Genomic DNA, 72,089 nt, shown 5'->3' on the forward strand with positions numbered 1-72,089 from the left:
CATGCCTAAAGCAAATCCTTTACACTACACTATGGAATACAGTTAAAAAAACACACACGAGCACATTTACAAAGCATGCGCTGTGCACCCTGAGAGACCTGGACAACAGATATTCTGGCTGGTGCTGTACCGTTATCTCGCCTTCTGAGGACTCCATATCACAGTCGGTCCTTTTCATTTAAAGCTGTTGGCTATTGAAGGCTAAGAGGCTTCCTGACTGTCAAACAGCTGTCTCTGACCAGCCCCGGGACTGCACAGCATCATTGACATGCAGAATGGACTTAAAACCTGCAGCCTGTCTGCACAGCTCCAAGTTCTGGTGACCTAATTTGCTTATCAGCTCCCCTTGCTCTTTCTTATCAGAGAGTTTGGAATCTCACCCATTCCTGGGAGACATTTACTCACAGGCCCTGCAGGGGTCTGTACGCCACAACCAACATTTCAGGGTCTAAAATAAAATAGACCCTCCAATCTGTCCAGTGCACAGTGCACATAGACCACAGCTGAATCCTGAGGATGCGTCTCCCTGTCTTGTATCCGTCAACGTCAAGCAGCTCCAGCAGAGCAATCAATAAGACAAGATCTTCATCACTGTTAGGAGGGACAAGGGGACTTGTTTACCAGTAACTGCTTATTTTTAGAGTATTGAAAGACAGAAATAAAGTGTTAAAACTTGAAAATCACATGGCAGATGGCCCTAAACCCTCATTGCAGTCTAACAACAACGCTGTTTTACAAGGCTCGCACTTAATCTCTATAAGTTGCGAGAGGAAAGCCCACATTACACATGCCACCAATCAAACATGATTTATAAGCAAGAGTGGTAGAGGAACAAAATAATTAGGAGCACTGCAAATTACAAAAACAAACACTACTAATGCCAGTTTCAAACACTTTAAATGGTGTTTATGACCTTTGTATTAGCATTTGCCATTTTCACGTGAGTAACTATATTTTCTTTATTTTAAGGGTCCCAAAGGAGATGAAGGAACCGCAGTGAGTTCAGTCTTTTGATTTTGGATTGCTTTTGTGTAAAATAGTCCTGTATTTTCCATGCTAGCCACAAAATTGTCAAGTAAGATACACTGGTGGCTTTCCACCGTTGACTCTGCTTCACCACAATCGAAGTGAAGGCACCCTCAAGACAGAGGGTGTATTAGACACACTCAATAGACCTCTAACACACCACAAAAAATGATCACATCTCCTGCCAGTATGAAATTGCTGTGCCATATTGTCTCACCAGTGGGAAACTGAACCATTTCTGTGTTTTGTACATCCACTGTAATGCCCTGGGTCCCCAAACCAATAGCCCCCCCCCAAAAAAAAGACACAGGCTAAGACATGGAAACAACACAGTGCTCCTGGTATCAACTTGAAATCTTTATTCTCAAGGGGCCAATTGCATTTTTTTTATTGTTTTGTTGCAGAGTGATTTTTCACCAGGATGTTAATTTGACATTTTAATAAATTGTGCAAGCGGCCTCAGAGCTGTGGTGAAATTGCCCCAATCCGTCTCACAGCTGATCCTCTGGCTGGCCCACTCTCCTCTTAGCCACACTCGCTTATTCATGACAATCAACATGTGTGACAATTACCCGCACAATCCATCTATGTCAGCGCACGTTGGCCCCTCTGTACTGTGTAATGGCATTCCTCCATGGCAGGCACAGCAAGATGAGGCAGATAGAGGCCATCCCTTCTTCTGAGTGCAGAGAATGGCTCTCTATTTTTAGTCCAGATGGCAGTATCATTTTAATTTTAAAATGGAGCCCTTTTCTGTGACGGCGGGAGCAGGAATTGAGGACCCAAATGCAGACGCGGTAACAGGTTAAACAAAAGCTTTACTGGTCGGAAACATGAGGGCATCTGGAATATGACAAGAACATGGTAGAGACATGGTAGAGACATCAAACACTATGACAACCAACAAACTAAACATCCAAACTTAAATACACAGAAACTTGATTGAATAATCAACAGCTTTGGGCAAATGGGCAACAGGGGAGAACTGGACAGGACTCAGGGCTGGGATTGTCAGAGCAGGACAAGATATGAGACGTGGAAACCAGGGCTGGAGTGGCCAGAACTAGGAGTGGCCATGACAGCCCCCCCCCCATGGATGCGCCTGATGTCCTAGCCGGTCGCACGGGGGGGTAAAGCTGCAACTATGGCATGGATCAAGGCTCAAGACTAGGCAAGGTAAATAGCTGTGAGCAGGGCTAGACAACGCAAGAGAAAACTTGAAACAGAACTGGAGTGGCCGAAACCGGAAGCGACACAATGGTGCCCCACTCCCACAAACACCACCTGGTGTAGCTGGTCATGGGGGGGTCTGGGGTGTAGCTTTGCTGCGGGGGGGGGGTCAGAACAGGAACGGCAGTACTCAGCACTGGGATGGTGTTGCCAGAGCAGCACAAGACATGAGACACAAACCAGGACCGGAGTGGCCGGAATCGGGAGTGGCCATGACATTTTCCTAGCCCTTTTATACTAGTCAGCACCAGCAGCATATGTCATAGAACATTTGATGTAGTACGTTGAGGTTGATGTGTTGTTTTCTAGGAAATCCTCCTGTATTGACAGGTGAGTATGTCGTATTCCACCCCCCACCCCCTTTTTTTCTCCCCAATTGTATCCGGCCACTTACCCAACTCTTCCAAGCCATCCCAGTTGCTACTCCACCCCCTCTGCCGATCCGGGGAGGGCTGCAGACTGCCACATGCCTCCTCCGATACATGTGGAGTTGCCAGCCGCTTCTTTTCACCTGACAATGAGGAGTTTTGCCAGGGCGACGTAGCGCATGGGAGGATCACACTATTCCCCCCAGTTCCCCCTCCCCCCGAACAGGTGCCCTGACTGGTATGTCGTATTATTTAACCAAGCCTATTAAGAGCACAGAGGTGGATGTGGGAAGTCTTTGCTCTAACAGACAAGGACTTACTTGCCTTAGTCTAGCTTTGATCTATAATTGCTAGCTCTATGCTAAATGATCATTGACAATCTTAGATTAATACCTTTTTCCCACGAATACTTGCTTTTAGTCCTATAAAGGATAAGGAGACCAACACAAATTTACCATTCTTTGGTAATGGAGAGCTGAAAACAAGAAACACTTGATGTTTTTATGTCCCAAGAATGAGTTTTCAGTTGCTGTCGAAGTAAACAGTGTATCTTGGGTTGCAGGGGGAACCAGGACCCATGGGATTACCGGGTCTTGAAGGACTACCCGGTGCCAAGGTAAGCCACACAGCAGTTCCAGCCCAGGGAACTCTCTCATCCAGCATGGCCTAAACAGATTACCAAGCAAGGGGATGTGTGCTTCCTCCCTGGGTTCACAGCACATCCATATTGAAGAACATTTTAAGCATGTCAATTCAAAATGAGCTATCCACCAGCTGAAAAATCTTACCATTACAATACTTGCTGATGTGAATGTGTTAAGTTATGGTGTATGTTATAGTTATGGCTATTGATCGTCTTTGGACCTTTGTCTACCATTCGATCTCCTGTGCCCTTCGAAATGCTTTGAGTGAAAAAGTGCAAAATTCCAGATTCCTTTCTACCAAACTCAATTCCTGGAATTGAGTTTTTCATATAATGCTATACAGTAGATATGCAATGCTTAAAGAGTAACTAAACCCCTAGACCATTAGAGGGAGATTGCTGACATCAACAGATTAAAAATCATGTAAAGGTTAAAATCATGGCAGGTTGGTCTTGGTACTCTGTGATGTAAGCATAGCAGGATAAACACAGCTACAGCTGTAATAACATTTTTAATGAGTCCGTTTGATTTAGGTATGGTAGTACATCTATCAGCACTGACAGATCAGCCAGTACTAATAATTTGGCACACCTGTGTACACCACTTTATCCTGCTATGCTAACATTACAGAATACCAAAACCAGCCTGGCATGATTTTAACCTTCACGACGTAAAATTTTGCTAAATCAGTATGCAGATTGACAAGACCATACCAGATTGGTCGAGGCTCCATACCGGATTGGTCAAGGCCTCGGTTAACAACGGCCACCATTGATGCTGTGCCTCACAGGGTACCGATGGAAACTGTAAAATCCGCTGTGGTGACCCCTGAGAAATAGGGAAGAAGCTGAAAGAAGGCGAAGATGGATTTTAACCCGTTGATGTCAGTAATCGCACTCAAATGGTCTAGGGTTTAGTTACTCTTTAAATGATAATTTCATATTACCATTTTCCACTGTGTCCCAATGGTCCCATTTGCTCTTATGCTACTGAACCGCCAAGAACAATTTATGCAACTTTTCAGCACTTCCTGCAACTGGAAAGAAAAGGCACTCATTGGCAATTTATGACTGTGTGTGTGTGTGTGTGTGTGTGTGTGTGTGTGTGTGTGTGTGTGTGTGTGTGTGTGTGTGTGTGTGTGTTTGGTGAACATTGTCAAGGGAATAGGGTGTGACAAGATGTGTCATTTGCATTTGCTGTTTCTGTTGGCAAATACCTGAGGTCAAAAATAGGTCGTTTAACATAAATCTGTTTGAAATGTTAGTGCCTTCAAAGAAAGTTATGTTTGGAAGAAAAACTTTTCGCTTTTTGTTTTTTTCTTCATCCAAAGAATGCATTAACGATGGCTATGTTTTAGTTTCTGTGTACCTGCTTCTATGATTTATGCAAAGTGAGCATCAACCAATACTGTTGGAACCTTTCCCTCAGGGTGATCCTGGTTTACCTGGGCCACCAGGAATGTCAGGACCTTCTGTGAGTAACGGTTTTTGTTCATTAAGTAAAGTTATTGTGCACTCTTGCTTGGTAAGCTATCTCGGTTATTATTTTTTTTGTAATGCGCACAGCAGCTATCGCCGATAAAACTAACATAACAAACATAGAAAACATAACATGATATAAACATAACAAGAAAACATAAGATAAAATAACAAGAAAACATAACATTTGAGTTTACTCTGTGTTTACTCTGTGTATTGTCTAGGGTTTGTCTTTTACCTATTTGTCTTTGTCTGTTATGGACCCTGAGTCTGCAATAAAGTTTTGAATTGAATTGAATAAGAAAACATAACAAGAAAACACAAGATATAAATGTAACAACAAAACATAAGATATAAACGTAACAAGAAAACACAAGATATAAACATAAGAAAACGTAACATAGTATAAACAAGAAAACAAGATATAAATGTAACAAGAAAACATAAGATATAGAATAACAACAAAACAACAAGATATAAACATAAGAAAACGTAAGCTATAAACATAACAAGAAAACAACATGATATAAATATAAGAAAACATAACAAGAAAACATACCATGATATAAACATAGCAAGAAAACCTAACACGATATAAGCACATAGAAACTTTATGAAAGCTGTGGTCTGTTGTGTGGATACTCTATGTGCCCCATCGACGGTTCAGTGGTAGTTTAGAAATGAAAGGCTGCAGAGGGTCTCAAGATATGACACCATTGAGGGCCCGTCTAACAGGGCTGTTCTCCTCCTGTGTGTGTGTGATTGACAGGGGAAGCCCGGTGCTCGCGGAGAGCCAGGCATCCCAGGAGAGCCGGTGAGCCTCAGCCTTTAACTCTCTTTCAGCTGCCAATCTGCACATCATTCCTTTGTCACTGCGGACTGACACGTAGGCTGCCTCTGTTCTCTGACAGGGTGAAAGGGGGCCGGTCGGAGAGACAGGATTTCCAGGGCCCGAGGGACCTCAAGGTGTTCCTGTAAGTTCCCCACCTGAATGTTTTATCTCTTTCCCTTGCATCCACATCAACAGAGGTTACCAAAGCACCTTATAACAAGGTCCAGCATGGAGACACAGGTACTAGGAGTAGTAAACTGCTCAGCAAAGATTTGATTAAAAAACTGATTGTAATATACCGATCAGCAGTTTTAACCAGTGATGTTTTCGCCTTGTGTAGATAAGAGTATTTACAGACAATGTGGAGAAAATAACCATGTTAGCCATCAGTTGTTCTGTGCATGATTACATTACTCCGTATAATTACTATCAGAGATTGTTTCTGTAATTTTCCCCGTAAGCATGGAATGGAGCTGTGTTCGCACAGCAATCGGGATCATTATCCCACGGTTGAGATATCTCATTAATGGCAGAGATTACGAGGAGTGCAACGGCACTGATCCAGTCGAAGGTGCGAGCTGATACAAAAGTCTCTTGTTTTTGTTGTGCTCCTTGAGCAGGGCCGGCCCGGCAAAGATGGAATTCCTGGATATGAGGTGAGTTGTGTGAACCCTTTGCAAATCCCCCTATAGAATGCGCTTCTCATCAGCCTAGCTACAGAGAGATGGCGCAGCAGATTTTTATCTGCCCCCCAAGCTACAGCATCCTAGGAGTGCATTAAATGTATTTGCATATTTGAGCATTTTAATGATAAGAACTAAATGGAATCCTGCAGATTTAAGGCTTTGTTGACTTTTAGTCTATTTTTTATCCTAATTATACAGCTAATGCTTTCAGGCAGTGATAAAATGTTTGTTATAGAGGGCAGCAGCATTTTAGATGAAATATGCATTTTCCAACCTGGTAAGTGATGAACCTGACAAAAATTCAAACAAATTGTGAAGTAAAAGTCGGCTTCGGAAGAGATCGTAATTCTTGAGCTCTTTTTAATCACATAGGTCCACACAAAACAGGTGCAGAGAATGCTGCAGTCATAGCCATGACCAAATAATGCAGTGTTGCCCCTAACTGGACAAGCCATGAGACTCGCTGTATAGTTCTTTTATTGCCTGAGCTTTTGTCACTCACAACCTCACTGACAGGTCTAACTATATGTCTTTTATTATTATTAGTTGTTCTTTTATCAGAAATCTTGACCGGTGCAGAGGCACATTCCCTTAGCGAGTTTCCTCATGGCTTGCTGCCTCGCTCCTGTCTTTATTTGGTGGGGCAACAGTGCCATCTAGCAGCCGGCTTTGCTCCTAGGTTCCCTAAGCATGGGCTTTGAGGTTTAATGTAATGCTCAGGAAAGCACATTTCAGTGGGCAAGATGATAGATTTAAGCTTCCCATCAGGCGTTGGGGAATACAGAGTGCTGCAGATTAAAGCAAGCACAGGAGAGCAGCGGCACAAAGAAATGCCTGCTTTAAGACCACATCACGCCAGATTGTCTTCTGCATGGCTCCTGTAATCTTGCAGGGAATTGATACAAAGATGCTCCCAGAGGTAATGCAATGAGAGCAAAAAAAAAAGAACGCAATGAGTGGTGACGGGGAGGGATTGGAAGACTTGGGATGTTGTGACATAAAGCCAGCGACAGGTATTTTCTCTCTCAGCACCGGTGTACAGTTGGCACAGTTGGTTGGGAAGCAGGCAGTACTCGGGATTTATGCAGAGGAGTTATGACATTGCAGAAGGTGAAACACTAAACAAGGGAAATCATTTTTCCAGCAACACACCAAGCAGAGCAGCAGTTATCACCTTTATTTTCATATGATGGGTTTTTGGTTGTGCACAGTCAAGTAACTCGTGCAGAAATTACATTCAGCATAATGTAAACAATACGTTGGTGTTAATGTACAGTTACAGAGGTAAATGCATGCATGGACAAATGCTAATGACTGAATAACAGCAGCAGAGTAGGGTATTTTGGTATTTTTTGTTTTGGCCCCCCCCCCCTTTTTCTCCCCAATTGTATCCGGCCAATTACCCCACTCTTCTGAGCTGTCTGTCGATCCGGGGTGGGCTGCAGACTACCACATGCCTCTTCCGACACATGTGGAGTCACCAGCCGCTTCTTTTCACCTGGCAGTGAGAGGTTTCGCCGGGGGGGACGTAGCGCGTGGGAGGATCACACTAGTCCCCCCAGTTCCCCCTCCAAGACACATACCCACATCCGGCTTCCCACCCGCAGACACGGCCAATTGTGTCTGTAGGGCCGCCCGACCAAGCCGGAGGTAACACAGGGATTCGAACCAAGATCCCCGTGTTATTAGGCAATGGAATAGACCACTACACTACCTGGATGCCCAGTATTTTGGTATTTTGTTTGGTCCTCTTGCTTAGCTGAACAAGGAATGTGGAGTAGTAAATGGGAGGTAGGCAAAAACATTACATGGCGGGATCAGCTTTCTCTTTATTTCTATTTATTTGCAAGTCCCTGCCTTTGTCCTGTAACAACAAAGCATTCAAACTCGGTTGTATCGTTTTCTGTTTTTTTTTCTTTTCTTAGGGAGCCACAGGTAGACCGGGCGACAGGGGAGCCAAAGGAGAACGTGTGAGTAGCTTGGTTCCCATTTTCCTCAGGAGATGTTTGTTGTTTTGTGAGGTAAAATATCAAGCACAAAAACAGTTGTGATGAATAGTATTGCAAGTCTTCTCTTCGGTGTAAAACACAGCTAATCCCCAACATGCAGAAGCACTAGATAAAGGCATTTACAGCTCAATGCAGTTTGCTAATGTATTTGCAAGGCACAATTAAAGCACTCTGTCACACTTCTACAGTAATCTATTTCAAATGCTGGTAATAGGGGATAGAAAGTGAGACTCTCAGCTTTGCGATTGGCTGCAGTCCCTTAGGAGAGGTGACTGAGTGGACACAAGATGAGTAATGGGTGAATGCACACACAGCATGTTTAATTACACAGCCTTGGTGTGAGTCAAGCCTGAGATAGCACTGTCACTTCTGCTTTATATACTCCTTCTCTTTATGGATCTCAACCAGAACTGCACGGCCCAGATCAGCCATAATCAACTTGGAAAAAGAAAAAGAAAAAAACATACAGAGCTGCTGTTCACCATATTATGTCTCTGGCCTCCATTATTTCAGGGCGACCCAGGGATTCCTGGAGAGAGAGGCATTCAAGGGGAGAGAGGGAGGATAGGAGAGCCGGGACTGCTTGGACCAAAGGGACCTCCAGGCCAAAAAGGGGATCCGGGACCCCCCGGGCCCTTGCGGACAGCAAACCTGTTGGTAGGTCGCTAATGTGCAATTACCTCCTCCCAAACAAAGACTCCCATCACACTGTAGATGATGAAAGCAGATCGTCCCACAAATCAAGCTTATGTAACCAGCAGCAGTTTCACTCACCCTGCCTTGAGGAGGGAGTCGCCATAGCATTCTGTGAGAAAGCTGAAACAAGGCTTTGGGAGAACAGGCTGCTGCTGTTCTCTTTCTCCTCAGCGCTTCCCACTCCCGATCAAGTAAGCGCAACAGAAGGTCAGGGAGGGGAGGAGATGGGGGGATGGAGTAGGGGGGCGGTGGTAGACAGAAAACACAGACAGAAAGATGGAAGGATGTGGGAGTGCCGCGAGCACTGCAGAGCATTGAAAACACCTCCGTGTGTCATGGATGTTTTACACACATGTGCAGTTACATAATTCGCCTACAATTTTCAGGAGGGATGAAAGGCTACTGACTGCTTACCAGCCTCTTCTTACCTGCCTCGTCTTACCAGCCTCTTCTTACCAGCCTCTTCTTACCAGCCTCTTCTTACCAGCCTCGTCTTACCAGCCTCGTCTTACCAGCCTCTTCTGGCTGCAGCTGTTTATGAAGTAGACGTGCAATATGTCGAAAAAGATGTCAACAGTTGTCTCCTCTCATCTGAACCGTATAAGCTGTAGTCAGAGATTGCAGTCCTATGATGGCAGATTGTTCATCATAAGTAATCTGCCGTGATGTTATGTACTTATACATGTACTTGTAGAGTATGCAGTTGGTAGTTGGCTGGTGTTGCAATCTACTTCACTGTAACAGGTAATTGCAGTAAATTGGGCATGAGGTGATGGCAAGATGTTAATTATAAATAATAATCATTACATTTGTATAGCACTTTTCTAGACACCCAAAGTGCTTCACAGTGAAGGGGGTAACTCACCTCAACCACCACCAATGTGTAACACCACCAGGGTGATGCACAGCAGCCATTTTGTGGCAGAACACTCACCACACATCAGCTTGAGGTGGAGAGGGAGGAATCATTGAGCCGGTTACATGGGGGGATGATTAGGTGGCCAGATGGAGAGAGCCAGGTTGGGAATTCTGCCAGGACACCGGGGAACCCCCTAGTCTTTGTGATAAGTGCCATGGGATCTTTAATGACCACAGTGAGTCAGGACCTCGGTTTAACGGCTCATCCGAAGGACCGCGTCTCCTACAGCACAGTGTCCTCATCGCCACACTGGAGCATATTTATTGTTTTTATTAGGACCAGAGGGAAGACTGCCCCCTACTGGCCCACCAACACCGCTTCCGGCAGCAACTCGAGTTTTCCCGGGAGGTGTCCCATCCAAGTACAAGCCAAGCCTACACCTGCTTACCTTCCATCATTTGGCAGAGCCAGGGCACCTGTTGGTATGGCTGCCAGTTTAACACTAGAACGACCAAGGCTGTCATGTTGACGGTTTTGGATTTTCAAAGTTTAATAACTTTGCGGAAAAAAGATACAGACCTGCTGCACCGTGGATGCTCCTAAAATTGCATCTATTTGCATTAAAATGAGTTTTAGATAAAATGATCTAAAATGTTCATAACTACTGCTGCTGTTCATTGCAGTGTTCCTCTCCCAGAGCCACCCCCCTCTCTGGAGCCATGACAGCAGTTTCATAACAGCATATTTTAAGATAGATTTTATCTTGTGGAATTCAAACAGCATTTCACATTCCCCGTCTCTTCATTTAACAATGATACCCCCTTGAAGTCTGGAGAAACAAGGGACGATTACGATACCATGACGACTTTCATTTCTTTATCTTCAGTGCTGCCATTTCATCATCACTAAAATATCAGTAACTGCTGTCTGTTAACTGTATTTTCTTGAAGTTTAAAAAAAAGTGTTAGTAATGTTTGTATGCTTCCTTTCACACAGGCTGACACCAGATCCATGGATGAGATTAAATTGTTAATCCGAAATGAAGTGTTGAGGGTATTTGAAGGTACATATGTTGCTTCTATAGTTGTTCATAAATTATTCTTGCCATCCATGTTTTTACTCTCAGTCGATACTGAACGTATTCTTTCAAGTATGATTCTTTTTTTTTTTCCATTTTGCCCTGTAGAAAAACTAGCAAGCTATGCCACGCTTCAAAAGACGCCAGCGGCCATTTTAGCATCACAAATTCAACAAGGGCCTCCGGGGCCTCCTGGCAGGGACGGTTTAACAGGCCCCCCAGGAGAGCCTGGGCCTCCTGGTCCTCAAGGTAGGAGTCTCACGCTGCCAAGCGAAACCACCGATGGTCAACAATCACCATAACCGCTAAAACAATGAACCGGAGCATCCGGGGTGGTGTGGCGGTCTATTCCGTTGCCTACCAACATGGGGATCGGCAGTTCGAATCCCTGTGTTACCTCCGGCTTGGTCGGGCGTCCCTACAGACACAATTGGCCGTGTCTGCAGGTGGGAAGCTGGATGTGGGTGTGTGTCCTGGTCGCTGCACTAGCGCCTCCTCTGCTCGGTCAGGGCGCCTGTTCAGGGGGGGAGGGGGAACGGGGGGAATCGCGGGATCCTCCCACGTGCTACATCCCCCTGGCGAAACTCCTCACTGTCAGGGGTGAACAGAAGTGGCTGGTGACTCCACATGTATGGGAGGAGGCGTGTGGTAGTCTGCAGCCCTCCCCTGATCAGCAGAGGGGGTGGAGAAGCAACCAGCACAGCTCGGAAGAGTGGGGTAATTGGCCAAGTACAACTGGGGAGAAAAAGGGGCCAAAGAAAAAAAGTGAACCAGAAATAACACTTTTAACCCGTAATTGCTCAAAACTGTTAAAGCAAACCTTAGAATTAACCATCTGTTTGACGTCTACGAGACATGACGTTGATGTACGTGTGTAGACATACATACATGTGTACGCCTTATTAGTGCTTTAAACTACGTAACATTGTGCCTCAAACCATTAATCCAAACTGAAAAGGGGGGGGGCAGCTTCAAGCACACCCCTGTATAAGCGCTTCAGCGTCACATAGTAAAATATAAACTCAATCGGAGAGTTAACGTTTAACCCCACTGCTGTACAACATGATTTGCAGGGTTTCCAAAGTCAAAATAGCTCAGTAGAGATTGCCTGAGGTTGGGGGTTGGGGGCGTGGGGGGAACGCAAATTTGAACTGACATTTTCCTGTAGGGATTTACGGGGTATTTCTCTCTCGCTAGACCCATATATCAATGCAGACTGAAGGGGCAGCAAGCAGAGGAAAGGCCAGAAGTGTGGTGCTGCACAGCGGCTCTCTGGGAAAATATGAAGACAAACGAAGAATTTGGCCGAAACTGAGCGAAAGCGATATCAGTGTGGACAGTAAAGAGCCGCAGTATTGATACCGCGCCCCGTAAAAGAAAGCTCTTGAGAAACCCGCCGGGAGGATAGCCAGGGAAACAGGTGGACACTCTTTATCAAGCTGACACAACTGTCTGACTGCTCATGCCCGCCCCGTACATCAATAACCGTTTGCTGGACAGGCTTTATACCTCTCTCCGTACCTGCTCAGAATGACTCCGGGCCGTAGACAGAACTTGTGAGGAGGCAGTGGTGTGTTGTGTGTGTGTGTCAGCGCAGGTCAGAGCACCGGCCCCCTGTTTCAGCATTGTATCTACCTCACTTTACTGACGACCACTGACAATTTCAGCTCCTTACCACAGGACGAGATGCTGCTTCATCATCAGTACCACAGTACCGTTTCTCCTCATCACTGTAGTATAGATATCTGTGCCGTGTTCATGCCAGTCGCATCACACATCATGTCTTTGACTTCGTTTGGCTTGTTTTTTCTGTTGTTGTTGTTTTTTTAGCTTTGCAAATAAATATTTCTTTAAAAGAAGAAAGTTATCTCCCTTGATAAATCAAAAGCTGAACAAGTTTGTTTTTTTTTCTGTAATTTTTCCTTTGTTGATCTGTGCCTCCACTCAGCTGGATAGAGTTTGGGGGTGATATTTCCTCATTATTTTCTCGTCATCCTCCACTAGAGACGATGTTCCTCTGGAATATCCAATTTGACTTCTTCTGCAACGTGCCAAATTGAATAGTTTATGGAGAAAAATACCCCCTCTGTTAGAGTCATGGTCCCTCATGGTTTGACTTCACTCGGGTTTGAATCTCATACTGGTGGAGTTTAGCCGTAAAGACGTGAAAATACAAGGAAGAAGCGGGGATTTAATTTGATTTATTTCAGTTTTTTTCTGTAATGTGATTGTCCATCCATCATTCTTCTCATCTTCACATTTGAGAAAGACCAAACGTGAAAATGCTCTCCGGTCCTGTGTGACTCATTGTGTTGAAGCGTGTCTTTTCATGGGGCGTTCGGGTAGCGTGGCGGTCTATTCCGTTGCCTACCAACATGGGGATCGCCGGTTCGAATCCCCGTGTTACCTCCGGCTTGGTTGGGCGTCCCTACAGACACAATTGGCCGTGTCTGCGGGTGGGAAGCCGGATGTGGGTATGTGCCCTGGTCGCTGCACTAGCACCTCCTCTGGTCAGTCGGGGTGCCTGTTCAGGGGGAGGGGGAACTGGGTACTAGCGTGATCCTCCCACGCGCTACGTCCCCCTGGTGAAACTCCTCACTGTCAGGTGAAAAGAAGTGGCTGGCGACTCCACATGTATGGGAGGAGGCATGTGGTAGTCTGCAGCCCCCCCCCCCCCCCCCAAGATCAGTAGAGGGGTGGAGCAGCGACTAGGGCGGCTCGGAAGAGTGGGGTAATTGGCCGGATAGTTGGGGAGAAAAAAAAGCATGTCTTTTCATAACCTCTACCATAAGGGTGCTATATTTTGTTCACCGTTTTTATACCCACGTATTCTCATTAAAGATCATGACGTATGTTTATGAAGCCGTAGTGAGGACAGTGGTGTGATTTTTGTTGTGCAGTTCTTTCTTAAAAGACTAATCCGCCGACCAATTAGCGACTAGCGACGCCGCCATTACTGCGGTGACAAGTAGCACCGTTTGCTAACTTCCTGCTACGTAGTCTCGCGATACCAGACAATCGGAGATCTCCGTCTACCAATCGTCTGGGGGGTTTCTAAATGCAGGATAGTCGCTAGAACGGCCGCTAACGAGCCTACGCCTGCTGCTACGCCCCCTACATTTTGTCGAGGACACGCCTTACCGGAAACTCCGCTCTCCCCACCCTCCTGAACTGCAGCGGATCACTTTGTAACGCGGGGAGAGCTCTTTGAAACGTGGAAGATGGACGTCCCGAGTGGCGTTAGATCATCTGGTCCAGCGTTCACGAACGTGTGCTCGCTCCACAAGATTGGCGCTATTAAGGGTTTAACAGCAGCTTGTGTCTACCAGCTGGTTACGGGAAACGCTTGGTCCGTCAAGCCTGGCCAACTGTCTGCGACTTGTTGTCCGCACAGGGACACAACTCTATGGCGCTGGTCGTACGCCCTCTGCTGTCCATAATGGAGGAGCAGGTGCAGTTTCCCAAAGCAGAGGGCGTCCCTGCCGCACGCGCGGGACAAAGCGAGGACATGGATGACCAGGCCGCCGCCGGTGGCTCCGCCCCCTGCGTTCGGCCAAGCAACGTGGAGACGGCTTCTACAGACGCCGTTATTTCGGGAATGGCCGCTCGGAGTGGCAGCTGACGAAGTGCAATGGTGAGTTGGAAACCATAGCTGATGTTGGCTCGCCGACTGTGTGTTGTTTGTCCAGTTTTCTTCCGTGACTGCGCCTGCGCCGTCCTGTAACGCAAGTTTCGCTGGTACGACAGCGTTTACCCGCCTTCTGCATGTGACGGCCCCGCCCCTGTGTGAAGGCTCCGCCTCCATGTGAAGGCCCCGCCCCGTGTGAAGCCCCCCCCCTGAAGACTTGGGATTGGTTCTTCAATGAACCTTTTTTTTTAACTCTAATTGTTTCCACCCAGTTGTAGCAAGGAGCGCTGCGAGGACGTCCTCAGTCTAGCTGAGCGAAGCGTTTGGAGACGGTAGAGGCTACTTCCCATCGATGCAGAGAACTGAGCATGCGCAAGTACTCGTCGCCTCCGTTGTTTGGGTAGGTTAAGGTTAGGGCGGGGTTAGGGTTATAAAGTTAGCTAATCAGACGCAGAGTAGGGGCGGGTCTTCCTAGAACCCCAGCGCCTGGACGCTACGCGGGGCGTGTGGAGGCGTGGTAGAGGCATTCCGCGCATGCTCAGTTGACCGTTCTCCATCTCCGTTCTCTGCATCGACGGGAACCAGCCTCTGCCTTTGGAGACCGACTTGTGAGTCTACCTCCTAAGTGGCAGCAGCATGGGTAGTTGGATTGACGACGTTAGGCAGTGCCCCCCCCCCCAGTTACTGATTAAGGTACCTTATGGATGGCGATCTTGACGTTATTCAAATTGTACATAATAGTTAGACATCGGTTATGTCAGTGGCCAGACAGAGAGAGAAAAACGACCACTTAACCATCCGCCGCATTTCAAGTGATAAAGTAACTAACGCTTGTGTAGCTAGCTAATGTGCTAACGTGACTGTACTAGATAGCTAGTAAACGTCCGAGGGTTGCATTTAATCACAGTCCAGTTATATGAAAGGCGGCTGAAGACGAGGTGAGACCTACAAAAACACACACCCTCGTTTTTTGTAGGCCTTCAAGATCATTTCATTAATCGCCTGGCTTGTGGTGAGCAACAAAATGCCAACTACAGGTCTCCGATAGAGCTAACTTAACGTAAGCTAAGCAGTGTTAGCTTAAATGCTTGTTTCACCGTGTTAGGCTGGGGAGCTGCATTGTGAGATTAATATAGATGGTCGACTGTAAACCAAAACCCACCGAGCTGTTTTTATTGGGAACAAAGTCCTTTCTGTTGCTTTTCTTAGTCCACTTCCGGCGAATGTCTCGGTCCTCTGCACGGCCAGGGGATCCATGTGAACTGTGTGGTCTCAGACAGGGGCAATCTTCATGAAGTAAAGGCTTGTGTATTTCCCATTGTCTTTTTCCAAACGTGGAAGTTTGCCACTACCGTTGGAGCGCCGGAGACCTGCACAGCTTCTCCCCGACTTCCTAGACGTCGTTGTCAAATGTAACGTCGAACAATGTTAAACAGATACAACTGTACACTTCTTCACACAGCTTGCATTCAAACGCGCGTGTGTTGCGGGGAAGCGCCACCGCAGCAATGGCGACTCGTTAACTTCCAGTACTTCGCCGGATCAGTCTACACATTCCGTTCTCCACACCGTTTATGCTGCTCACGGTCGCGGAGCCTATCCCAGCAGCAGCAGCCACGTGGCCTTTCCTATACAAAAAGCTCTGCAGAGTGGTGCAGAGTGTGGCGTATTACACACAGTATTTCGAGTTTCTTTTTTTAAATTTTTGAAGCGGCTTCTGAGAAAGTTTTAGTCCTTCCGTTTGTTAAGCCCAGCATGCGCAGAGAGGCGTTGACGCTCGTGCAGCGGGCCACCGGGCGCCATGCAGCCTTCCTGCGGAAGACACCCGTCGGTCTTTTGATTCGGATTTGTCAGTAAGTGCAGCGGTTTAGTGCCAACCGCGGCCTCCCGCCACGTGCGCTGTTGAGTCATTTTTTGGGGGGCGGGGCGGGGCTTAGGCCACAGTGCTCTGTCCTCCACGGAACGCCCCCTCCCGGTGGGAATGCCCCGGGCACCGTGAGTGTCTAAAGAAGTCTCATTATTGCAGCAATGTGTGGATAGCCTCTCTCCCTTTTTGGAGACACAGTTCTGAAACATTCATAAGCCCTTTTTTTTCTTCCTTTCTTTCTTAGATTTCCTCTGCCATGTAAGCACTGAAGCGTTTCCTCTTTGGGCTCGGCCGTGTGACGCTTGATACGTCTGTCAATGTTCCTGATGCACTCTATGCAACCGCCGGTCCTGGGATGCCATTACTTTAAATGCCTCCTGGGGAACCGTTTTCACACCCCCTTCACGTACTGACTTTGTTCACCGCCGTCTTGGACTGTTTTTATTTACTGGCTTTGTCGGGGGACGGTTTGCATGGTGTGACGAGAAGAGAACGCCATGATCGGTGTGTGTGTTTGTTTGTTTGTTTGTTTGTTTGTGTGTGCATATTCCAATAGGCAAGGCCCTCCCCACCCAGGACTAAAGACTGCTGCATACACTTTGGGTTTCGCTCGGTTATACACCGAGTTTTTTGACACGGAGTACGTGCTCGCCTTCGTTGCTGCAGTTGAATAAGATAAATTCAGTCTTTATGCGTATCAGTGATGTGCGTGCAGCAGTCAGTCACCACCTGGTTTTGGAAGAGACTCGAGCTAACGTAACCCTGACCGAATCTCATTTCTTCTCTGGTGTCAGACAGAAAAGGCTGTGTCAAAATGTTGGTCAAGCTACTTGCTTTTGGTTGATTCGGCGATGACGTATTGTGTTTTTCTCAATAATAGAGTCAGAAACACTATTTGTCATTTCATTTCATGCACTTGCGCAGGTGAAATGGAATGAAACATGGTTTCCCCCGGCCCACAACAGTGCAACACAAAGACAAAAACACATAACCAAGCTACAAGAACACATATATTCAAACTAACACATCTATCTAAACTAAACAACAACAATCACTGTGCAGGAGATCGAACACCAGCCAGGATGACTCGGAACTGCCGGTCTACATGGGCTAGCAGTTAGCTTAGCCTGTTCCGCATCCTGTCAGACCGCCCTCGGTGTTTCCTCTTCGGGCACAGCTCCAGTCAGGGCCGTGGTCCTTGGGCCTACTGGATGCAGCAGACCAAGTTCCCTCAGCCGATCCAACGCCAGCTCTCCCAGCCAGACACCTTCGACACACCTCCCCGCACTCCACACAACGACATTAAAAACACAACCAAGGCTAGGCGAGGCCGCCGCCAGACCACCCTTGGTGTTATCGGAACTGCCAATCTGCAGGGGCTAGCAGTTAGCTTAGCCTACGCCGCTTCCATGTCCTGTCAGACCGCCCTCGGCATCACCTCTTCGGGCACAGCTCCAGGCAGGGCCGTGGTCCCTGGGCCCACAGGACGTAGAAGACCAAGCTCTCCCAGCCGATCCAGCGCCAGCTCTCCCAGCCAGTAAACGAAGACACAAACTTAGATGTAGATGTGGACAAAGACACTGCATGGACGGTACTGGGTGAGGCCGCTGTAAACGTAAATTCACGCCGCCATCGGAAGCGGTGATAATACCCCTCTTAGAATACCTTGGTATCTTGGTCAATGTGTGACTTGAGTATTTTATCTTCCATACTTCTTCATGTTCTGTGGAAGGAGTCTAGGACAGGCCCACCTTTTTTCCCTGCCGAATGCCCTCGGTGACGTTTGCCTCTGGCCTCTGACTGGAAAGAGTCTTCCCCTGCTGTTTGGGAATTCTCAAAGCCATTTGCTTGCAGCCCTGTTGTTGACAGAAAGGCTATACGAGTCCATGGTGCTTCTCACCTCCAAGAGGAAGGCATAGACGGCTTGTTTGATGGCATTTTATTTTGACAGAATGTCAGTAAGCTTTGTATTATTCAGAAGCCTGTGCTTGAGACTCGAATTTGGATCAGCCCGTTTCTACATCAGCGACCAGAGCTGCTGCTCCGAACAGTGCAGAGTTGCTGCTGGGCGTCATAGCTGTTTTGATAATGTTTGAAAATAATATGCGTCTCTGGATGGATATGTGGGTTGCGTCCCCCCCCCCCTTTGAAAAGTTTGCCCCTACCTTTTGAGGAACATTTGATGATAACATCTTAACATGATCTTGGCATTGAACTAATCGTACTTACCACAAACCCCCTTCGAAATGACGCCGCTTCATTTTTGCTGTCATCAGTGTATTCCAGTGGGATTCAAATCATTCTGCTCTGTGTCTTTCCTCAGGGTACCGGGGTCAGAAAGGAGAACGAGGCCAGCTTGGTTATGGGTTACCAGGGGATCCAGGACCTACAGGGCCACCAGGTAGGACCTGCACAGGGAGGGAACGAGGGCCCACGTGGGTGCAGCCTCTTTATGTAGTGTGCCTTCTGCATGTCGAGATGAACTTCAACTTGACCGGTCAAGCAAATAAGAGCAGAGAGGGATGAGGGTCCGTGAATCACGTGTTTTCTTTATTTTGTATTGCTTTTAGGAAAACTCAGTAAAACTTTATATTTACAAAGTCGTCAAAATCCCAATCCAGAACCTCCCCGAGTACGTTTAAATTGTTAGATTAACACAGAAATGTGGACGGTCTTATACCGCCTGTTTTCACACAGCTCTGTGTTCAGTATTTTACTGTGAGACATAGCCCAGTAAAGCCCACTGAAAAGTTAGCACTCATTAGAAATGAAGAAAGACTATTCCGTTGCCTAGCAACACGGGGATCGGCGGTTCGAATCCCCGTGGTACTGCCAGCTTGGTCGAGCATCCCTACAAACACCGGCCGAATGTGGATATGTGTCCTGTTTGCTGCACTAGCGCCTCCTCTGGTCTGTTGAGGCGCCTGTTTGGGGGGGGGGGGCTGGAGGGAATAGCGTGATCCTCCCACATGCTACGTCCCCCTGGTGAAACTCCTCACTCTCCGGTGAAAAGAAGTGGCTGGTGACTCCACATGTATTGGAGGAGACGTGGTAGTCTGCAGCCCTCCCCGGATCGGCAGAGGGGGTGGAGCAGAGACCGGACGGCTCGGAAGAGTGGGGTAATTGGCCGGATGCAATTGGGGGGGGGGGGAAATCCCCCCCAAAAAAGAAAGAAATGAAGAAAGAGGGCGGCACGGTGATGCAATGGTTAGTCTGGTTGCCTCACAGCAAGAAGGTCCTCCGTTCGAGCCCCCGGGGTAGTCCAACCTTGGGGTAGTCCAACCTTGGGGTAGTCCAACCTTGGGGTAGTCCAACCTTGGTCCTCTGTGTGGAGTTTGCATGTTCTCCTCGTGTTTGCGTGGGTTTCCTCTGGGTAATCCGGTTTCCTCCCACAGTCCAAAGACGTGTAGGTCAGGTGAATCGTCCGTACTAAATTGTCCCTAGGTATGAATATGTGTGTGTGTGTGTGTGTGTGTGTGTGTGTGTGTGTAAAAGACACTCACTGATTAATACTATATTGTTATATTTCTGTTAAGGGCTTCCTGGGATCAGTTCTCAGGGCTTGCCTGGCTCCCCGGGGACACAGGGGTCCCCTGGAAGATGTGACCCCAGCGACTGTATCCCTCCTTCCATGAGGTCCAGGAGAAACGGCTAGGCTGGTTTCACTGACGTCTGTCCCCCTTAAGTCTTACGACTGCCGCCAGCCGAGGGTGTGTGGAGCAGGAGGTGACGACCCGTGTCCAACGGTGTCCTGGGCTACGGTTTCCGGGACAGACTTGCAACTTAGTGCTCGTTTACCTGACGGATGCAGTCGCTGTCCTTTTCTGTGTTTTTCTTTTCTTTTCTTTTTCTTTTTTTGCATATGCATATTTGTTTTGGATGCAGTGCAAATTACTCATTGTTGCTGTGCTGTCCTTTGAGATCATATCTTATTTTCACACCCCTCCTGTGACCAAATGCATTCCATGTTGACTCTCATTGTCTTTCAAGACCATGAAACCAGTTCATTTCTTCAGCGCCCGTCTGCTCTGACAAGATGACTTATACCTTCATGATGGAGTACGCCTCCTGAACCGGACTGCCTCCTTCAGATACTTCACTTCTTTACCAGAACGCCATCTCTTGTGTGTGTGTGTGTGTGAGAATGACTGACCAGGTGAGTGTGTATATTTCTTAAGCGTGTTGGTGTAAGAAAATGTTTTATTTAATCTCGTAATGCAAACCAAAGCGCAGCAGGTGTGTCTGATAACGAGAGCTACGTGTGTGTTTTAAGCCGTTACCTGTAGAATGTGTGAGGGAAGCGGTAGTTTGAGTACTTGTAGTAAATGTAGTATGGACACTGCCGTGATATCCTTATATCCTTACCAGAAGTTGGACTGAACCACTTCGGCATCACCGACGAACTTGTGTGTGGCACCTGTGGGTCAGAGAAAACGGTTTCCGTTGTGCACGATGATCAGTTCTGCAAAGATTTGATGCTTTAGCCAGTGGAGAGGAGGTCTCGCCATTTTGTATATGCTGTGCACGGTTGCAGGGCTGCTCGATGACGCGTCAGCCAGCCAGTAAGGTCACCTCATATCTGTCACCAGACGCCCGCTTATCGCCAGCTCTGATAGCGTGCCTGGCAGATGCCTTCCATTGTTTGCAGAGAATCACTTTGGGGGGGCAAATGCTGCGCGTGAACAGGATGTAGTCTACGGCGTTGCTGCAGCCGTATGAGTGTGACGTAACCTCGCGATCACATGCAGCCCGTCTGCCTTGGATTCATTGTGCAGAGATAACGACAAGTTGTTGTTGCTCTGGTCGGCTCACGGGGCTCGTAATGGGACCTGACATTTTAATTGCCGAAGCAAGTTGTCTTTGTAATGATGTATGAAGGTTCTCATTTACGTTATCAGCCGTGCAAAACGGCAGAAGCTGAATGTTTTGGTTAACCTCTTCTTTTTCTTCTTTGTTTCTCGGGAGATGATGTGGCGTCCCTCCGCCTCAGAGGCCACCTCAGAATTTATTGTTTACATGGCGTTGTTGTGTAGGATGATTCCTCCTCGGGTTTATATGTATATTTGTGATTTGCAGCCATGCAAGGAAATCAGAATACTACACTACAACTTTTTACTTCAGTTTTATTTTTATTTTTCGAGGGCGTTTTGTGCAAAACAATAAAACAAACAAACTCGCATTCGTACTTGAAATGTCTTGTTTGACGCCGCTGCTGTGCACGTCCAGTTCTGATGGCTCGTCGTGCTCATTGTCAAGCGCCGTGCGTCACCGTGTAGCGTGCAACTGCTTTGTTTTGGGGTTTCTCGAGCCTGGATTTGGAATTCTATGATTATTTGTCATCTTTAGAGTCGGTGTAGCGTTCTCTGCATATTTGAGAACTGTTTGAGGTGGTAAAACATCAATGCAGCCTGGTGAAACAGCAGCTGATTCTGCAGTGCACATCTGGAGATGGCAGAATAACACATTCTGTTATATATGTGTACATACATACATGTATGAGACATGTAGGTATGTATGTATAAGACTTGGCACAGTCACACTGAAGAAATACAAAGAACCCTTACTGGTAATGAGGCCCACTGTGCAGTAAAATATCCAACGTCAGAATCCCAGGCAGCTGGAATAATTGGAAATGTTGAAAGTTGACAGAAATGTGAGCATTTTCTCTTCCACAAGCATGTGTCCTTCCTGGTATGACAGAACCCAGACAGGCTGACCTGCAGTGCATGTGCAGTAAAGTGAAGCAGGGTGAACCTCTCCCAGCATGCTCTCACAGGCACACATGAAGGGCTTCGGTGTGTTTTCAGCATACTTCAGTATATATTTCTGCTCTGTTTGTGCGGCTGATGTTTGAAAGGGTCTGTGGAAGCATCATAGTGTTGTGATTCTTGAGAATATGGGTTTTCTTTTTGTTCTTTAAGAACTTTCACGCGCCCCCTTTGTCTCGTGAATCTCGCATTAAGCATCGTTGGACTTCTGTTACGGATCCAGATTGTTTTATTTTCCTCGGCCTCCCAGGTTGTCTTATCTGTGCTGAGTGTTACTGGCTCAAATCGACAGAAAATGAGAAAGCGATGACATCTGAAGTCCACCCCTGACTTTTTATTAGTGAGTTGAAAGAGCCCTCTGCTGGACTCGAGCATGCTTATATATCTCGTGTCTTGTGTTTTATTGAAAAGTTCATGGAATCTCCTTCCATCCTCCTCCATCCTTGTGTGGTTTAATTTTTCAGTTTAGCCAGAATAGGTGTTTCTGACTGAGTCAAATGAGCATCAGCAAGCATCCATGTTATCTGAGCAGGTCGTTTTTGTACTCTTGCAGTGAGGCTGATACCTCATTATAATGAAATTATTTTAAACTGATATCAGTTTCTGCCATCTTGTGTCTTCGCTTTAGCCAAACTGATTCCTTATTTGAAAATATGCAAAAGGATTTATGTCAAAGCCACCTTGAACGGCAGCATGGATTGTGAAAGCCGATCGGCTCTGTGCATAACTGTAGTCCACTGACTCCCGGTTTCTACTGCAGCCATCATACCAGTTTCCTGTTTGTTGGCGTGTGCTATTGACAATGGCATATTTTTGGTGATGCCTGCAAGATTTACCGTGGATAAATGTCAACCACATGCACACAACTGTCCACACACTTCCACCTGCACCTCCCAGCAAACAGGTGACAAGTTTCAAGTTGTACATATCAAAGTTACGTCCACAATTATGAGGATGAGTGGACGGATGGAGTTGTGGACGTAACTTGATATGTACAACTTGAAACTTGTCACCCGTGTGTTGGTAGGTGCGGGTGGAAGTGTGTGGACAGTTGTGTGCATGTCATTGACATTTATCCATGGTAAATCTTGCAGGCATCGCCAAAAACATGCCATTGTCAACAACACACGCCAACAAACAGGAAACTGGTATGACCGCTGCAGTAGAAACCGGAAGTCAGTGGACTACAGTTATGCACAGTCTAGTTGCATTGCTCCAAATGAATTGAGTTTTCCTTTTCTTTCAAGTGATGTAAAAAGGTACAGGTTCAAGAAAAGCGTAGTGAGCATTCAGACTGTTGAAGCGTGAAACCACATCGTAGGTCACCGACACCCATTGTGAGCGTAATATCTACCTAATGTGCAATTATAATGTTCAACAATCCAACTGAGGAAGTAGTACATCTCTGCTCCAAGCTCTTACTCTGAAAAACGGAAAATCGATAAAAACCATAAACGCATTCACTTCCTCTTCCTTTTTTTCCCAGAAACTCAGATTCACTGCTAATTTTTTAAGGGTTTATATCAGTGTTTCTCAACCCAGTCCTGAAGGAACCCCTATCCTGCAGATGTTCATTGTAACCCTGCATAGGTAGCCCTGCTTGTACTTACTCGACCAATCATCTCGCAGCACTTAATTATGCAAGGTGTGCAACATCCGACAAAATTCATTGCTGATTGGTTGAATAACTACAAACAGGTACCTATTCAGGGTTGCAAAGAAAATATGCAGGCTAGGGGGTCCTTGAGGACTGGGTTGAGAAACACTGGTATATATATATATATGCCAGGGGGTCAGAACATTAACATAAACCACAAATCAGCTCACAAATATGTTATAAAGGGTACACACATTTATGGTTTTCATAGCTTTCCTGTGTTTAGAATAGAGAATTGTTGTAATGTGTTGTTTGATTTCATTTTCAGAAATGAAAAAAGATGTTTATGATTGGAAAACTTGAGATTTACGAATATGTGATTTTGCAAGTAATGGATTCACTGCTGAAGGATATCCGCTGTCCTCGGCTCGTTGCGTCATAACTTCCTGTAATGAGTCACGCGGATCACGTGGTCCCTCTCAGCTCTCGCTCTGTCCTTCCAGCGCGTGGATAGTAACTGGAAATCTTTCCAGTGGCCACTCGCGGTATTGCAGCGAAAACTCCCCTGCGGCCCAAAACGCATTTCCCCATAGACCACCGTTGTAGAAGAGGCGCCTGTAAAACTGTTGACAGGACACCTGCAGCTGTAGTCATGGTCCGTTATTACTCTTTGTATTGTATGTTGTTAAGCCGCAGGGTTTTAATCTTTTTACAAATGTCCCAAAGCCCAGAAAAACCTTCGTTTTTCCCTGCATGACGGCGCAGTTGCGTACGAGCCGCTCTCACAGGCATGATGGGAGTAACACTACTGCGCATATTCAGTGGGCCGCATGTACCCGGAAGTAACCCGGAAGCCAGAAGCTTTTTTCGGCGTATGCGCCAGGCGAGCAATTCTCATAGGAACGAACAGGCGCCATTTTAGATCCGGTATCCGCTTCTGCGTTAACACGTCCGTGTTCCAGTGTCGCGTTCTCGCCAACATGTCTAGCTCGTCTCGTTCTCGTGTACGTGAGTGTCCATTTTGTTTGATATCTACCTCGCTCCTGGGTTTCCACGTGGCTTCACCGCTATTTATTTTAGACGTTTTACACTGGCTTTAACCAGACGCCGCTGACACCAGATCACAGCCTAGTGACTGGCTTTAACCAAACGCCACTGACACCAGATCACAGCCTACTGACTGGCTTTAACCAGACGCCACTGACACCAGATCACAGCCTACTGACTGGCTTTAACCAGACGCCACTGACACCAGATCACAGCCTAGTGACTGGCTTCAACCAGACGCCACTGACACCAGATCACAGCCTACTGACTGGCTTTAACCAGACGCCACTGACACCAGATCACAGCCTAGTGACTGGCTTCAACCAGACGCCACTGACACCAGATCACAGCCTAGTGACTGGCTTCAACCAGACGCCACTGACACCAGATCACAGCCTAGTGACTGGCTTCAACCAAACGCCACTGACACCAGATCACAGCCTACTGACTGGCTTTAACCAGACGCCACTGACACCAGATCACAGCCTAGTGACTGGCTTTAACCAGACGCCACTGACACCAGATCACAGCCTCGTGACTGGCTGTAACCAAACGCCACTGACACCAGATCACAGCCTACTGACTGGCTTTAACCAAACGCCACTGACACCAGATCACAGCCTACTGACTGGCTTTAACCAAACGCCACTGACACCAGATCACAGCCTACTGACTGGCTTTAACCAAACGCCACTGACACCAGATCACAGCCTAGTGACTGGCTTCAACCAGACGCCACTGACACCAGATCACAGCCTAGTGACTGGCTTTAACCAAACGCCACTGACACCAGATCACAGCCTACTGACTGGCTTTAACCAGACGCCACTGACACCAGATCACAGCCTACTGACTGGCTTTAACCAGACGCCACTGACACCCGATCACAGCCTACTGACTGGCTTTAACCAGACGCCACTGACACCAGATCACAGCCTAGTGACTGGCTTTAACCAGACGCCACTGACACCAGATCACAGCCTCGTGACTGGCTGTAACCAAACGCCACTGACACCAGATCACAGCCTACTGACTGGCTTTAACCAAACGCCACTGACACCAGATCACAGCCTAGTGACTGGCTTTAACCAAACGCCACTGACACCAGATCACAGCCTAGTGACTGGCTTCAACCAAACGCCACTGACACCAGATCACAGCCTAGTGACTGGCTTTAACCAAACGCCACTGACACCAGATCACAGCCTAGTGACTGGCTTTAACCAGACGCCACTGACACCAGATCACAGCCTAGTGACTGGCTTCAACCAAACGCCATTGACACCAGATCACAGCCTAGTGACTGGCTTTAACCAAACGCCACTGACACCAGATCACAGCCTAGTGACTGGCTTCAACCAAACGCCATTGACACCAGATCACAGCCTACTGACTGGCTTCAACCAAACGCCACTGACACCAGATCACAGCCTAGTGACTGGCTGTAACCAAACGCCACTGACACCAGATCACAGCCTACTGACTGGCTTTAACCAAACGCCACTGACACCAGATCACAGCCTAGTGACTGGCTTCAACCAAACGCCACTGACACCAGATCACAGCCTACTGACTGGCTTCAACCAGACGCCACTGACTCCAGATCACAGCCTACTGACTGGCTTCAACCAAACGCCACTGACACCAGATCACAGCCTACTGACTGGCTTCAACCAGACGCCACTGACACCAGATCACAGCCTACTGACTGGCTTTAACCAAACGCCACTGACACCAGATCACAGCCTACTGACTGGCTTTAACCAAACGCCACTGACACCAGATCACAGCCTACTGACTGGCTTCAACCAGACGCCACTGACACCAGATCACAGCCTACTGACTGGCTTCAACCAGACGCCACTGACACCAGATCACAGCCTACTGACTGGCTTCAACCAAACGCCACTGACACCAGATCACAGCCTACTGACTGGCTTTACCCAAACGCCACTGACACCAGATCACAGCCTACTGACTGGCTTCAACCAGACGCCACTTACACCAGATCACAGCCTAGTGACTGGCTTCAACCAGACGCCACTGACACCAGATCACAGCCTAGTGACTGGCTTCAACCAGACGCCACTGACACCAGATCACAGCCTACTGACTGGCTTTAATCAGACGCCACTGACACCAGATCACAGCCTACTGACTGGCTTTAACCAGACGCCACTGACACCAGATCACAGCCTACTGACTGGCTTCAACCAGACGCCAGATCACAGCCTACTGACTGGCTTCAACCAGACGCCACTGACACCAGATCACAGCCTACTGACTGGCTTTAACCAAACGCCACTGACACCAGATCACAGCCTAGTGACTGGCTTTAACCAGACGCCACTGACACCAGATCACAGCCTACTGACTGGCTTCAACCAGACGCCACTGACACCAGATCACAGCCTACTGACTGGCTTCAACCAGACGCCACTGACACCAGATCACAGCCTAGTGACTGGCTTTAACCAGACGCCACTGACACCAGATCACAGCCTAGTGACTGGCTTCAACCAGACGCCACTGACACCAGATCACAGCCTAGTGACTGGCTTCAACCAGACGCCACTGACACCAGATCACAGCCTAGTGACTGGCTTCAACCAGACGCCACTGACACCAGATCACAGCCTAGTGACTGGCTTCAACCAAACGCCACTGACACCAGATCACAGCCTACTGACTGGCTTTAACCAGACGCCACTGACACCAGATCACAGCCTAGTGACTGGCTTTAACCAGACGCCACTGACACCAGATCACAGCCTCGTGACTGGCTGTAACCAAACGCCACTGACACCAGATCACAGCCTACTGACTGGCTTTAACCAAACGCCACTGACACCAGATCACAGCCTACTGACTGGCTTTAACCAAACGCCACTGACACCAGATCACAGCCTACTGACTGGCTTTAACCAAACGCCACTGACACCAGATCACAGCCTAGTGACTGGCTTCAACCAGACGCCACTGACACCAGATCACAGCCTAGTGACTGGCTTTAACCAAACGCCACTGACACCAGATCACAGCCTACTGACTGGCTTTAACCAGACGCCACTGACACCAGATCACAGCCTACTGACTGGCTTTAACCAGACGCCACTGACACCCGATCACAGCCTACTGACTGGCTTTAACCAGACGCCACTGACACCAGATCACAGCCTAGTGACTGGCTTTAACCAGACGCCACTGACACCAGATCACAGCCTCGTGACTGGCTGTAACCAAACGCCACTGACACCAGATCACAGCCTACTGACTGGCTTTAACCAAACGCCACTGACACCAGATCACAGCCTAGTGACTGGCTTTAACCAAACGCCACTGACACCAGATCACAGCCTAGTGACTGGCTTCAACCAAACGCCACTGACACCAGATCACAGCCTAGTGACTGGCTTTAACCAAACGCCACTGACACCAGATCACAGCCTAGTGACTGGCTTTAACCAGACGCCACTGACACCAGATCACAGCCTAGTGACTGGCTTCAACCAAACGCCATTGACACCAGATCACAGCCTAGTGACTGGCTTTAACCAAACGCCACTGACACCAGATCACAGCCTAGTGACTGGCTTCAACCAAACGCCATTGACACCAGATCACAGCCTACTGACTGGCTTCAACCAAACGCCACTGACACCAGATCACAGCCTAGTGACTGGCTGTAACCAAACGCCACTGACACCAGATCACAGCCTACTGACTGGCTTTAACCAAACGCCACTGACACCAGATCACAGCCTAGTGACTGGCTTCAACCAAACGCCACTGACACCAGATCACAGCCTACTGACTGGCTTCAACCAGACGCCACTGACTCCAGATCACAGCCTACTGACTGGCTTCAACCAAACGCCACTGACACCAGATCACAGCCTACTGACTGGCTTCAACCAGACGCCACTGACACCAGATCACAGCCTACTGACTGGCTTTAACCAAACGCCACTGACACCAGATCACAGCCTACTGACTGGCTTTAACCAAACGCCACTGACACCAGATCACAGCCTACTGACTGGCTTCAACCAGACGCCACTGACACCAGATCACAGCCTACTGACTGGCTTCAACCAGACGCCACTGACACCAGATCACAGCCTACTGACTGGCTTCAACCAAACGCCACTGACACCAGATCACAGCCTACTGACTGGCTTTACCCAAACGCCACTGACACCAGATCACAGCCTACTGACTGGCTTCAACCAGACGCCACTTACACCAGATCACAGCCTAGTGACTGGCTTCAACCAGACGCCACTGACACCAGATCACAGCCTAGTGACTGGCTTCAACCAGACGCCACTGACACCAGATCACAGCCTACTGACTGGCTTTAATCAGACGCCACTGACACCAGATCACAGCCTACTGACTGGCTTTAACCAGACGCCACTGACACCAGATCACAGCCTACTGACTGGCTTCAACCAGACGCCAGATCACAGCCTACTGACTGGCTTCAACCAGACGCCACTGACACCAGATCACAGCCTACTGACTGGCTTTAACCAAACGCCACTGACACCAGATCACAGCCTAGTGACTGGCTTTAACCAGACGCCACTGACACCAGATCACAGCCTACTGACTGGCTTCAACCAGACGCCACTGACACCAGATCACAGCCTACTGACTGGCTTCAACCAGACGCCACTGACACCAGATCACAGCCTAGTGACTGGCTTTAACCAAACGCCGCTGACACCAGATCACAGCCTAGTGACTGGCTTTAACCAGACGCCACTGACACCAGATCACAGCCTACTGACTGGCTTCAACCAGACGCCACTGACACCAGATCACAGCCTACTGACTGGCTTCAACCAAACGCCACTGACACCAGATCACAGCCTACTGACTGGCTTTACCCAAACGCCACTGACACCAGATCACAGCCTACTGACTGGCTTCAACCAGACGCCACTTACACCAGATCACAGCCTAGTGACTGGCTTCAACCAGACGCCACTGACACCAGATCACAGCCTAGTGACTGGCTTCAACCAGACGCCACTGACACCAGATCACAGCCTACTGACTGGCTTTAATCAGACGCCACTGACACCAGATCACAGCCTACTGACTGGCTTTAACCAGACGCCACTGACACCAGATCACAGCCTACTGACTGGCTTCAACCAGACGCCAGATCACAGCCTACTGACTGGCTTCAACCAGACGCCACTGACACCAGATCACAGCCTACTGACTGGCTTTAACCAAACGCCACTGACACCAGATCACAGCCTAGTGACTGGCTTTAACCAGACGCCACTGACACCAGATCACAGCCTACTGACTGGCTTCAACCAGACGCCACTGACACCAGATCACAGCCTACTGACTGGCTTCAACCAGACGCCACTGACACCAGATCACAGCCTAGTGACTGGCTTTAACCAAACGCCGCTGACACCAGATCACAGCCTAGTGACTGGCTTCAACCAGACGCCACTGACACCAGATCACAGCCTACTGACTGGCTTCAACCAGACGCCACTGACACCAGATCACAGCCTACTGACTGGCTTCAACCAGACGCCACTGACACCAGATCACAGCCTACTGACTGGCTTTAATCAGACGCCACTGACACCAGATCACAGCCTAGTGACTGGCTTCAACCAAACGCCACTGACACCAGATCACAGCCTAGTGACTGGCTTCAACCAAACGCCACTGACACCAGATCACAGCCTAGTGACTGGCTTCAACCAGACGCCACTGACACCAGATCACAGCCTACTGGCTGGCTTTACCCAAACGCCACTGACACCAGATCACAGCCTACTGGCTGGCTTTACCCAAACGCCACTGACACCAGATCACAGCCTACTGACTGGCTTCAACCAGACGCCACTGACACCAGATCACAGCCTACTGACTGGCTTTAATCAGACGCCACTGACACCAGATCACAGCCTACTGACTGGCTTCAACCAAACGCCACTGACACCAGATCACAGCCTAGTGACTGGCTTCAACCAAACGCCACTGACACCAGATCACAGCCTACTGGCTGGCTTTACCCAAACGCCACTGACACCAGATCAAAGCCTACTGACTGGCTTCAACCAGACGCCACTGACACCAGATCACAGCCTAGTGACTGGCTTCAACCAGACGCCACTGACACCAGATCACAGCCTAGTGACTGGCTTCAACCAAACGCCACTGACACCAGATCACAGCCTACTGACTGGCTTTAACCAAACGCCACTGACACCAGATCACAGCCTAGTGACTGGCTTTAACCAGACGCCACTGACACCAGATCACAGCCTACTGACTGGCTTCAACCAGACGCCACTGACACCAGATCACAGCCTACTGACTGGCTTCAACCAGACGCCACTGACACCAGATCACAGCCTAGTGACTGGCTTTAACCAAACGCCGCTGACACCAGATCACAGCCTAGTGACTGGCTTCAACCAGACGCCACTGACACCAGATCACAGCCTACTGACTGGCTTCAACCAGACGCCACTGACACCAGATCACAGCCTACTGACTGGCTTCAACCAGACGCCACTGACACCAGATCACAGCCTACTGACTGGCTTTAATCAGACGCCACTGACACCAGATCACAGCCTAGTGACTGGCTTCAACCAAACGCCACTGACACCAGATCACAGCCTAGTGACTGGCTTCAACCAAACGCCACTGACACCAGATCACAGCCTAGTGACTGGCTTCAACCAGACGCCACTGACACCAGATCACAGCCTACTGGCTGGCTTTACCCAAACGCCACTGACACCAGATCACAGCCTACTGGCTGGCTTTACCCAAACGCCACTGACACCAGATCACAGCCTACTGACTGGCTTCAACCAGACGCCACTGACACCAGATCACAGCCTAGTGACTGGCTTCAACCAGACGCCACTGACACCAGATCACAGCCTACTGACTGGCTTTAATCAGACGCCACTGACACCAGATCACAGCCTACTGACTGGCTTCAACCAAACGCCACTGACACCAGATCACAGCCTAGTGACTGGCTTCAACCAAACGCCACTGACACCAGATCACAGCCTACTGGCTGGCTTTACCCAAACGCCACTGACACCAGATCAAAGCCTACTGACTGGCTTCAACCAGACGCCACTGACACCAGATCACAGCCTAGTGACTGGCTTCAACCAGACGCCACTGACACCAGATCACAGCCTAGTGACTGGCTTCAACCAAACGCCACTGACACCAGATCACAGCCTACTGACTGGCTTTAACCAAACGCCACTGACACCAGATCACAGCCTAGTGACTGGCTTTAACCAGACGCCACTGACACCAGATCACAGCCTAGTGACTGGCTTTAACCAGACGCCACTGACACCAGATCACAGCCTACTGACTGGCTTTAACCAGACGCCACTGACACCAGATCACAGCCTACTGACTGGCTTCAACCAGACGCCACTGACACCAGATCACAGCCTACTGACTGGCTTCAACCAGACGCCACTGACACCAGATCACAGCCTAGTGACTGGCTTCAACCAGACGCCACTGACACCAGATCACAGCCTACTGACTGGCTTCAACCAAACGCCACTGACACCAGATCACAGCCTACTGACTGGCTTCAACCAGACGCCACTGACACCAGATCACAGCCTAGTGACTGGCTTTAACCAGACGCCACTGACACCAGATCACAGCCTAGTGACTGGCTTTAACCAGACGCCACTGACACCAGATCACAGCCTACTGACTGGCTTTAACCAGACGCCACTGACACCAGATCACAGCCTAGTGACTGGCTTCAACCAAACGCCACTGACACCAGATCACAGCCTACTGGCTGGCTTTACCCAAACGCCACTGACACCAGATCACAGCCTAGTGACTGGCTTCAACCAGACGCCACTGACACCAGATCACAGCCTACTGACTGGCTTCAACCAGACGCCACTGACACCAGATCACAGCCTACTGACTGGCTTCAACCAGACGCCACTGACACCAGATCACAGCCTAGTGACTGGCTTCAACCAGACGCCACTTACACCAGATCACAGCCTAGTGACTGGCTTCAACCAAACGCCACTGACACCAGATCACAGCCTAGTGACTGGCTTCAACCAGACGCCACTTACACCAGATCACAGCCTACTGACTGGCTTCAACCAGACGCCACTGACACCAGATCACAGCCTAGTGACTGGCTTTAACCAGACGCCACTGACACCAGATCACAGCCTACTGACTGGCTTTAACCAGACGCCACTGACACCAGATCACAGCCTAGTGACTGGCTTTAACCAGACGCCACTGACACCAGATCACAGCCTACTGACTGGCTTTAACCAGACGCCACTGACACCAGATCACAGCCTAGTGACTGGCTTCAACCAGACGCCACTGACACCAGATCACAGCCTACTGACTGGCTTCAACCAGACGCCACTGACACCAGATCACAGCCTAGTGACTGGCTTCAACCAGACGCCACTTACACCAGATCACAGCCTAGTGACTGGCTTCAACCAAACGCCACTGACACCAGATCACAGCCTAGTGACTGGCTTCAACCAGACGCCACTTACACCAGATCACAGCCTACTGACTGGCTTCAACCAGACGCCACTGACACCAGATCACAGCCTAGTGACTGGCTTTAACCAGACGCCACTGACACCAGATCACAGCCTACTGACTGGCTTCAACCAAACGCCATTGACACCAGATCACAGCCTACTGACTGGCTTTAACCAGACGCCACTGACACCAGATCACAGCCTAGTGACTGGCTTTAACCAGACGCCACTGACACCAGATCACAGCCTACTGACTGGCTTCAACCAGACGCCACTGACACCAGATCACAGCCTACTGACTGGCTTCAAACAGACGCCATTGACACCAGATCACAGCCTAGTGACTGGCTTCAACCAAACGCCATTGACACCAGATCACAGCCTACTGACTGGCTTTAACCAGACGCCACTGACACCAGATCACAGCCTAGTGACTGGCTTTAACCAGACGCCACTGACACCAGATCACAGCCTACTGACTGGCTTCAACCAGACGCCACTGACACCAGATCACAGCCTACTGACTGGCTTCAACCAGACGCCACTGACACCAGATCACAGCCTAGTGACTGACACGCTGTCACGCTAGCGGGCGATGTGTGACTCGAGGACATGTTTGCGCCCTGGAGGACGTCAGTCAGTCAGCGCGTCATCACTACGTCAGTCAGTCAGTCAGCACGTCATGGTGTGGTCGCCAGATATCAGGGGAAATGTTCTGCAACACTTCCTTTACTACAGCCTCTTTTTATCACACTGTTTCATGTTCAGATCTACTGTGTCCAATAAATGTTGACGTGTTTTATGACTTGCATTTAATGATTTTACCACTTGGTGTTTTCAGCACCACCATTTTAGAGGTTTGAGTTGCACAGTTCTTTGGAATATATTGTTTGGAGGTCAAATTATTTTATGTATTTGCTGCTGGATTTCTATGCATGGACAAGTGCTTTAGTTCCACAGATGTATTGCACACAAAAAAAATGTTTTAAGGATTAAGATTGGAATTTCATGTAATGAAGTAATTAAGAGATGTTGTTGCCATGTGAAATGAAGTTAAATTTTGCTCCTTTTTCAATTTGAATTCGAGTAGACGGGTGTAAATGCAAAGCTTTACAGGAAACTTCATTTTAAATCCAACCCTTTTTGAATCAACTTTCAAATTTTGGCTTTATTCTGAGTGAACAGTTCATGGAAAAGCAATTGCAAACTTTTTTTCTTTCTGTTGTGCTCCCTCGTACTTTTCACAAATATATTATCTTCCTGAAAGAATGACGTGAACGCTCCGATTTCAAAAGGGGTAAGAAATTGAGAACATTATTTTTTTTCACAGAGAAAAATAAAACATGTTGCCTAAATGAACGCCGCTAGTCCTCATTCTGAACAATGAGACAAAATATCGCATTCGTTATGGTGTTTTTGTAGGAAATATAATTAACCACAATTCAAACAATTTACAGAGATTTACAGCGTACGTTGAGGTGTCAGTTTCATCCACTCTCCTTTTTTATTTCGGGCGGCAGGGCCGGTAAGGCCGTCATTTCTGACATGGGAGTTTCAGCAGGTTGATCTCTGGTACAAAAAAAAAAAATCAGAAGGCACTTTGGCTGAACATAATTACACACCTGATATGTACAAGCATATTGTTGTGACTTGGGAACGTGAGGATCCTTTTCATCAAAGTTGATTATAAATAGATGAGGAAAGCAAGTAAAATACAGGCAGTTGCTGGAGGAGAGTGGGGGCAACCAAACATTTCATGTGCTTACGGAAACGCGTGCTCTAATTTGCAAAAAATAACATCTCTCAGGTATAAAAACCACTTAAAACACCGGGACAACATGGATTCTGCAGCACAACCAGGATTGTGTCTTGCACTTTGGAAGAAGTGGACCCCTCCCGCTGGAAATCTGGCTAGCACAAAACATTTCTCAACAGGCTACGAGGTTAATGGACTGAAGCCGCCAGAGGCCACAGCCCCTCAGAGAGAAGCTGTCAGACTGTTGTGTGCTCTGAGGGAAGGAAGATGTTTGTCAGCATCTCTGTCTCTTGTCTTCACGCCCTCCCAGAGTAACTCAGTTCCCTGCTGGACCCTTCACACTTGAGTCCAGAGCCTGATGGGCCGCCCCTGCCTGGAGGTTGCAGGCTGACGGGTCACAGTAGCCGTTGGGGCCGGCCGAACCAGGAGGTCCAGGCACACCGGGCTGGCCAGGAACCCCAGGAGGTCCCCTTTCCCCGTCCCGTCCATCCCGACCATATCCAGGCTTCCCCGGCTCACCTAGGATCACAGAATTCAGTGGCACTTTAGAATGAGGCACACTTAATTGGGTTTGTAAATACTTATTAATTTCTTTATTAATGGTTATTAATGGATTGTAACTCAGTAATAAGCATTTTGGTTGTCAGGTTGGGAGACCAAAAAGTGGGGAGAGTCTCCAATGACATTCTCCTGGACGCAACATGATTAGATGAAAACAGCCCAACTGTTGTATGCCAGCCTTACAAAGCCTAACTCTAACCCTACACTTAACCCTAAATTAACCCTGAACCCTAAGTTAACTAGCCTGGTGGAACCAACCTACACATCATGGGCTCAGTTTGCTATGCGAGCTATTAGTCTGGAAAGCTTCCACCGAGAACCGACTGAGCCCGGCGGAAATGTGTTGGACCGATCAGATTAGGGACAGTTTAGATGATCACAACAATGAGCAGCGCCATATTTTGAAAATGACGACGGTGGCAGTACTGGGCGGGGTGGGGGGGGGGGCGGGGTAGTGCCGATGCAGCTGTAGAACTAGTTTTATCAGAGACATTTCCAAAGAGGACAAACATCGGTACAGACGGGCATTCGGGTAGTGTAGTGGTCTATTCCGTTGCCTACCAACACGGGGATCGCCAGTTTGAATCCCCGTGTTACCTCCGGCTTGGTCGGGCGTCCCTACAGACACAAATGGCCGTGTCTGCAGGTGGGAAGCCGGATGTGGGTATGTGTCCTGGTCACTGCACTAGCGCCTCCTCTGGTCGGTCGGGGTGCCTGTTCGGGGGGAAGATGGGACTGGGGGGGAATAGCGTGATCCTCCCACGCGCTACGTCCCCCTGGTGAAACTCCTCACTGTCAGGTAAAAAGGTGCAGCTGGTGACTCCACATGTATGGGAGGAGGCATGCGGTAGTCTGCAGCCCTCCCCGGATCGGCAGAGGGGGTGGAGCAGAGACCGGGACGGCTCAGAAGAGTGGGGTAAATGGGATGGGTAGAATTGGGGAGAAAAGCGGTGGTGGTGGTGTTTCCTACGGTTTGTGTGAGAAGGTGGTGCTCCAGTTCTACATCACGGGGTTTTGCGTGCTGACCTACTGGAGGCTGCTCCACCTGCCCTCAAAGTAATTGTGGTCTGCATCCAGCGACAACACCTGCGTGGTGCAGTGCACCGCCCTAAGCTCTGGAGGGGTGTCGTTTGTGCACGGCTCCCTGAGCAGGTGACTCGGCAGCCCTCGCCGGTTCCCCGCTGAACGTCTCCGGAGACGATTTTGCATTGCTCAAACATGGGCACCTAACCTGCCCACCCAGCAAGTCTCCTATTAATGTGTTATGCCTTATTACGGACTCACAACGCATCAATAAACAAGTTATTAACCGTTAAGGAATTACTAATGACTCATAACCCCTTTATAGCAACGGTTCTCAACTGGTCGGACCTTGGGAGCCACAATTTCCCATGGTCGTCACGTCACGGCCCACTTTTACAGAATTCAAACCAAGGGAATTTATTTCTCCAAAATGGGCACAAACACACATACACAAGGTCATCATAACCTTTTTTTAACCCCCCCCCCCGTTTTTCTCCCCAGTTGTACTTGGCCAATTACCCCACTCTACCGAGCCGTCCTGGTCTCTGCTCCACCTCCTCTGCTGATCCGGGGAGGGCTGCAGACTACCACATGCCTCCTCCCATACATGTGGAGTCACCAGCTGCACCCTTTCACCTGACAGTGAGGAGTTTCACCAGGGGGACGTAGCGCGTGGGAGGATCACGCTATTCCCCCCCAGTTCCCCCTCCCCCCTGAGCAGGCGCCCTGACCGACCAGAGGAGGCGCTAGTGCAGCTATCGGGACACATACCCGCACCCGGCTTCCCACCCACAGACACGGCCAATTCTGTCTGTAGGGACGCCCGACCAAGCCGGAGGTAACACGGGGATTCGAACCGGCGATCCCCGTGTTGCTAGGCAACCGAACAGACCGCCACGCTACCCAGACGCCCTGATCATGATTTGCATTCAGAGCACATTACTCTAGCAACAACTGATCCTGATGAAGAACTGATGAGTATGAACATCAAAACTGCAGCTGATCCTGGTGAACATGAATAAAATGACCATCATAACTGTGTTTACACACATCGTTTGATAATCTCTCCGAGTAGGCCTACTAAACGGGCTGTTTTCACTTAACGGGGATTTGAGGAAGCCAGTGAGACAGTTGGGATGTGCTTTACTCCTGATAAGAGTTTCAGAGTCTTGGGTGATCATGCTCAGTGTCCACCCTGTTCCTCTGCTTTGACTTGCACCACAGCACACGTTAATGTATGCAGGCCCTAAAAAAACCTCCAAAACTAAAACTGCAGGAGACGTGAGCTTCCATGACTTTCCCAAAATATTGGTGATCTAAATGCATGTGTTCTTGAAGTTAGGACAGACTGACTTGGACTGCTGATAACGACCACCTCAGCCGGACCAGTGTGACCGCGTCTGCTGCCCTCCTTCAGCGCTCTACTGAGGAGCTGACTGGCCTCCTCGTCATAACGGAGTGTCAACAATCACCAGCCGTCGAGACTAACGTCATGCTAATTATAACCGATAGGCCCTCAGAACGATGATGAAGCTTGTTTGTGGGGAAATGCATTGTGGGCAGAGTTACACAGAGGTGAAGCTCTGTGCAACCACCCAAAATAAGCAGGGGACACACTCGGGAGTAAAGTATGTGTTGAAATAAAGTGGCTACAACTAAAGGAATGGGTCCGAGGGGGGTCCTCGCCCTGCTGCTGGATTCTGATGGATCGGCGGCGCCGGATGACACGTGACTTGGGTCGAACAGACGGGTAGGCTGCATTCGCATACTTTCACCTCCGACTGATGACGCCACAACAAAAATACCCCGTAGGCTCGACAGCCTGCTTTGTTTATTCGACACGGACATGCTGACACACGACAGGGACTCTGCAGTGTGACCGAGGCACACGGCGTCTACGACTGTCTGAGTGACCCAAAAGCTTTCCTCGGATACGCTGATGGACTGTGTGGTGGCAGACATGTGACTATTGAGAGCTTCTGGTCGGAGGTTTTTTTAAGAGAAACGATGGCAAGGAGCTGCTTCGAAGAAACCCTGAGAGTTCTCCGTCCGGACGAGAGGAACGACTCGAACGTGTGTTGGCTGATAAACCATCACACAGACCCGTTCCCTGATTCGGCTGTGCTTTCTGTGTTTGAAAAAGAACAACAGGATTTACAGATTACAGCTTAAAAGCACGGCGTTTAATACTTTTGCACTGAAAGTAGGAGGCCGATATTGTTTTGACTGCAAAATCTGCTGCAACACTGCCCCCAGCTGGTAGTATTCATGTTTGCCTGGGCGTTGATGTAGAATTAAAGGGTTGGCTTTTCTAGTGTTAGAGTAGAAGTTATTTTGTTGGGGTTTTTTTTTTTTTTTGACCACACAGTCTGTGACCCGCGACCCACTTTTGGATCGCGACCCACCAGTTGAGAAACGCTGCTATGTAGTATATACCCTTTAATTATGCATCCATTATCCAAACCGCTTATCCTGCTCTCAGGGTCGTGGCGATGCTGGAGCCTATCCCAGCAGTCATTGGGCGGCAGGTGGGGAGACACCCTGGACAGGCCGCCAGGCCATCACACACACACACACACACACTCACACCTGGGGACAATGTAGTATGGCCGAGTCACCTGACCTCCATGTGTTTGGACTGTGGGAGGAAACCCACACAGACACGGGGAGAACATGCAAACTCCACACAGGACGACCCGGGACCACCCCCAAGGTTGGACTATTGACTTTTTGGATCCACCTGTTGTCACACCTTGTGCCCCTGTCATTACCCTGCCCCTGTTGCCCCGGCTGGGAGAAGCAGTGCCAGACAGCAGGGAGACCCGTCATCCACATACCGAGTCAGCTGACAAGCATGTCTATCAATCAAAAGGGATTCTACTAACCAGGCAGGCCAGGGGGCCCTGGCTGACCCTTGGGCCCTCGCGCAGTAGGGCCTCTGCTTCCCCTGTCGCCCATTTCACCTGAAAAACACACAAACACGTTGTATACAACAATGACATATGCTGCACAACTAAAAAAACACATCCGGCATCAGTTTTAACTTGTTTGTGCAGTTGAAGGGTACCAGCGTGGGCTACGCACGGCACCGCCTCTTCAGCGGAACCGATACCTGGCAACAGTTTCTATTACCTTTGGGTCCTTTGAGCCCCAGAAGCCCCGGTGGACCTTTGAGTCCTGGAAGTCCTCTTGAACCTGCCTGTCCAGGGAAACCATTGTCCCCTGGAGGCCCTGGAGAACCTGGGGGTCCAGGTTTCCCTGGCAGACCAGCTGCGCCAGACTCTGGCCTCCTCAGACTAGCCGCTAACTGGGCCAGCTGCTCTGTTGGAGCACAAGAAGTAAAAGCAGTGAGCATGCTGGCACTTTAGGAAATGGGCAATAAAAAGTTCTGATCCTAAAGATTGCAGTCAGCCTGCTGTCTCAGCAAGCGCCAACACCTGATCCCAGAAACCACAGAACTGAAGTGGTCTTGATTCTATTTCTTTTAAAACCATCTGAAAGGGCAAGGAGAATTAATATTTCTCAGTTATCTTAGAAATCCCGGAGTAAGATCGAGGCGAATCTCTGGTCAAAATACGCTCTTGAGCCTTCTGTGACTTCCGCCTTATATTCAGTTAAACCATGGAAATCTAGCGGGCAGAAAATAACACTCCTTGTTTTAGTTAATCAAGAGCAGAAACTTCATATTCGCTGTGCAAACGGTTGAATATTAATCTCCTGTGCTGCGTCTCTGTGTGGCGTTAATGCACCGGCTGTTCGGCTGGTTTCCTGTTTCTGAAGATTCCTAATCCGGGCACGCCGCTTGTTTGGAGCGGAGAAGGGAAGGTCTACTGGAGGTGAAATTAATTTTTCAGCACAGCAGATATAAAAAAGTCATGAGTTTGGGAGATGAGTTGTGCTGGACTGAGCACCCAGGATGAGGAAAACAGAGGTTGTGACTTCTGTGAAACATCTCAGCGGCTCAGAGGAGAACTCTGGCATCTTTCATCCATCACACAAACAAAGGCAGAAGCCTATTTCATGTCTCGGTTATGAGAACTTTGCTGTGAACCTCAGATTACCCTGTAACCGCCCACAGCAGTGGGACGGCACAGATGTGAATATCAAGTGATTGCATAATGTGGGACACTGGGAGAGATTTCAGTCTGGAAGCTCCTACATGAAACGTGGTACAGGGGCAGGGTGTACATGAAAGCCATGTTAATCCCTACCTTGCATGACGCGCATGCAAACTTGCCGGATGTGCTGATCACTCGGTTGTTTCCCCTGAGACGAAGATAACAGAGGTTATAGTACTTTTCATTGAAATACGACTGTAAATATATCTGTACGTATGTATTACCTCCTGCATGCTGCTGCTATGCCCGAGTCCCCCGAGGACAATTAATATTTCATTTTATCTTATTCTAGTATGGCTGTCTCTTGTTACATTTACATCTAGGTTTAGTTGGTGAGATGTGTGTTGAGAATAAGATGGGTATCTTGGGGGCATCCGGGTAGCGTGGCGGTCTATTCCACTGCCTACCGACACGGGGGATCGCTGGTTCGAATTCCCGTGTTGCCTCCGGCTTGGTCGGGCGTCCATACAGACACAATTGGCCGTGTCTGCGGGTGGGAAGCCGGATGTGGGTATGTGTCCTGGTCGCTGCACTAGCGCCTCCTCTGGTAGGTTGGGGCACCTGTTCAGGGGGGAGGGGGAACTGGGGGGAATAGCGTGATCCTCCCACGCACTACGTCCTCCTGGCGAAATTTCTGTCAGGTGAAAAGAAGCGGCTAGCGACTCCACATGTATCGGAGGAGGCATGTGGTAGTCTGCAGCCCTCCCTGGATCGGCAGAGGGGGTGGGGCAGCGACCGGGACGGCTCGGAAGAGTGGGGTAATTGGCCAAGAACAATTGGGCAGAAAAAAAGGGGGGGGAAATCCTTAAAAAAAAAAAAGCAAGATGGGTGTCTTGATAAAGCTTCTCCAGAGACTTGGCCGTGACCTACCGCTGGACCCTGAGAGCCACGCACTCCAGGTGCACCCCTGTTTCCTTGCATGCCCCGCGGTCCGGGTGTACCGGGGGGACCCTCGATGCCAGGCTGGCCTCGACTTCCCTCGGGACCTCTGTTGCCAGGCTCCCCAGGGTTGCCAACCTCGATGGAGAATAAAGCACGAGATCAGAGAAATATCGCACAACTGTTGGTTTGATGCTGCAAGAACTGCTGAGACGGCAAGACAAGGTAAGAATTCCTTCAACTCACTTCCCCTTTGGCCCCGGCCTCTCCTGAATCACCCTGACAAACACAACACAAAGGATGGAAATGTGAACTCTTGACGTATAATGACATGCTATTATGGATAGAGTAGCGGAATGACCGTATGCCATTAATAGTGTATGTGGTTGCATAACAACTTACAACTTCCCCTTTGTCTCCGGGGGTCCCCTCAGCACCTTGTACTCCCTATGAATATACATAAACCTCTGCATTATTTACAGAAAGACACACACTTTGAACGGCAAACCTGCAAAAACAGAATTTTTTGGCCAGTGGTTACTGTTCATGATCAGATTATAGTTTGCAAACAGGATGGTTAAACTGGACTTGGGAGGCCATACTTGCTCGCCTTTCGGTCCCTGCTCTCCAGAGTCACCCTAAAATATGGACACATGAAACAAACATTAATAGAGCAAATCATCCATAAGGTGAAAATATGGTGTGTTTTTGTGTCCTTTCTGAAAGTACATGCAACATTTTAATGCATCACACAAGAGGGCGCTACTAAGCCGTGCATCCTCATCTGGCGTTTGTTACAAGTTTCATGTTTAAAGTGACGTTTATGGGGCAGATTACTACTGCACAAAAGACACAGCCAATTAAATCTCATTTCTGTAGTCAGTGACATCATTATCTTGGGGCTGCAGTTTACCAACACACAAACCACACAACTTCAGTGTGTGATTGTGCACCGGCGCTACATAACACACAAACCACACAACTTCAGTGTGTGATTGTGCACCGGCGCTACATAACACACAAACCACACAACTTCAGTGTGTGATTGTGCACCGGCACTACATAACACACAAACCACACAACTTCAGTGTGTGATTGTGCACCGGCGCTACATAACACAGTTTCTGCCAAAGAAATACAAGTGAGGCTGCAGTGTTTCATTACCCGCTCTCCTTTCACTCCTGGCAAGCCTGGGGGACCGGGGAGGCCAGGGAGGCCCAGGTCGCCCTTGGGTCCCTGAGAGAGAAACAAAACATTTGAGTTACATCCAACAGACCACGTCTGACCAGACCCACCTCGCAGCTCAGTCAGACTGACAGAAAACAATGGAACACGAGGTTTTTGTTTTAACAGAATAGTGGATTCCCTTTCGACGGTTCGAAACCTTTTTTATTCCCAACAGATACACAAAGGTCTTGCATCTCCTAACCCTGCTGTTGCCTACGGCTCAAAATGACCCATAACAGTGTTGAACAGCAGAGAAAAGACTCCACCTGAAATGTGATGACTCTTCCTAGAGGGACCCCGACATTAGAAATGTGATGACTCTTCCCAGAGGGACCCCAACATTAGAAATGTGATGACTCTTCCTAGAGGGACCCCAACATTAGAAATGTGATGACTCTTCCCAGAGGGACCCCAACATTAGAAATGTGATGACTCTTCCTAGAGGGACCCCAACATTAGAAATGTGATGACTCTTCCCAGAGGGACCCCGACATTAGAAATGTGATGACTCTTCCTAGAGGGACCCCGACATTAGAAATGTGATGACTCTTCCTAGAGGGACCCCAACATTAGAAATGTGATGACTCTTCCCAGAGGGACCCCAACATTAGAAATTTGATGGCTTTTCCTAGAGGGACCCCAATATTAGAAATTTGATGGCTTTTCCTAGAGGGACCCCAATATTAGTAAAAGTGAAACGTTGTTTTTGTTTGTATTTCCATGAAAGCTGTACTAAGACTGCCTCAGGGTGTTAGTACAGACCCCAAGACAGTCTAGGGTACTAACACTGTCTTAGGGTCATGTTTGACCCGAAGACAAAAACTACTTTCTGCACATTTCTGCTACTTTCTTCGCTATACAAGTGCTGCCTCTTGCTAAAAAGTTAATTTTTACACCTATGCAGTACCGTAAGCAATAATAATAATAACAATAATAATATATACTAACATATATAATAATAATATATACTAATACATAATATATATAATACTTATATATATTATACTAATAATATATACCTAATACATACTGTTGACTGATATACTAAAAACTTGCTAAATATAGGGCTAGGACTTTAGATTTATTCTTACTTTTTGCAGTTTTTATTTTTCTTTCCTTTTATGTCTGTTACTCTTTATGTAAATTATTTTGCTTAAAGTATGGGCCCCCGTCCATAAGCTCTGCTGTGCTTCTTTGGGGTGTCCCTTTTCACACCATTTTTTCATATTTGTGTGAAATAAAGTTGATTGGTTGATTGAATAATAATAATAATGATGATAATAACCATAATAATAATAAACCTCTACTTTAGTACAGAAAACCAGTATGACCGGTGTGTTGTGATAAAAACGAGGGGTGTCCACTGATTAAATGCAGTCTTTCTGCACGGTGAAGAGGGGAAACCCTTCCTGCAAAATAGATTTGGGGTTTAAAATGAAATTAAGTTGCTTTAATTTAGAGGTTTAAGGAAGGCGGGTCATAAATGACCCTTAAGACGAGGGCGGTATACACCATGTGTGGACAACACGAGGGCTGGTGTTGTTAAAAGCATAATGAAGTAATGGTTAACAGTACATCAGTAAGTACTGGCAGAGGGATGCATCAGTAAGTACTGGCAGAGGGGTGCCTCAGTAAGTACTGGCAGAGGGGTGCATCAGTAAGTACTGGCAGAGGGGTGCATCAGTAAGTACTGGCAGAGGGATGCATCGTTTTGGTTTTTGTATGTTGTACCTCACAACGTATCAGCACGTTGTTGCAACATCGCTGTGTGGTGCTACATATTTTCATGGCTGTGTGTGTGTGTGTGTGTGTGTGTGTGTGTGTGCCCCTGTGCGAGCACACCTTTGATCAGCGACTGTGTGTGTGAGGAATGCCAGCAGAACACAGAGCTCTTTCAGCTCGCTGCTAACAGGTCTCCAGTCTCCCCTTTCTGTGAAAACAGCCTTCATGTGAGAGCTGAGCCGAGCCCATTCTCTGCAAAATTCCTGTGCAACAAAGCTACCTGCACATCGGAGGCTTCCTTCCGCTCTCTGCCTTTCCTCCTTTTCCCTGGTTCTTTCACTTTCCTTTCTTTGTTTCGCTGACAATTAAAAGGTGTTGACTGGTGGCTGTAGATTTGTGCATGTATTGTGCATGTATTGTGTATTCTGCACACATCTTTACCATCAGGGCTAAGTATTATTAGCACACTGTTTGCACACACACACACACACACACACACACACACACACACACACACACACACACACACACACACACACACAGAGTCAGAGTTGGATGAGCAGATGGATAACATGGATTTTGCAGCAGGCCTGTTTTACTCTCCTGGGTACACACATTATACACCAACAAAACCTCATACAGTACACTTCTACATTAGTATTAAGCCAATGCTACGTATCACAGCCAATATACATACTGCAATACCCAAATCAGATTACCACTTAAGAGTACCTGAAGTAACCAAATGACAGTATCACTGTACACATCAGAGAGCCACCTCAATAACACTGCCTTTACAATTATTGACGGCCCTTCTATTATTATAACGGATAATGACACGTCAGTGAAGTCTGTGTTGTCTGCCATCGTGACTGAGCTTCCTTCATATGCTACTGAGTGATATCAGGATTATGTGTGTGTGTGTGTGTGTGTGTGTATCTATATATATCTATATAAAGATAGATGTAGAAAAATGCTATATATATATATATATATATATATATATAATCCAGTGAGTCAAGTAAATGCTTTATGAGACAGTACAAGCCTGTTTCATGCCATAAGCAATCATCAGCTGTTTCACTGGATTATTTTGCTCCTTGTTTGTTGAGCACTTTCCCTACCATTGAGTGGTTCTTTTAACAAAGTTTTATTTATTTATTTATTCTTTCATTGTCAATCTTTTTTGTTTCGTTTTTTTTTTTTCGCTATTATAATGTATAGTAGTTTAATTAGCTTGAGAGTAGGTGAGAAGGGGTGGGAGAAAATAAGTGTGTACTTCCTCCTCCTGCTTTTCCAACATGGAACAAATAATCTGATGTATATGCAGGTTTGTTCACTGATGTGTGGATTTGTTGATCACTTCAGATTACTGGCGATGGATTATCTGTATGTTATATCCTGCTGGTTTACATGTTAGAAATAAATCGTCATCATCATCATTTTAGTCAGCAGCTTACCCTGGCACCTGGTTTCCCTAGTGGACCACCCGGACCTTGCTCTCCTATACTTCCCTAAAGAAGACAAAGGAACAAAAGGGAGTTCTTGAACTAAACCAACAATTTTCAGTGAAAAAAAAATCATCCAAACAGACCGACTACTTACAGGCTCCCCGATGGGTCCAACAGGTCCAACCTCACCCTGGTCTCCACGCTCACCCTACGGTGGGGCAGAAGAGAAATAAAGAATCATACAAAATGGCACAGCAGAAAGAGGAAAGATGGCAGAGGTTACTAAACAGCCTCTAAACAGGTTTGCACTTACTGGTTTTCCAGTAGACCCCATTGGTCCCAGAAGGCCTGGTCGACCGACGTCTCCCTGAAGACAAGTTCCTGACAATTAATTCTGGAGCCTTCAAGGAAAGGCTGTCATCATCTACAGTTATATTCTATTGAACCAAAATAAGTTGTGTCTCCAACCTTTGTGCCGCTCGTGCCTTTTGGTCCCGGTGCACCAGGCAGCCCCTACAACATGAGAGAACTTGTCTTCAGGTAACACAACAATAACCTGGACGGCAGAATCTCTGAGCATCATAATAAAGGAAAACCCTCCTGGTCAGTCGAGCTCAGAATTAAAAATAATAATGCATGACTTCAAGGGAAAAAAAGTATTCAAGTAAAGTCTAATCCATGAGCCACTTAAAATGCAGAGTACTCTACTGCTCCATGTAGGAATAAAAGGGTGAGAGAATTAAAAGCTGTTTGTTGACACCTTCAAGCCATATTACCTTCATTTTATATAGATTTTTTTTCAGTATCTAAATTTTCTAATGGTGTTCATGTGCAGATAATCTTCCTGGGAACTGCCCCCTGTTAGTTTTTTAAACTGAGTCTCGGTAGTCCTGTTCATCAGATGCATCACAGGTCAGGGGTTGAAAAAACTGTTTCTCTGTTTTCTGGCTGCAGAAAATGGATATGTTGTGGGCATTATATGTGTATGATAACGTAAACAGTCAGATTCAGATGTATTCATGTTACCTTTTTTTCAAAAGCAGGTCAACTTTATTATATATTATATCCTAATTGTGCATATTAAAAGCACATTAGCCTTATTGTGAAACTGATAGCTGCTGCCGGGCATTACCACATACATGCAGTGACATGTTTTACGGTGTGCTTAGCTGAATTCCAGGACTTCACAGTGCACACAAGATTTATTCTGGTGCATATGTAGCGAATTCAGGGGGGCAGCCCGGGAGAACCGCAGCCAGGACGCGAACCCGGGTCTCCCACACCACGGGTGACTACGTTAACCAGTCGACTAAAGGGTCCGACCCGTTAGCCAAGGGCTAGCGAGTCTAACCATACATGGCCGTTACACTACCCCCCTCCTTCGGGAAGCGCGTCCCCGCGCTTCAGCATACCAGCTCCCTCACACCTCTGGGCGCCTGCACTTCCAATGGCCTCACGGTTTCACCGTCCCACTTCTGACACCAATGTAGCGAATTCGGGGGACAGCCCGGGAACCGCCACAGCCAGGACGTGAACCCAGATCTCCCGCACCACAGGCGACTACGTTAACCAGTCAACTAAAGGGTCCGACCCTGCTTAGCCAAGGGCTAGCAAGTCTAATCATCCGTGATCGTTACACATACTATCGGCGTATTGAATTTCCGAGGTCATAGGTGATACTTACAGGAAGTCCCTGAAGCCCCACCTCCCCGGGAGCTCCTGGCTTCCCGATGCCTCCCTGCAGAGAAACCGAGGTACATGGTAGTAACAGCTTGACAGTGACATGACTAACAGATCCCTTCAGTTATCCTTGAAAGCAATCAGTAATTAATTAATTACAAACTAAACACACTGTTGTAAACGAGAAATCATCGAGTCAAACAGAATTCCATTTGTTTCTATTTTAGATAAAATGAAGAATTCTTTGTCACCTTTGTTCCCGGCATCCCAGGAATACCCTCCCGGCCATCAACTCCTGGTAAACCCTTGTTGTCAAAGGACACCAGAAATTAGATCATGGCAGATCTACTCTCCATATACATTTCTGTTTGTCACAGTGAATGCTGCACTTACAGGCTCTCCCTTGGGACCTGGAAGACCCGTGATTCCTCTTGGCCCTTGAAGACCCTGGACAACAAAAATAATAAGCAGTTTTGCCCACATGATATGAAGGAACAAAGAAAATGTGGTAAATCAACAATTGTTTGCTTCCCCCTCATAATCCTGATGATGCCCATGACAGTAGCGATGGCTTTAAAAGGGTTTTCTCTGATACTGACCTCTTCACCTCTGGGCCCTGGCTCACCCATCGCACCTCTCTGGCCTTGATCCCCCTAAAAATAACACATAAAATCATAGTTGTCTGACAGGGCAATTACTGAGAAACAAAAATAAATCATTTACACCATTCACATGGTGGGAAAAACTTACAGTGGCCCCTGCAACACCTTGGGGACCTGGGTCTCCATCGTGGCCTCGAGCTCCCTGCACAAATAACACAAGCAACATGAAGTCTGGCCCTGAGAATGTGTCTGCTTTTAGGGATGAAAAAGTTGTTGGACTACAGCTAAAAGGACTGCATTTAGAGGAACAACAACGACACCAGTGAAAAACAAAGGTTTCCAAGAGCCATTGAACCACAGACACACTTACTGACTCTCCCTTGGGGCCCATCATGCCGGTGGCTCCTCGAATTCCCTGAGGACCCTGGAATGAGTACAATGAAAACGACGGCGCTTTAGTGACAAACCAAGGCCCAGCTGACACTGAAACGAGAGGCTGCAAAATCAAAGTTGTAAACACATTTGGCTTGTATCAATGGGAGAATCTAACCGTTGGCCCTTGGGATCCGACTTCTCCTGCACTCCCCTGGTCCCCCTCCTCACCCTGAAGACATGGGAGGAAATCACATCAGAGTCAAGTTAACATTTCTCAAGACAAACTGTGAAGAAGCAGAGCCCGAGGACTCTACAGCACAGATTTTCAAGACGTACCGCAACACAGCGCAGCTAGCATCCCAGCAGCAGCGGGATTTACCTCTGCCGTTTTTAAAAGAACGCGTCAAGACGGTCCGGCTGTCTGTGAAATTATTCCAAACTGAAACAGCAATTACGCAAATACACCTCATTGTAAATGGACTGCAATGGGGCGAGTTCTGCGTGTTTAACTACAAGTTCAGATAAACCCTTATCATGCATTAGTATGCATTAGGAATTTCACATGGATTTCATGCCAAGGCCATGGTGGACTTGAGAAGTCATCCCTTGTTGGAAAGAAGCTCGGGCAAACTTGTAAGCCGGGTAAATGTTTTCTGTCACAGACCAAATACAGATTTGGTATCGGTACGGTGTCTTGATGTTATCTGTGGCAAAGACACATCGATCTCGATGAATACAAGAAAGGGTGGTTGTATTTGTGTGAACATTTAAGGTCAATGTGTGAAGTTCATGGTAAAAGGGATATTTTCACAGTAGCACACCTTTTTCCTCTTTTAACAACTTCCTTTGACCAGTAAAGGACAGACAAAACTGGTGAAAAATAATTCTCACAAGTTTTGCACAGCGTTTGAGGACAGACACGCATCATGTAGAGGAGGAGTAAGGTGCTTCACCCCTGGCTGTGTGTTGTCGTTCAGACTGGGTGTTGTTGACCAGGCCAAGCATCAGGTGGAACTGTTTTTTCTGCCCGGCATCATTTATGTCAAGGGGGTTTCTGTATCATGGCAGGTCAACAACACATGAAATGTTACAGACAACACAACAGACACAAACGTTGAGAGATGGAGGTAAATAATATATCGGTTTGGGGTTGCATCAACTGCTTATTGAAATATTCCATCCATCCAATATCCAAACAGCTTATCCTGCTCTCAGGGTCATGGGGATGCTGGAGTCTATCCCAGCAGTCACTGGGCAGCAGGTGGGGAGACACCCTGGACAGACCACCAGGCCATCACAGGGTCCACACACACATTCACATTCAGACTAGGGACAATCCAGCATGGCTGATTCACCTGACCTACATGTCTTTGGACTGTGGGAGGAAACCGGAGCACCCACGCAGACATGGGGAGAACATGCAGACTCCACACAGAGGACGACCCGGGACGACCCCCAGGGTTAGGCTACCCTGGGGCTCGAACCCAGGACCTTCTTGTCGTGAGGCGACCGCGCTAACCCCTGCGCCACCGTGCCGCCACACACACAATGAAATATCAATGTTTCAACTGCAACCTAAGCTTTCAACGTACAACTTATCAAGATGTAGAGATTCTGCACACATCACTAACACGTCAGAATTCTGTGTCATCTACGAAGGACAACACTGATGTCCAGTGGCTGGAGGGCTTAACGCCTGGATCACCAAAATGCAAAGCGCTGAAACAGCTGATTTTAAGGACGTACAGTAAGGGTTAAAAATAAATCCCGAAACAAATCATGTTACACATCAACGAGCCTGTTAAACATGAGACTCATTTTTGGAAATGATGAATTACAGATGTTCTGCCAGCTCTAGATGTTTCTGGCACACCACACATGGAAGACTGAAAGGTGGCCACATAACTCAGTTCACTCACCTTAGGCTGTGTTTATGCCACAGGTACTGATGCCCAGTTACGACTTTTTGGCTATATCCAATTTGACCGCCTGTTTATTTCGGATTTGAAAAGCAATCCATATCCGATTCCTGTGCTTACACTACAGCCCGCATGCATCGGCCTACACTGGATATTGGTCACAGGGTCGCGGGGATGCTGGAGTCTATCCCAGCAGTCATTGGGCGGCAGGCAGGGAGACACCCTGCCAGACCATCACAGGGCCAAATAAAACATAATAACATGATTTGATTATGCAAAGCCTGTGTGACAGTCCAAAAAAGATATTTGTAAAGATATCCCGCGACCCTGTGTAGGGTAAGTGGTGTGGCTAATGGATGGATGGATAAATTTTGGTTGCCAATTTGGAAGTCAACAACCGCATGTGTACACCACACCACTCACAATACTGCAAGAGTGTAAGTGTCACATTTGGTTGGGCATCTCTACAGACACAAATGGCCGTGTCTGCGGGTGGGAAGCCGGGTGTTGGTATGTGTCCTGTTCGCTGCACTAGCGCCTCCTCTGGTCAGTCGGGGCACCTGTTCAGGGGGGAAGGGGGAACTGGGGGGATAGCGTGATGCCCCCCATGCGCTATGTCCCCCTGGTGAAACTCCTCACTGTCAGGTGAAAAGAAGCGGCTGGTGACTCCACATGTATCAGAGGAGGCACGTGGTAGTCTGCAGCCCTCCCCGGATCGGCAGAGGGGGTGGAGCAGAGACCGGGACGGCTCGGAAGAGTGGGGGTAATTGGCCGGATACAATTGGGGGAGAAAAGTGTAAGTGTCACATTCTGAATGACGTGCAATTCGCACTGACCTGAAAAATCAGATCTGTGTGGTTACATGAGAGTCGTATCCGCAGATATCAGATTCCCGTCCGATTTATGTCCACATATGAATGCCGTCAAAATCATATCTGAAAATATCCGATTTCATGTGCTTTTTTCCCCCAATCATATGGTCATAATCCATATCCCATCTGTGCCACATGTCAAAAAAATCGAAATTGGGTCACTTGTACCCGACGGTCTAAACGTAGCTTAGCGAAGACATCTGGCCGTTTGCGACCAATGTGCAAACAATACACTCTTTCCAAAATACATCCGGAAGTTTCACATGTCAAGATTTGTACTACTGTACTACTGCAACAATGCAGTGCTTCAATACTATATTATAGGATTTTTCTTCAGTATCGTGTGTTTTTTTTCCCCCAACACCCCTGAGTAACACACTTTTATACTAAAACAGCCAAACACTCCGCTCCATCCACTGCTGCAAGTGTAACCATGCAAGGGCACGGCTTTACATTTATGAATGGAAAACACGTAAAAGAGCCCGCCGCTGAATATTTCACTCAGGCAGAAAATCTATGCCAGGGACAGACTGCAGACTGTCAGTAAATCACATGATGACAGGAGGTGATGAGGGTAGATAGGCCCAGACTCATTTCCATTTATATGGCGTATGAACACATTACAGGGAAAGTGTGGTTTTATTTGCACAACATTTCAAATAAATCATATTCCATGAATTACAAGGACTCAAAGGCATTACTCACTGACACATATGACGACATCTTGAAATATAGTGGCACAAACAGTAATCGTCTCTAGAGGGCCAGAATCCTCTTATTAAATTTCACAACCATGCAAATTTGTTTTTTCTGTCGGTGAACGTGGCGTGTGTGATAGCTGCTAAATGTTCTCATTTACACGACTTCTTGTCAGTAAATTCAGTGTGGTGTCAGTATCTGTGCAATGTCTGTGGGTTGTTGTTCCACATGGGTAGTAGTACCATAATGTAATAACTAGATTTCGGGTTACCTTGCAGCAGTGGACGTTCCTTACCTTGTGCCCTTGTTTCCCAGGTTCTCCCGCTTCCCCTTTCACACCTTTGTGGCCCTGTAAACATACAGCGCAACTGTGTGAAGTACGAAGGGAGCACTCATTCAAGACAACACAGCAACGCCAGAGCTTTTTTTTTTTTTTTTTTGGAGTTAGCAACCCTTAACCCTCATACTCACCTTCATGCCAGGAAGGCCTGGATGGCCAGAGGTCCCAGGTGGGCAGGAGTTTGGGCACTAGACCACATAGCAAAACTTCAAAGTCAGAAACAAATTATGGAGTATTACTACAAAAGACTGTATTTATGAAATTCAGAAAAGTGGGTCTCACCAGCTCAGTGTTGCCCTGCATCCCTGCTGCACCCTGATGTTGAGAAAAAAAATGTGTTAAGACATCTCTTAAAAAGTGCGACTGGGACCAACTTCGTGATGAAAACACTGAGCTTGGCTGTTTGTAACAGTAAAATGTCCATTCACAAAGTGACCACCCGCTTTGTTTTTAATCTTGGGAGGCTTCAAATAAGCCCGTGTTACTTACTCTGGGCCCAGCCGGTCCACGAGGTCCCTGTGGCCCCCTCACTCCCATAGCACCCTGTTATATTAAGCAACATAAAAGGTGTCAGACGAACTGTATGGTGTTGTGTGGTGTTTCTGATTGCCCTCCCTGTCATCTCAACATACTGAATAATATTAAGTATATCTAATTAAAGCGACTGTAGACAACTTTCCCACCCTAGCATTTCAAAGTGTTTTTATTGTTTGTGCCGCCGTCGCAAAGAAAACCGGATCGCTCTCCGCCTGGCTGCCATCCAAAGCAAGAAACAACCAGAAACCCTGATCTCAGGGCTACGATAAAGGCGGAGTAAAACATCTGGTAGTATTAATAAGTAGGCAGGTTGTGTTACCTACTGATCCAGTAGAAAGAATGCAAACTGAATGTCGGGAGTTGTATCAAACTTTGTTTCCCCGTCAAGATTCGTTTCCCCCTCGCTAGAGTTCAATACAACACCGGGATTAACCTAAACCTACCCTCAACCTGACCCTACATTAACTTGACTTCGACCTGACTCTAAACTTAACCTAACGCTGACCTTAACCTAATCGTAACCGAAAGCTAACCTGTTTCCATGCGAACACTCTCGTCCGGCTAGGGGGAAACAGATCTCGACAGGGAAACAGAGTTCGACACAACACCGGTGCTCGCTCCATTGAGTGAATGTCAGTCCGATGTTCACTCTTGTTTTACGTCCGTTTCTATCACTCTTCCTCTTCACCTTCTTCGCCTCTTCTGTCAACGCGATTCTTTTTCTCTTGCCGGGTAGAGTTTTCACTGTCACTTCCTGCCATTTTCACTACTGGGGATAGCTACCGGGTAAAATAGAAATGCTATCTTATTGCTATTTTGGTTGCGCAATGGTTGACGCACTTCCTTTATACTGTAAATCGAGTCTTCTTTTTCCCCATAGGCTTTATAGGGAACCAATCTAAACGCCGATGGTGTCATTATTCTATAGTCATTACACTGTGCCACCAACATTTACTTCATAATGATAAGTTAAAGCAAAACAAGTTGTCTACTTCCGCTTTAAGAAAGACTGGTTTCTACTATATTCCCTACAGTACAGTGATGGCAAACTATGGTCCATCAATCGTTTTGTGTATGTCTAGCCACGTGCAGACTACAGCAGGTGATTTTACCAATAAGTTTCTTAATGTCTGGGTGAATATGCAATGATATGCTGGTGGTGTTGCAGTAAAAGCCCTTGTACACACTCTGGATAAGGCACGTGGGCTGGCCAACATTGACCTTGAGGGTCATTCAAACATTGCTGGACATTACTGCATCAGCTGGGTTTCCTGCTGTGGAGAAACTTGGGCTATCAACTAAACAGGCAGGGTGTGATGTAAGTGTGGTGTAAGAGTGTGCGTTTTGGTTTTGGCCGGAAATGTTTTGAATGATTTTTTTTTCCGTTTTGGCAAAAAGGAGGCTGGATGAAAAGTACTGCTGTTTCTGTTGGCAATGGCTGAACGACATTTGAAACTTCATGACTGTCATTGTATAAACAATAAACTGGTCACCTGGCCTCAGACTGACCTTCACTGAGATACTTTTGCCACCACAGCCAAATAAATGCATAAATAAATTGGTCTATTTTTTTCTCTATATTCAAGTTCTTATTTCCATGGTTAATGGAATGGTCTTTCACTACTCACAGGGGGCCCAACTTTGCCCACTTCACCCGGAAGTCCTCCAGGCCCAGGTGGCCCCTGTTTGATGACACAGATGGACATTACTAGTACTTCATGTTGCTTTGCTTGAACAAAATCCTTAGTGAGATCACCAAAAATCTAAGTATAAGAATATAAAGTGTGGCATTTGTGATCATATACCAAACATCAAACATGGATAAATCATTTACCGGGGGTCCGTCTGGCCCAACACCCTGGGGAAAGAAAGACAAATACATTTTGAGGAAGGGGGACATACATTTTTGTTGACATATGACAAAGGATACTTAAGGATTCATGACCTATTTTAGACAAGCTTAAGCCATGGGATTTACTTTTTACACACTGGTTACTAACAGTCAGAGAGATTAAGTCATACACAAAACTATGAAAACATTCAGTTGTGAACTGTATTTAAGTAAATTATCCTCACACTGATTTATCATCGTACAGATCAGGATTGATCAATTATCCTATGTTGTGAGTTCACTAAATTGCATATTGCACTGCAGAACATTTGCTGAATGGTAAAGAGTCGTGTTGTTGTGTTTTGGACATTCAAAAAAGATGCGGCTTGACGGGAGGGAATGGCTCTGGAGCACAGAGAGGATGTGTAACTCACAGCTAAACCGCGAGGTCCAGCTTTTCCAGGTTCACCCTGAAGAGAAACAAAAATGTATATAAATTAGCTATTTGTGAAACATTAGTAAACTCCTTATGAATTTGTGTTTAAGTGTTTGCACGGAGAGAGATAATATTGCAGCATATCAATGTAGTCTTAGGGTTTCATTCTACATCAGGACAAATACTGTTTAGTTAAAACAAAGCTGCCTGAGACCTCAGGCGAACTGAGTTAACATTCCTTTAGCTTGTCCCATGACTGGGCCAGGGTACACTTGACCCAGCAATATTTAGCTTAATGAGGACTGATGTTAAGACTTCATTACCCACAGAGACTCAACATAGCCCTTGCAGGATTAAGTCTCATTTGTCATGTGGAATTGCTTTACGCATTGTGGTTTCTGCCGCCATGCCAGCAGACTGGACAGTAGCTTGGCACCGTTTCAGTGAGCTTCTGAAGCAGGACAACGAACGAAAGGCTCATTAGTCACTCACTTTCTGTCCGAGGGGACCGTCAGGCCCAACGTCGCCAATAGGGCCGGTCAAACCCTGCAGGGAAGAAAAGTCAAACTTAGCCACGACATCATAACAAACATTACATCACCTTATGCTAGAAGGAGCTGAGCAACGTTTTTGCTTTTAGTACTTAAAAATGATGCAAATTCACATTTGCATCACTGTTCTTAATAAATTATAAACCCTCTCCTTTTCATCCCTTTTGTACCAAACACTTTTTCATCTTCTTCATATGCCACATCCATATCACATTACCATATCTTGCCATAGTGGGTGGACCTGGGCGGTGTTAATATTCATGAGTGGTCAATCAAACTTAGCTCTGCCCCTCCTCTAGAGTGATAAATACTGGAGACCGCTTCAAATTCATCAGCTATTATAAAACTAAAGCTTGGCGAGACCATACCTATGTAATCATGAGCAGACGAGAGACAGAAACAGACAGGCAGGCAGATGAGCAGATGAACAGACAAGACAGTCTCTGCCTGTCTGCCTGTCAATTAATACTGAAAATTGTTTGCTGGGACAACACCCGTTAGAAATTTTACACAACAAAACAACTGACCGACAGGCAGAGAGTAAGGGTGAGGAGAGGGAAACAGAGACATTAAAAGTCAAAAGCATTGTTTAAAACAGATAATTACATCCTCCAAAGCCACCAAGAAGTTTCTAACTCGACACAGAGGTAGCAAATTCATCGCAAGCACAGAGGCAGCAGCTCTCAGACTGTGAAGCGAGTTGAGTCGATGTGGGCAGCAGCATTCCTTTGGTCCATCTCAAACAAGCCCAGAGACAGATATCATTCCACACCGTTTTGAGGATTCTCCATAGCAAACACCAGCAGAAACCAAACAAGACCGGTACTGTTTCAGCAAAATTGTGATTTGGAGTCACAATACAAGTTCTGGTGAATAATTAAGGGCTATTAGAAATCAAATGCTCAAGTAACAGGGTTTTTATTATTATAACAAGTTGCTATATTGTGGTTTGCAAAAGCATGAATGTACTCTAACTCCAGGTTGAACTAAAACCACTCTGTCTATCGTCTTCACACAAACAATGGCTGTTTTCCTAACCCTCCTTTCAACTTTGCAGGGAGCAAAAAAGCAATAACATTGAGGGTCTGGTTCAACAAAAAAAAAAAAGAGTGCCCTGTTACTAGGAAAATTGGGATATGGTGACTCAGTACAATACATTCCTTACATTCTTGCGCACTTTGTCCCTAGAGCCTGTGCTAAATCGGATATATCATGGGGTAATTGTAGAGGGATAATAAATTAAGTATGCATTAATCTATTAGGTGGGGGGAACATGCTTTGAGGTTCCACCCCCTGCTGTCTTGAACGCAGATCTCATTATACCAATCTAATTATTCACAACCATGTAATCAAAAACAAACAGAAAAATAAGCATCTAGAACAAACTCACGTCAGCTCCGGGTATTCCTGGCAGTCCCGAAGAGCCGGGTTTACCTGCATCCCCATCAGGTCCCTGAAACATGACAATCCAAAGACAAACTTCCTAAGTTTTGTAACAAGGTCACAAAAACGAAGCGATTGGATCCATTGTTTTCAAAGTGAAGAGTTCAGACTTACAGGAGGGCCGTCCTCGCCATCTGCTCCCCTCTCCCCCTGAAACAAAACACACAGGCTGAACATTCATAGATTACACAAGCTGCTTGAACATGTGCTAAATATCGAGCAAGAGAGAGATGGAAAACAATGCATCACTTGGACAACTTACAGCTATGCCATCAATTCCTGGGACACCTGCAGGTCCGGGTGGACCAGCGGGTCCTGGGGTCTGCTAAATAAAGGACGTGGCATAACAGGAATATTAGTTAAATAGCTGAAAACGAGCCAACTGGTTTCAACAACCCCCCCCCCCCAACGCATATAGTGCTGCACTCTCATAACCTACTTTGGAAGTAAAAAGAGAGAGAGTAACAGGTGCACCACCTTCAAGCCTGGTTACAGGAGCACAAACTCCCCCTGAAACACACTGCACCACACAGCTCATGGTGACTTGAGTTCAATTACTTAAAAGCATTGGACAGAACTTACAACAACAAAGCAAAGTTGAACCTGCATTAAAACGTGTGCACCTTATATACCTACATACATATATACACACACACATATACATACATACACACACACACATATATACACATACATACATATATACATATATACATGTCTCTCTCTCTCTCTCTCTCTCTCTCTCTCTCTCTCTCTCTCTATATATATATATATATATATATGTCTCTCTATAGGAGGGGGTCCAGCAGAGCCGCGGGATAAAACATCACCTTAACACTGTAGGGCTGTGACCGTAATGGCGCCCACGACGTTACCGTTTTAATTCCATAGCCTAACGGGGCATTACCGTATTACCCGCCGGCAGCGCACCTCCTTCTGTCTACGGGCAGGAAAACAAACGGGAGTCTTACTTGAGCGGAGCAAATGAAGACCGTCTGCAGGACGAGCAGCGCAAGCGGCCCCCCGAGTCCCGGGGTCCAAGCCATGGTCTCTCCCCGGCGGAGGGAAAGGCAGACGCGGTCCTTTCGCTGGGTTCGGCTGGGCTGGCAGAACAACCCCGGAGAGCGCACCTCGGCTGTGTGGGAGCGTCCGGGGGTCGCACAGCCATTAGAGGCGTATGTATATTCATGCCGGGCATGGCTAGGGCAAGCGATTGGAGGGACTCCGCAGGGACACCGACGGGGAGGAGTCACCAGCCGAGCGGAGACTAATGGAGACCAGCGGCGGGTCTTTTAACGGGTAGGCATCGACCGAAAAATCAGGACTGGATTCGGTTTCTCCTCGATGTCCTGCCTGTCTGGGAGGCCATTACAGGTTTCTCCTCGATGTCCTGTCTGGGAGGCCATTACAGGTTTCTCCTCAATGTCCTGCCTGTCTGGGAGGCCATTACAGGTTTCTCCTCGATGTCCTGCCTGGGAGGCCATTACAGGTTTCTCCTCAATGTCCTGCCTGCCTGGGAGGAGGCCATTACAGGTTTCTCCTCGATGTCCTGCATGGGAAGCCATTACAGGTTTCTCCTCGATGTCCTGCCTGCCTGGGAGGCCATTACAGGTTTCTCCTCTATGTCCTGCCTGGGAGGCCATTACAGGTTTCTCCTCAATGCCCTGACTGGGAGGCCATTACAGGTTTCTCCTCTATGTCCTGCCTGTCTGGGAGGCCATTACAGGTTTCTCCTCGATGTCCTTCCTGCCTGGGAGGCCATTACAGGTTTCTCCTCGATGTCCTGCCTGTCTGGGAGGCCATTACAGGTTTCTCCTCGATGTCCTTCCTGGGAGGCCATTACAGGTTTCTCCTCAATGTCCTGCCTGTCTGGGAGGCCATTACAGGTTTCTCCTCAATGTCCTGCCTGCCTGGGAGGCCATTACAGGTTTCTCCTCGATGTCCTGCCTGGGAGGCCATTACAGGTTTCTCCTCAATGTCCTGCCTGGGAGGCCATTACAGGTTTCTCCTCGATGTCCTGCATGGGAAGCCATTACAGGTTTCTCCTCGATGTCCTGCCTGCCTGGGAGGCCATTACAGGTTTCTCCTCTATGTCCTGCCTGGGAGGCCATTACAGGTTTCTCCTCAATGCCCTGACTGGGAGGCCATTACAGGTTTCTCCTCTATGTCCTGCCTGTCTGGGAGGCCATTACAGGTTTCTCCTCGATGTCCTTCCTGCCTGGGAGGCCATTACAGGTTTCTCCTCGATGTCCTGCCTGTCTGGGAGGCCATTACAGGTTTCTCCTCGATGTCCTTCCTGGGAGGCCATTACAGGTTTCTCCTCAATGTCCTGCCTGTCTGGGAGGCCATTACAGGTTTCTCCTCAATGTCCTGCCTGCCTGGGAGGCCATTACAGGTTTCTCCTCGATGTCCTGCCTGGGAGGCCATTACAGGTTTCTCCTCAATGTCCTGCCTGGGAGGCCATTACAGGTTTCTCCTCGATGTCCTGCCTGGGAGGCCATTACAGGTTTCTCCTCGATGTCCTGCCCGGGAGGCCGTTACAGGTTTCTCCTCAATGTCCTGCCCGGGAGGCCATTACAGGTTTCTCCTCAATGTCCTGCCTGCCTGGGAGGCCATTACAGGTTTCTCCTCAATGTCCTGCCTGCCTGGGAGGCCATTACAGGTTTCTCCTCGATGTCCTGCCTGGGAGGCCATTACAGGTTTCTCCTCTATGTCCTGCCTGGGAGGCCATTACAGGTTTCTCCTCGATGTCCTGCCCGGGAGGCCGTTACAGGTTTCTCCTCGATGTCCTTCCTGTCTGGGAGGCCATTACAGGTTTCTCCTCTATGTCCTGCCTGGGAGGCCATTACAGGTTTCTCCTCGATGTCCTGCCTGGGAGGCCATTACAGGTTTCTCCTCGATGTCCTGCCCGGGAGGCCGTTACAGGTTTCTCCTCAATGTCCTGCCCGGGAGGCCATTACAGGTTTCTCCTCAATGTCCTGCCTGCCTGGGAGGCCATTACAGGTTTCTCCTCAATGTCCTGCCTGGGAGGCCATTACAGGTTTCTCCTCGATGTCCTGCCTGGGAGGCCATTACAGGTTTCTCCTCGATGTCCTGCCCGGGAGGCCGTTACAGGTTTCTCCTCGATGTCCTTCCTGTCTGGGAGGCCATTACAGGTTTCTCCTCTATGTCCTGCCTGGGAGGCCATTACAGGTTTCTCCTCGATGTCCTGCCTGTCTGGGAGGCCATTACAGGTTTCTCCTCGATGTCCTGCCTGTCTGGGAGGCCATTACAGGTTTCTCCTCAATGTCCTGCCTGCCTGGGAGGCCATTACAGGTTTCTCCACAATGTCCTGCCTGCCTTGGAGGCCATTACAGGTTTCTCCTCTATGTCCTGCCTGCCTGGGAGGCCATTACAGGTTTCTCCTCAATGTCCTGCCTGCCTTGGAGGCCATTACAGGTTTCTCCTCAATGTCCTGCCTGCCTTGGAGGCCATTACAGGTTTCTCCTCGATGTCCTGCCTGTCTGGGAGGCCATTACAGGTTTCTCCTCGATGTCCTTCCTGTCTGGGAGGCCATTACAGGTTTCTCCTCAATGTCTTGCCTGGGAGGCCATTACAGGTTTCTCCTCGATGTCCTTCCTGTCTGGGAGGCCATTACAGGTTTCTCCTCGATGTCCTGCCTGGGAGGCCGTTACAGGTTTCTCCTCTATGTCCTGCCTGCCCGGGAGGCCATTACAGGTTTCTCCTCAATGTCCTGCCTGCCTTGGAGACCATTACAGGTTTCTCCTCAATGTCCTGCCTGCCCGGGAGGCCACTACAGGTTTCTCCTCTATGTCCTGCCTGCCTGGGAGGCCATTACAGGTTTCTCCACAATGTCCTGCCTGCCTTGGAGGCCATTACAGGTTTCTCCTCTATGTCCTGCCTGCCTGGGAGGCCATTACAGGTTTCTCCTCAATGTCCTGCCTGCCTTGGAGGCCATTACAGGTTTCTCCTCAATGTCCTGCCTGCCTTGGAGGCCATTACAGGTTTCTCCTCAATGTCCTGCCCGGGAGGCCATTACAGGTTTCTCCTCGATGTCCTTCCTGCCTGGCCTGAGGCCATTACAGGTTTCTCCTCGATGTCCTGCCTGGGAGGCCATTACAGGTTTCTCCTCGATGTCCTGCCTGGGAGGCCATTACCGGTTTCTCCTCGATGCCGCGTCCCATCATCGATGGTGGTTCAAACTGGAAGGAAAAAGATTGAAACGCCGTTTAAAAAAACAAACAAACAATCACCAGTGTTTGACAAGTAAGACAAGTACAAAATATGCATAGCCCGCTTTTTTTACTTAAAGTTAAAGAATCCAAACAGGCTTCATTAGCATCCCTTGTTGAATCGATTTTAGCATTAGCCTAGCATTAGCCTCCCTTATTGAATCGATCGGCCCTTTTAGCATTAGCCTAGCATTAGCCTCCCTTGTTGAATCGATCGGCCCTTTTAGCATTAGCCTAGCATTAGCCTCCCTTATTGAATCGATCGGCCCTTTTAGCATTAGCCTAGCATTAGCCTCCCTTATTGAATCGATCGGCCCTTTTAGCATTAGCCTAGCATTAGCCCGTTTTTATTCGTCGTTCACTCGGAAGAATAAGAAAGTTGCCCTTTGTGCCGCGTTATCCACTCGAGTACTCTAGCAACTCTCGTAAAAAGTAGCGAGAACTGTGTGGCCCGATGTAACGGAGTAGAAGTACACACATTACATGGCGGTGACGTTACGTCCGCCCTGCCAACCTAAACAATCAACACCAGTAAGTAGTCCCTTCCGCCTGCGCACGCATACTTTTTTTTTGGCGCGTGTTTGCGTGCGTGCCGAAAGTACACGCTGAAGAACAAGACGCCGCACAATATACACTGTAAAAAATACTTATTTACGGAAAACTGAAATAAAAAACAACACCCCCAGTCGTTGGGGTTCAAGACCGCTCACCATGTTAGTAGTGTAAACTACTAATAAGACACGTTAGCCCCGAGCTAACGGGTCCGACCCTTTAGCCGAGCGGTTAGTGACGTCGCCTTGCGGTGCGGTACCCCCCCGTATCGAATCCCGCACCGGGCAAGAAAATAGTCAGGTGCAGTGGGCTTGCATGGGCTAAACACAAAAAGTCAGTCTGAAGCTCAAAACAAGCTAAAAAGTTTTATGGAGGCCTAAAATCACCCAAGCATTTTTTTTATAAATGTATTTCTAGTTGTTCCCCTTATCCCACCCGAGTAACCCAGTGGCATATGGCCGGAACTCTTGTCCAATAACTCCCCTGGCTCACGTTTCCGCAGGAAGGAGATAGGCGTAACACCAGCTCCCTTCAGACTCGTGTGGGTTGGGCTGCCCTCCCTAGTTTCCACGCTGCAGCCTCCTCGCATGGACTGCGTCACCTTCAGGCCGCGAAGGAGGCGTAGGGGGAATGCTTTCGGTTGCTTGGCTGCAGGCGCCCGGATGAGCCAGAGGGGTCGCCGGAGAACGACGAGTCCCCGAACACTACACCGATCTACACCCACTATCCCTCGGGTAAGGGTGGCGTAATGAATGCCTGACCCCGTCACGGTTCCGGCGAGTCTGGGATTCGAACCTCCCAGCCACGTGACGAGCGGACTGCCGGACCGGCGGGTTACTCCGCTCGGCCACCAGAGCGGCCTGGCGTTCATTTTAAAGGCGGCTCTTTTGCGTCTTTTGGACTATCAACTCCACGTGTCTGTGAATGTTCTCCTTCATCCAGGTCGTCATGGTTCTCCAAAGGAGGTGAATCAGGTGCAACTGGACTTGGTATATATCCGTGAAGACCTTCCGCCTCTCATCCAAGAGGCTTCCTCAGTTCTGCCTTTCTGACTAGACCAAGCTGGTCTGACTGGCTGCTGATGAGACTCAGCATTTATCCTCTAGGGGTCGTTGTCACAGCTATAGATGTCCATGGCTCTTTGTGCTCCGATGTCCAGCTGATTTGCATTTGTTTAGCAGCGACGGTGGTTGGGGGTGTTAGTTTGGACTTCATTATTAGTGAGCGACTGTTGTTCTTGGAGGCTTCTTGAGTCTCCTGGGTAGACATGAAAGGACGGCATTGTAAGTGGGAGACAGGTGGTGTCGCAGACCTCCTCCTCTGTTGAGGGATGGTTTTTCCAGTTTCTCATAGATGGCTTCCTTCACCCCTCTTTCAAACCATCTATCTTCTCTGTCCAAAATGTGTACGTTGCTGTCCTGGAAGGAGTGAGTCTTCTCCTTTAGGTGTAGATAGACTGCTGAGTCTTGTCCTGAGGAGTCTGGTCTTCTGTGTTGGGCCATCCGTTTGTGTAGTGGCTGTTTGGTTTCTCCTATGTATAGGTCAGTGCAGTCCTCATTGCGTTGTACAGCACACACCAGATTGCTTTTCCGGGTCACACGCCCGGGGTCAGACTCATACACCAGATTGCTTTTCCGGGTCACACGCCCGGGGTCAACTCCTAGTCGCGTATCGTGGTCTCGAAATGCGGAGTGACTACGCAGAACGCGTGGAGGTCGGCAGATGTGCGGACGTAACTCGATGTGTACAACTTGAGACTTGTCCCCCGTGTGCTGGTAGGCGCGTATGGACAGTTGTGTGCACGTGGTTGACAAGTATCCATGGTAAATCCTGCACGCATCGCCAAAAATGTGCCATTGTCAAACAGGAAACAAACAGGAAACTGGTATGACCGCTGCGCTAGAAACCGGAAATCGGTGGACTACGGTTATGCACAGAGTCGTATCCATTTGTGCACGCGGCACGCCGGATAGTCATGTGACCGTAGACCGCACGCGACGCGTTTCACTGTCTAAACAGAGACTGATTGGCCAGCTCTTAATTATGGACGCAGACTGCGTACAAACAGACGCTCGCACGCGCGCGTTTTAACACGTAATTAAATCGCAGCCTTTTGAGGTTATGTGATTGCACAGGCTGACGTGGCGATTGCTATTAGATTCATCGTGCAGCACTATGTTTTATGAATTATAAATATGAGGCGAATAATCCGATTTTAACTGAAAAAAACGGGGATCGGTGCATCCGTTAGGGATAGGGTGAGAATATCAAGGCAGGTCACAAAATCTGATGGGTCATCGAATATGGTGTAACACCGGCTTAACGGCGGGGCAACGATGCACCCCCATTCTGTGCTTGTACCCTTCCAGAACTGCGAGGCAGAATAACGGCACGACAGTCCTGCCTCCAACCAGCAGGAGCTAGTTAGAAAACACTATTACTGGGCGCCCCAATGAGCAACGAACTAACAAAGTCTGAATATTTAATCCCTCAAAAACATACAGTTGCCCCATTCAGGTGACGTGCACAAATGCAAAGTTACTGTGAAAATCAGGGTCATGTTTCTTGGCCATGTAGGTTTGCACACACATGGAATGTGACTCCGGTGTCATGGCTGTGTCAGTGTACTTAACATAGACTAACAACACAACAATCTTCACATATATACACAAGGACTGACTTATACAAGCGAAATAAGAGGCAGTAAAGTGCAGTGGTGCAGAGAATATATATCAGAGATGCTGAAATAGATGTTAGCAGGTTACTTGCATACATGCCCGAGGTAGGTGTACGTAACAGAGCGTACCAGTATATGTACAATGTACAGTACAGTATATACAACACGTACAGTACAGTATATATACAACATGTACAGTACAGTAGATACAACATGGTTGGATTTATTGACAGTGTTAAGTGTTGATTTGAATGACGGCCCGCAGAAAGAAACTGTGTTTATATGTGGTTGTTTTGGGGTACAGTGCTCTGTAGCGCCTACCGGAGGGGAGCAGTTGGAACAGGTTGTGACCAGGGTGTGATGGGTCTGCAGTGACGTTGCCTGCCCGTTTCCTGAGTCTGGAGGTGTGTAGAGGTCCTGAATGGAGGGCAGGTTGGCGCCAGTGATTTTCTCTGCAGACCTAACTGTCCTGTTTGGTGGCCGAACCGAACCAGACTGGATTATTGCAGTGTGGAACTGAATCAGCAGTTCCTGAGGCCGGCTGAACTTCCTGAGCTGGCGGAGAAAGTACATCCTCTGCTGGGCCTTTTTGATGATTGTCTATGTTGGACGCCCACCTTAGGTCCTGTAGGTTTTCGCCGCGGAGACATGGGATGAAAACCTGCTGATGTCTGGGCTCCACTATTACTGCATGTCTTCACACTGACGTGGTAACTTGCATCTAATGAAGTTACTCACTACTTGAGTAGTGTTTTAATGAGATTCTTTTTTTACTCTTACTCAATGGAGTACTTTTACTGATGCTTGAGTAAACATTATTATAAAGTAACTATATTTTTACTTGAGTATCGGTTTTGTGTACTCTACCCACCACCGGTTATCAATAGATTTACACAGGTCTAGTTTCAGTTCAAAACAGGCGCGTTTGTTCACGGTCCAGATATAGCCTATATAGACCTACTAGATATAGACCTACTAGATATAGACCTACTAGATATAGCCTATTAGATATAGACCTACTAGATATAGCCTACTAGATATAGACCTACTAGATATAAACCTACTAGATATAGCCTATTAGATATAGCCTACTAGATATAGATCTACTAGATATAAACCTACTAGATATAGCCTACTAGATATAGCCTGCTAGATATAGTCTACTAGATATAGATCTACTAGATATAGACCTACTAGATATAGATCTACTAGATATAGACCTACTAGATATAGATGTACTAGATATAGACCTACTAGATATAGCCTACTAGATATAGCCTACTAGATATAGACCTACTAGATATAGACCTACTAGATATGACCTACTAGGTATGGCCTACTAGATATAGACCTACTAGATATAGACCTACTAGATATAGCCTACTAGATATAGACCTACTAGATATAGCCTACTAGATATAGCCTGCTAGATATAGTCTACTAGATATAGATCTACTAGATATAGACCTACTAGATATACACTACCGTTCAAAAGTTTGGGATCACCCAAACAATTTTGTGTTTTCCATGAAAAGTCACACTTATTCACCACCATATGTTGTGAAATGAATAGAAAATAGAGTCAAGACATTGACAAGGTTAGAAATAATGATTTGTATTTGAAATAAGATTTTTTTTACATCAAACTTTGCTTTCGTCAAAGAATCCTCCATTTGCAGCAATTACAGCATTGCAGACCTTTGGCATTCTAGCTGTTAATTTGTTGAGGTAATCTGGAGAAATTGCACCCCACGCTTCCAGAAGCAGCTCCCACAAGTTGGATTGGTTGGATGGGCACTTCTTTGAGCAGATTGAGTTTCTGGAGCATCACATTTGTGGGGTCAATTAAACGCTCAAAATGGCCAGAAAAAGAGAACTTTCATCTGAAACTCGACAGTCTATTCTTGTTCTTAGAAATGAAGGCTATTCCATGCGAGAAATTGCTAAGAAATTGAAGATTTCCTACACCGGTGTGTACTACTCCCTTCAGAGGACAGCACAAACAGGCTCTAACAGGTACTATTTAATGAAGATGCCAGTTGGGGACCTGTGAGGCGTCTGTTTCTCAAACTAGAGACTCTAATGTACTTATCTTCTTGCTCAGTTGTGCAACGCGGCCTCCCACTTCTTTTTCTACTCTGGTTAGAGCCTGTTTGTGCTGTCCTCTGAAGGGAGTAGTACACACCGGTGTAGGAAATCTTCAATTTCTTAGCAATTTCTCGCATGGAATAGCCTTCATTTCTAAGAACAAGAATAGACTGTCGAGTTTCAGATGAAAGTTCTCTTTTTTTGGCCATTTTGAGCGTTTAATTGACCCCACAAATGTGATGCTCCAGAAACTCAATCTGCTCAAAGAAGTGCCCATCCAACCAATCCAACTTGTGGGAGCTGCTTCTGGAAGCGTGGGGTGCAATTTCTCCAGATTACCTCAACAAATTAACAGCTAGAATGCCAAAGGTCTGCAATGCTGTAATTGCTGCAAATGGAGGATTCTTTGACGAAAGCAAAGTTTGATGTAAAAAAAATCTTATTTCAAATACAAATCATTATTTCTAACCTTGTCAATGTCTTGACTCTATTTTCTATTCATTTCACAACATATGGTGGTGAATAAGTGTGACTTTACACTACCGTTCAAAATTGTTTGGGTGATCCCAAACTTTTGAACGGTAGTGTAGATCTACTAGATATAGATCTACTAGATATAGACCTACTAGATATAGCCTACTAGATATAGACCTACTAGATATTGCCTACTAGATATATGGCCTACTAGATATAGACCTACTAGATATAGACCTACTAGATATGGCCTACTAGATATAGCCTACTATATATAGTCTACTAGATATAGACCTACTAGATATAGCCTACTAGATATAGACCTACTAGATATAGTCTACTAGATATACTAGACCTACTAGATATAGACCTACTAGATATAGTCTGCTAGATATAGATCTACTAGATATAGACCTACTAGATACAGCCTACTAGATATAAACCTACTAGATATAGCCTACTAGATATAGATCTACTAGATATAGACCTACTAGATATAGCCTACTATATATAGTCTACTAGATATAGACCTACTAGATATAGCCTACTAGATATAGACCTACTAGATATAGTCTACTAGATATACTAGACCTACTAGATATAGACCTACTAGATATAGCCTACTAGATATAGACCCAGTAGATATAGACCTACTAGATATGGCCTACTAGATATAGACCTACTAGATATAAACCTACTAGATATAGCCTACTAGATATAGTCTATTAGATATAGACCTACTAAATATAAACCTACTAGATATAGCCTACTAGATATAGCTCTACTAGATATAGACCTACTAGATATAGCCTACTATATATAGACCTACTAGATATAGACCTACTAGATATAGCCTACTAGATATAGATCTACTGATTTAGACCTACTAGATATAGATCTACTGATATAGACCTACTAGATATAGCCTACTAGATATAGACCTACTAGTTATAGTCTACTAGATATAGACCTACTAGATATAGCCTACTAGATATAGACGTACTAGATATAGTCTACTAGATATAGACCTACTAGATATAGCCTACTAGATATAGACCCACTAGATATAGACCTACTAGATATAGATCTACTGATATAGACCTACTAGATATAGCCTACTAGATACAGATCTACTGATGTAGACCTACTAGATATGGCCTACTAGATATAGCCTACTAGATGTAGAGCTACTAGATATAACCTACTAGATATAGATCTACTAGATATAGCCTACTAGATATAGACCCACTAGATATAGACCTACTAGATATAGCCTACTAGATATAGACCTACTAGATATAGATCTACTGATATAGACCTACTAGATATAGACCTACTAGATATAGCCTACTAGATATAGACCTACTAGATATAGATCTACTATATATAGTCTACTAGATATAGACCTACTAGATATAGCCTACTAGATATAGACCTACTAGATATAGTCTACTAGATATACTAGACCTACTAGATATAGACCTACTAGATATAGTCTGCTAGATATAGATCTACTAGATATAGACCTACTAGATACAGCCTACTAGATATAAACCTACTAGATATAGCCTACTAGATATAGATCTACTAGATATAGACCTACTAGATATAGCCTACTATATATAGTCTACTAGATATAGACCTACTAGATATAGCCTACTAGATATAGACCTACTAGATATAGTCTACTACATATACTAGACCTACTAGATATAGACCTACTAGATATAGCCTACTAGATATAGACCCAGTAGATATAGACCTACTAGATATGGCCTACTAGATATAGACCTACTAGATATAAACCTACTAGATATAGCCTACTAGATATAGTCTATTAGATATAGACCTACTAAATATAAACCTACTAGATATAGCCTACTAGATATAGCTCTACTAGATATAGACCTACTAGATATAGCCTACTATATATAGACCTACTAGATATAGACCTACTAGATATAGCCTACTAGATATAGATCTACTGATTTAGACCTACTAGATATAGATCTACTGATATAGACCTACTAGATATAGCCTACTAGATATAGACCTACTAGTTATAGTCTACTAGATATAGACCTACTAGATATAGCCTACTAGATATAGACCTACTAGATATAGTCTACTAGATATAGACCTACTAGATATAGCCTACTAGATATAGACCCACTAGATATAGACCTACTAGATATAGATCTACTGATATAGACCTACTAGATATAGCCTACTAGATACAGATCTACTGATGTAGACCTACTAGATATGGCCTACTAGATATAGCCTACTAGATGTAGAGCTACTAGATATAACCTACTAGATATAGATCTACTAGATATAGACCCACTAGATATAGACCTACTAGATATAGCCTACTAGATATAGACCTACTAGATATAGATCTACTGATATAGACCTACTAGATATAGACCTACTAGATATAGCCTACTAGATATAGACCTACTAGATATAGATCTACTAGATATAGCCTACTAGATATAGACGCTGACCGGTGACAAGTGTTCAGCACTGTGGAGAATGCATGAATTCATCCTGGTTCAACCACAACATGGTGCAGAAATCCCGAAGCATGAATCTTGACAAAACCCGCGCTTAGAAACAGGAAACCCATGGCGATGGGCTACATGTTTAGTCATAAACGGTTTTTGCAGGGGGGGGGGGGTTGTGCTCTTCACTGGAGCTTGTTGCAATTTCCAAAAATGTGTAAGAATTGATCGAGGCATGGCAGGAAAGACTCACAGTAGACTCCAATAGACCAGAGGCGTGCTGGCCAGATAGGCCTACAAAATGAGAGTTTAAGGAATGACGGCAGTTTATTGAGTCAGTTGCTGAGAACAAGTGATGTGTCATTCGGGTTACAATCTCAGAACCCAGAGGCTAAACCGTCTGACGGACTGATGTCTGGCCCACGATTTAACTCTGGGGACAACGGCCAATATGTTGGGCCTCCGGTGAAGCTGCTGACTACTCGCTTCCATTTCACACACATGTATATATATATATATATATATATACACACACACACACTCACACACACTGTTAATGGAGATTATTTGGGTTATAAAGTGCAATCTATAGCAAAGCAACAAGTTCACAAAACTCACCAGAACTGCCATCATCACTTGGTTCTGCTTTAGTTTTCCTATCAACGTGAAGCTGCCGAGACGGACTCTTGCTTGAGGTGGTGTGTTTCGAGAGCCCATCATAACGCAATCCACGAAAAGGGTGACGGGGTGCTTGTTGATGTTCAGAGGAACTTTGTGCCACTGGGAACTGAAGAGGGACGACCGAGAGCGGAAACAACGGTGTGCGCTCTTTTATCCAGAGCTGTCAGTGAGAACTCTGGAGACTGCGACTCCCCGCTGAGCCCGACGGCAAGCCGCTCGGCACCGTCACTGGCTCCCTGTTAAATACCGCACTGGCTCCAAGATCCTGCTCCTCACCTGTAAGGCCCTTAATAACCCAGCTCCTTCATGTCTGTCTGAACTCCTTCATATCCACACCCCCTCCCGCACTCTCACATCCTCTTCTGCTCTCCAACTCACTACACCATCAGCCCGCTGGACTACCATGGGGTCTAGAGCCTTCAGTCATTCTCCCCCCCTGCCTATGGACCTCTCTCTCACAACACTGACTCTCTTTCAACCTTCACATCCCATCTCAAAACGCACCTTTTCAGACCGGCATATGCTGTCTGATCCACGCTTCACTGAGTTTTGTACTGATAATGATTTTATACTTATCTGTTGTGTTAACTTTTTGTTGTCTAACCTGCTGTGTTTTGATATGATGCTGTCTGTGTTCTGTAAGGTGTCCTTGAGTGCCCTGAAAGGTGCCCACAAATAAAATGTATTATTATTGTTATTATTATCGTGTATCTGCCAAATATTCCAGTTGTTCTTGATGCTGCTGCCGCGCATGCGCAGCACTGTCTCAAAGGCAAACTCCTCTGGCAGTCCTAATGCGCACGCTGATCTGAAACACAGGCAGGCGATTATGGGATTTTTTCCCCCTTTTCTCCCCATTTGCAACCCGGCCAGTTACCCCACTCTTCCGAGCCGTCCCGGTCTCTGCTCCACCCCCTCTGCCGATCCGGGGAGGGCTGCAGACTACCACGTGCCTCCTCCGTGGAGTCGCCAGCCGCTTCTTTTCACCTGACACTGGAGAGTTTCGCCAGGGGGACGTAGCGCGTGGGAGGATCACGCTATTCCCCCCTAGTCCCCCCCCTCCCCACCGAACAGGCGCCCCGACCGACCAGAGGAGGCGCTACTGCAGCGACCAGGACACATACCCACATCCGGCTTCCCACCCGCAGACACGGCCAGTTGTGTCCGTAGGGACGCCCGACCAAGCCGGAGGTGTTGGTAGGCAACGGAACCGGCCGCCACGCTGCCCGGACGCCCGGCCGTTACGGGGTTCAAATCTATTATTAAATTGGGGGGCATCGATTTGATCACACGGAGCGCCGTTTATTTTCAGGACCATGGACAGAGTACCAAAAGTGTTTACCCGCATCGGCCAGCAGGGGTCAGTGTTGGCTCATACATTCTCCATTCGACGCTTGGCTCGTACTTAGTCGCTGTTGCAGGCGCTGGCTTACAAAGCTCGCTTTGTACAGCCGCTCGGTG

At 47.3% G+C, this 72,089-nt stretch overlaps 1 protein-coding gene across 1 annotated transcript; it reads right to left on the reverse strand.

The window, feature by feature from the left end:
- Positions 1–35,467: 35,467 nt before the first annotated feature.
- On the reverse strand, positions 35,468–58,463 carry col9a1b (collagen, type IX, alpha 1b). The gene is made up of 32 exons (XM_056292193.1): positions 58,389–58,463; positions 57,680–57,739; positions 57,532–57,567; positions 57,365–57,427; positions 55,916–55,969; positions 55,422–55,457; positions 54,991–55,014; positions 54,785–54,838; positions 53,109–53,162; positions 52,902–52,934; positions 52,751–52,807; positions 52,575–52,628; positions 48,965–49,018; positions 48,785–48,838; positions 48,563–48,616; positions 48,412–48,465; positions 48,206–48,259; positions 48,064–48,117; positions 47,817–47,870; positions 46,601–46,645; positions 46,446–46,499; positions 46,287–46,340; positions 46,142–46,195; positions 42,897–42,968; positions 42,335–42,370; positions 42,135–42,179; positions 41,979–42,011; positions 41,724–41,870; positions 40,947–41,001; positions 39,868–40,056; positions 39,621–39,698; positions 35,468–35,670 (listed from the first exon to the last, which is right to left on the reverse strand). Exons 1-32 carry the CDS (start codon positions 58,461–58,463, stop codon positions 35,468–35,470), a joined length of 2,043 nt encoding a protein of 680 aa, XP_056148168.1.
- Positions 58,464–72,089: the final 13,626 nt, after the last annotated feature.

The sequence above is a fragment of the Lampris incognitus genome, chromosome 13 (assembly GCF_029633865.1).
Source record: "Lampris incognitus isolate fLamInc1 chromosome 13, fLamInc1.hap2, whole genome shotgun sequence".
NCBI lineage: Eukaryota > Metazoa > Chordata > Actinopteri > Lampriformes > Lampridae > Lampris > Lampris incognitus.

Coding starts and splice junctions, on each gene's coding strand:
- col9a1b (XM_056292193.1), bottom strand. CDS start 58,463: ATGGCTTGGACCCCGGGACTCGGGGGGCCGCTTGCGCTGCTCGTCCTG. Junction 48,839..48,964: donor TCGGATCCCAAGGGCCAACG/GTTAGATTCTCC, acceptor TACTCATTCCAG/GGTCCTCAGGGAATTCGAGG. Junction 41,871..41,978: donor AGGCCGGGGCCAAAGGGGAA/GTGAGTTGAAGG, acceptor TTCTCCATCGAG/GTTGGCAACCCTGGGGAGCC.